Source organism: Phyllobates terribilis, unplaced genomic scaffold, assembly GCF_046119375.1.
Source record: "Phyllobates terribilis strain yellow unplaced genomic scaffold, ASM4611937v1 Scaffold_3__8_contigs__length_932513732, whole genome shotgun sequence".
NCBI classification, from domain to species: Eukaryota; Metazoa; Chordata; class Amphibia; order Anura; family Dendrobatidae; genus Phyllobates; species Phyllobates terribilis.
The window spans coordinates 137,639,094-137,711,182 of record NW_027362763.1 but is presented as its reverse complement, the minus strand read 5'-3'; the positions used below and the strand labels follow the sequence as shown (position 1 = coordinate 137,711,182).

Genomic DNA, 72,089 nt, shown 5'->3' with positions numbered 1-72,089 from the left:
GGAGCATTATATGGTGCCCATAATACTGTATGGAGGACTATACTGTCCGGTCTGCACTGTGCGCTGTGAGGATTCGCCGGTTTCTGAGCTATTGTAGAATTTACAATAGATATCACTCATGTAATGTAAGAAGTGAAATCTTTGGCCCTGTACTATATATATATATTTCTCTGCGGTATCTGTGCATCATGAATCATGGTATGTGTTAAAGGGGCCCACTGAAACTCTGTCGCCCAGGGCCCACAAAAACCTGGAGCCGGCCCTGGGGGTAAGTATAACAAGTTTTATTTTTTTTAAATACAATTAATTAACTAGGAGTGGGGGGAATCAGAGATGCACGGGGGAGTGTGTGTGGGGGGGGGGTTGGACATTCTCCTTCAGGACTTTTTGATAGACAGCAGAATTCATGGTTCCATTTACCACAGCAAGTCTTCCAGGTCCTGAAGCAGCAAAACAGCCCCAGACCATCACACTACCACCACCATATTTTACTGTTTGTATGATATTCCTTTTCTGAAATGCTGTGTCACTTTTATGCCAGATGTAATGAGACATACACATTCCAAAAAGTTCAACTTTTGTCTAGTCAGTCCACAGTTTTTGGGAGCATTGTCCCAAAAGTCTTGGCGATCATCAAGATGTTTTCTGGCAAAACTGAGACGAGTCTTCATGTTCTTTTTGCTCAGCGGTGGTTTTCGTCTTGGAACTCTGCCATGCATGCCATTTTTGCCCAGTCTCTTTCTTATGGTGGAGTCATGAACACTGACCTTAACTGAGGCAAGTGAGGCCTGCAGTTCTTTGGATGTTATTGTGGGGTCTTTTATGACCTCTTGGATGAGTCGTCGCAGCGCTTTTGGGGTAATTTTGGTCGGCCAGCCACTCCTGGGAAGGTTCACCACTATTCCATGTTTTCGCCATTTGTGGATAATGGCTCTCACTGTGGATCACTAGAGTCCCAAAGCTTTAGAAATGGCTTTATAACCTTTTCCAGACTGATAGATCTCAATTACTTTGTTTCCCATTTGTTCCTGAATTTCTTTGGATCGCAGCATGATGTCTAGCTTTTGATGATCTTTTGATCTACTTCACCTTGTCAGGCAGGTCCTATTTAGTTGATTTTTTTGATTGAGAACAGATGTGACAGTAATCAGGCCTGTGTGCGGTGAGGGAAATTGAACTCAGCTTCTCAAAGATGTGATAAACCATAGTTAATTTATGTTTTAAGGGGGGGCAATCACTTTTTCACACAGGGCCCTGTAGATTTGGATTTATTTTTCCCTTAATAATATAGACCTTCTTTTAAAAACTGCATTTTGTGTTTACTTGTGTTATCTTTGTCTAATTTGTTTTGTGGTCTGAAACATTTAAGAGTGTCAAACATGCAAAAGAATAAGAAATCAGGAAGGGAGCAAAACGTTTTCACATCACTGTATATAGTAGACGAGGTTCCCTACAGTGGGTCCTACATCTATCTGAAGAGGGCCTTGAGACGTGTTGTTTGGAAATTTCTGCCACCTCTTCACTGACCGCAATGCACAATAGAACCCCAGTTTTAAGATAGATGCAGGTCCTATTGATGGGACCCTAATTTACTATACATTAATGGCATATACAGTGGATATGCCATAAATGTATTTCATGGGAACACCCCTTCATTGGAACAAAGTCATCTGAACACACCAATTTCGGTAGGACTGGCCAACTATCTCATATGAATTAGGGCCTTCAGAAACACAAATACCTGGTGATAAGCCATCACCAGAGGTGTCTGACAGCTGCCCACTCAACTTTCCCCTCTCAAGGCTCATGTACACTCAACTGAACCGAACACGCATGAGCATGATGGGGTTGGGAAGACTAGCTTTCAGCCTACAGCTATTGAAGGTGTATGGGTACCTTAGAATGGAAAATATCATCCGGTTCATCTTATTCTAGGTGTATTGACCTAGCTCATTAGAAAATAAAATTATTTTTGGAAGAGCTAAAGGGAAAGGGAGGGGAGAGGGGAAATTAAATGGGGTTGTCCGGTTAAAATAAGTTATGACCTATCCAAAAATTAGATGATAACTTGTTGATCGATGGAGGCCTGAGCACTGGAACCTGAAACGATTGACAGAACATGGAATTTTTATCCCTGATGGTGACTTTTTATCCCCGTTACAAAACGTTGGATGCCCGGCCGCTGATCCATTCATTCTCTATGGGGCTCCTGTGGATAGGTGGTAGCTTGTTTGATCCGGACCACCTCTTTAAGCATTACACCCATTTTGAAATCATTGTAATGCGTGAACATGCTGTTGTCTACAGGGAGATACTTTTTGTAACCACTGCAATGTTTTTCTCCTACGTCAGGCAATCCCTTTAACCTATGGACTTTATCACCTTTTTCCTTGCACTCGGTTTTATAACTATATGTCCACGACTCATATTTTGCTCACGATCAGCCTCGTAATATTGGCTTCAGCAGCAACTTTGGAATTTACTTAACTTGTGGAATAAATGAATAAAACAATCATAATGACTGCATGAATAAAAAATGAAAAATTAAAGATGAAATAAAAAGTGCATATATAACCTACCGGGAAATGTGCTCTATTGTTAGCTGAGACTAGCAGATGTATTGCCATTAACTGTCAATGAATAGCACAACTGCAGGCTTTCTATGATAAGCCTAATGGAGCCCTGTAATCCCAGGAGAGCCCCCGGTACATTAACGTTACATACTGTAGAAGAGATAAAGGAGGCTAGATATAGCGCTGATACATGCTACAACAATGACAGCGCTCTGCATTTATGGGCCGTTCAGTAATGCAGGCCTCTAAGAATCAGCTTTCCATAGGACGGAGGGTAATGTTCCCTCATCTGGTGATCTCAGGAACAAATGTGGTACCTACAAAGCGACAAAGTATACAAGATGGATAAAAGTGACCAGGAAAATCTTGGGACCTTGATACTTTCCATCCAAAAAGCCAGATAGCATTTCCTGAGTCGGCATCTGAATTAAGACCGTGTGTAAGGGGGCTTTCACATTGCATTTAGGCACCCATTCAGTGGCCCCGTCGGAGTTTACGTCTGAACCCCCCGCAAAACGGGATTTGGACATATACGCCAATAGGGCCAGCGAACGTGCGCTCTGACGACACCATTTTCAGGAGTGTACGTCTACTGGAGACGGACATCCAGACGCAGTCTACTATATCTTGGTTTTCACCTCCAGTAGGTGTACACTCCCGAAAATGATGCACGTCAGAGCGCACATTCGCTCTGCCGTCATCATTATAGTCTATGGCCCAGTTGGCGCATACTTCCGAATCCCGTTTTGCGGGGTGTTTCGAACGTGAGCCCTGACAGAGCTACTGAATGGGTGTCTAAACGCAGTGTGAAAGCACCCTATGGGGCGATGGCGGACTGCTTTTCTTGATAGCTATGTCATCCCCCTTCTAGGCTAATGTATAGACAAGAAATGGTGACTGGCCATGCTAGCGAAAAATGGTGACTGGCCATGTTACCAAAAAAAGTCAGCTCCCCTTCACTTGTGCCAACACAGCAGGGTTGCCAACTTGTCAACTTGACTTTATTTTTTTATGGACATCTTATCAAAAAAATCTTGGACTGAATATCTTTTATGTACACATTGGAAAACCTATAAGAAATCATGTCTTCAGCTCATAATTCTGATATGAAGACATCAGCTGCATTCACTGTTAACTGGAAAATGATGACAATTACAGTCAAAATAATCTGAGTAAGTTTTTTCATCTATAAAAAAAATCACCTTAATTCTGTTTTTGGATAGTGCAAAAAAGTACCCTATTTTTACGGACTGTCCTGGAAATTCTGGATGGTTGGCGACCTTGTAGCACAGTGTCCAGCACAGTAGCAGAAGCCAGGCCTAAATACTGGATGTTATAGCCATAATCATTAGTTTTGGTTGGCAATTATCCAACATCTAGGGTCGTCTTATAAGGGCTATCCAAAAATGATATCCCACTATTAAAATACCGCCCGTTAGTATTAATCTGATAAACAGGCGTACTGTAGATGTAGCAGAGGTACAAGTTTGACCTGGGATCTGAAGACACCTACTTTCCAAATGGTAAAAGGGTGCCTGCTCCAGATTTTGCATTGAAGTCTGCCTCTGTTGTCTTAATTGTTGTAACCCCATGAACATAAATCCATAAACATTTGTGGTTGTACCTTGTTCTCCAAAGTTGAAGCCACTTTTTGCAGTTGCTTACACAGAGGCGTAACTATAGTCAAGGGGGCCCCAGTGCAAAATTTGGACCTGGGCCCCCACCTGTATGTTGGTCAAATATATGGGCCCTTTTCGCATTCTATAATATCCCCCATCCTGTAATAATGTTCCCCATTCTGGCCCCTTCCTGTTGTTGATGTTGTCCATCCTGGGCCCCTTCCTAGTATAATGCCCCTTCCACCCTGGGCCACTTCCTGGTATAATGTCCTCCCTCCTGGGCCCCTTCCTGGTATAATGTCCCCCATCTTGGTCCCCTTCCTGTAATAATGCCCCCATCCTGGCCCCTTCCTGTAATAATGTTTCCCATCCTGTGGCCATTCCTGTAATAATATCCCATGTCCTGACCCCTACCCTGTAATAATGTTCTCCATCCTGGGTCCCTTCCTGTAATAATCTTTCCCATTCTGTGGCCATTCCTGTAATAATGTCCCCTGTCCTGACACCTACCCTGTAATAATGTCCTCCATTCTTGGCCCCTTCTTGTAATAATGGTAATAATGTCCCCCATCCTGGCCCCTTCCCGTATTAATGTTCCCTATCATGGGGCCATTCTTATAATAATGTCCCCCATCCTGGGCCCCTTCCTGTAATGTTGTCCATCCTGGGTTCCTTCCTAGTATAATGTCCCTCCTATCCTGAGCCCCTTCCTAGTATAATGTCCCCCCTCCTGGGCCCCTTCCTGGTATAATGTTCCCCATCCTGGGCCCCTTTATGGTATAATGTCCCTCATTCTGGGCCACTTCTTGGTATAATGTCCCCCATCTTGGGTCACTTCCTGTAATAATGCCCCCATCCTGGCCCCTTCCTGTAATAATGTTTCCCATCCTGAATTTCCCTCATTCTGGGCCCCTTCTTGGTATAATGTCCCCCATCCTCGACCTTTTGTATAATAATGTCCCCCATTCAGTTGTTGTTTTCCAACACATTTAAAAAAAAAATAAACAACAACAATGATGTGCGGTGTCCTATACCATAGCTGGGGTAGGTTAGAAGGTCACTCCAGCATGCCAGACACGGTCAGGGCATAATGTCACTGCTGTGATGGGCACACCAACGTCAGCTGCTGATTGACCGGTGACGCGTATTGCAGTGGACGGAGCCTTCTGGTCACAATACATTTCAACTGAATATGTGTCAATGGGCGCCTTTCTTGTAGGGGCCCAGTCTCATGCTCCCCATTGAAATTAATTAAAATCCAATGAAAATCCAAATTAATTAAAATCCGCGGACCACTCACAGGCATCACGTAACCCGCCACTGATGTCACGTCAAGTGAGGCATGACATCAGTGACGCGGTCCCCGCAGTGGCTAATGGGCTGTGGGGGGGGGTTACCTCCTACGTCACACCCAGCGCCCTTTCCCAATGAGTGAGGAGATGGAGAGCGCGTGGTGGATGCCGGGTGTGACGGCGGGGTAATCCCACCCACAACCCAGCATCCATCGGTGGAACGCAGAAGAGAGAGACCCCCGACTGCATCAGGAATCATGACGTGACATAAGCGGATGTCAGAGCCGGCTGCAGCCGGGGGTCACGTGATGCCGGTGAGCGGCCAAGGATAGCACCTCTCACAGGCAGTAACTGCACCGTCAGGTAATTACAAAACCACTTAGGGGCCCCGGGAGAATACATTGGGGGGGGGGGGGGGGTGGAGGGTGTGGTAATAAAATGTAGTGAACAACCCCTTTAAATCTGCAGCATGTCAATTCTTTCAGCATTTTTGCTGCAGATTTCACCCATACTAATGAGTGGGGAAAAATCTGCATAAAAAACGGTAGTAAAAAAAAGCTGCGTTTTTTTCTGCCGAGAGATGCAGAGAAATTTCTACCCCAAATACTTAATGTGTGCACAAATCAGAGGACCTGTCTTCAGGTCAAAAGAGGACAGTTCTGGCTCTAATTTTTTTCTCCCTGTTCTCCTGAGTAATCAGTTTTCAGGGTTTATTTGTTGTTGTTTTTTTAAATCCACCAAATTGTATTGTATTTAGTGCTAATTTTATGGTCTTTACATGAGGTTGTTGCTCACAGTTTTCTCTGTTTTCCCATGAAACATCACAAGTTAATAGTTCCAGGCTTGGACTGGCCCACAGGAGAGCAGGTAAATTCTCCGGTAGGCCCCTGTAAAGGATTGCTAATGACTAGTGCTATTACACTTGATTCACAATTTGCAGAAATAGGTATAATTTAATAATTCATTAAACAAGCTGGCCAGGTTAATATTACATAGAAGGAAAAGTAAATTTGTGTACTAGGGTCAAGTTATTTTTGCATGTAGCTGAACAGTGGGCCCCAATAATCAATGTTACTGGTGGGCCTTTGCCAACCCAGTCCCACACTGAATAGTTGCGTAATATAAATAATTTGTATTCTCTGTCTTTAGTCTGATCTGCATTATTACCCTGTAAACACCGCCTCCTTGTAAAGAATATCAAAATGATCACAAATCAAAAAGGTCCGTATCTCCGCAACCAGATGGCAGCACTAAAAAGAAAAAAAATTGGAATCCCCGGGTTTGTAGAGGAAATAAAATAAGAGCAAAAACTTGTGACCTTTGACCTGGTGAAGGCTCCTCTTTAATCAGATTATAACAGTATTGTGTTACTTGAGATAGATGGCGGTTTTATTGATTGATTCAGAAGCGATACTGTTAACAGACAAGGAAACATAATAATAAATTGCTACCACTTGACCTCTCCGGTCTACATAACCGCACTGACTATACCACGGATCAATGCTGTTAGCGGTAATGCGTACAGTGGGATTACGGTTATAATGTATGTGAATTGTAGCGCCACATTACCACCTCTGTGGTTTATCCTCTAAGTAAATGGTCCCTGAATGATGATCAGTGGGAGATACTGTAAAAGAAGAACACTTAATCTCTAAGAGTGAATGATCCAAATGTTCTGGGCCCACGATTGCCAGGACGGAGGTGCATCAGTTAGTGACGTGATTGGTGAAGTGAGCGCTCATTATCATTGGAGAGATGATGATTCAGCTGCAGGATCTGGTAACTGATGTGATCTGATAGAAATCGGGCCACACATTAGAATAATTCCTTCTGAATCCTCCAGTTATCTTTAAGGAGGGATTGAAGAGCATTTGGATTTTAAACATGCCTGATCTGTTTGTTGTCAGGTGAGATAAGCCACCGCCAGAGGTGTCTGACAATGGTAAAGGCTATGTTCACATGTGCAGTAATCAGAGTCAGACTGGGTTGGTAAAGGCCCACTAGTAACATTGATTCTTTGGGTCCACTGTGCAGCTACATGCAAAAATAACCTGACCCTAGTACACAAATTGACTCTGTCATATTAACTTGGTTAGCTTGTTTAATAAATTATTAGAGTATACCTTTTTTTTGCAAGTTGTGAATCAATGTAATAGCACTACTCATTAGCACTCCTTCACAGGGGCGGCCTACCGGAGAATTCTCCTGTCCTCCTGTGGGCCAGTCCGAACCTGCCAGTGATCATTAGTTAGAAAGGCAGCAGTCCGTTAACTAAAAAGTTTTCGATTGGGTTGAAGTCTGGGGACTGTGGGGGCCAATCCAGCACCTCTACTTCATTGTCATTGAACCATTTCTTTGCCAATCTCGGCATATGCTTTAGGTCATTGTCCTGCTGGAACACTATTTCGTCCTTTTCATACCCATAGTACTTGAGTGTATGAAGTAACTCGTCTAATAGGATACTCATATATAGCTCAGCATTGAGACCACCATTGTTCCTGATCAAGTATCTAACGCCTTTGGATGTGAAACAGCCCCACATCATCAGGCTTCCTTCACCGAACTTGACAGTTCCTTCAATTTCTCGATCTGTTAGCCCTTTTGTCCCTTGTTTTTGATCCAGACCTATTTGCAGCCATCAGAGCCTAGTCTATTGACTTTCATTTCATTGCTCAAAATCACCCATTTTCAATCTTCCACTGTCCACTTTTTATTCTTTTTTGCAAACTTGAGTCGATGCTTCTAATGACGATATTGAAGTCAAGGCTTCTTCACCTTTTTTCGAGCCACCATTAAAGACTTGTGTAACATGCGTGACACATCGTGCTTGCATAGATGTCTATCTTCTCACTATTACGAGGCATACAAGCCACCTCCACTGCTGTGTTTGTCGCGCCAGAACGGATAGACCTCGTGATGAGCCGACTTGTTGACTCGTATTCTATGCCTGGACGTCCACCTCTTGGCTTTTGAATGGATGGACTTCATTTCGTATTCTTCCGTCTGTCATGGCGATCACATGATGCAGTTTGGCAATTTTCTTGGCCGAGAGACTGTTATCGATGAGCTGGATGATGCTGTTTCTCTTTTCTTAGGAAATCTTCTTCATGGCTGCTCCTCAATTCAAACCAGTGACCTTTCGCTTAGGAATCAACCTAATAACACACTGAGCTATTAGGGAATGTGAGAACAGGTTGTAATTTGTAGTATACAGGAAGGAAAAGATTTTTCCACCACCAGGAGCAAAACAGTAACAATGCAGTGACATGACAAGAATGTGCATAACTAATCATATGGAAAATAGTTGCAAGTCAAATTTATGTATGAGATAGCCAAGATGATTGTCTATAAAATGATGGTAGTCTCACGTTCGAAGCAGTAGTGGATGGTGAGATATGGAGCCTGAAAATCCTAAATTCAAAACATTGTTACCCTTTTGCTCGTGAGTGTACACTGTAAAATGTGTGGGCATTGAATGGAGCCCCCAGGACCGTCTTAGGGTCTATTGCATACTTGCAGAGCTGTCCAATCCTTATGCTAAGTTCCCACAATGAGAATTTGGTGCGTTTTTGGTGTTGCAGATTTTGGGCAGCATTTACGCACTTATTAGCTAAATTAGGTTATTTGTGTTTTTAGTGCATTTTTTCCATGCGTTTTTGACACTGCGGATTTTGTCTCCTTTTTATATGTCATGTGTTGAATGAAGCTGTTTTGCTTCTGATACTTCCTAGTTTTTGGCTTTGACAAAATCTTATTGATTCAATTATGTGCGGATCACATGCGTTTTTTAACTGGAGATTTTCTGCATCTAATGTAATTCTATGGGGAAAATCTGCACATTTTAAAAGAAATGCACCTCAGGTCAGTTTACGCTGCGTAAAAATAAGCACAATGGGCAGGAGGTTTCTGTAAATCCCATCCACTTTGCTGGAACTGTTTTTTTTTTTTTTGTGCATCAAAAATATACAGCGTCAAAAACTCATTGTGGAAACTTAACCTAAAAGCTCCTGTACACTTTCAGTAGTTATGAACCAAATGTTTGGCAAAAAGAGTTTCCTCACAATCTCTTGTAGGCATGCAAACCGCACTAAACTGAGCATGCATGTGTTCTCGTTGACGAGAGCGTAATAATCAGTCTACAATCACTTCTGGCAGTGGTTTATATCCCTTGAGAACAAAAGATGGGGCATTTTAAACTTCAACATGCCCAATCCCCCATAACCATTCTTCTGGGGGCCCCTGTACACATAAGATAACGGCCAATCCCACAGATTGGAAGACGACCTCTTAAGTGTAAGGACACCTAAAGGCTATGACTGCATAGTCATAGGGGAGTTGTTTGGGGACTGTGACACCCTAATTAGTTGGCACCAATTAATAAGAAAATTATTAATAAATATATATGTAATTATGATAAAAATGCTGGGATCTTGTCACAGGTGTGTCAGGCAGACAGTCGCCCTGCAGTTGGTTGCAGAAGATCTCTTCCTTTGGCATTACAGACACCTTCCTGAATCTGTCTCACTCTAGGACCCAGCGGCTTCCTCCCTGATGTTATTTGACACCAAGGCTTGGGTGTTAAAAAACTTTCTGCTTGCAGCAGGGTGGTGCCAGTGACATTCACATGTTTCCTTGTGAAGGCTTGGAGCTTTTGCAGTCTGCTTACTTCCTCCCTGGTGCTAGGAGAACGTTTGGTGTAATCTCTCTGAAGTCAGCTCAAGCTAAGTTAGTTTTCCCCATGTGTGTCTCCCTTGTTGTCTTTAGTTGCTAGTGGAGACCGACTAGTGCTCACCCCCACTTCCCTATCCAGGGCCTAGCGCTAGGGAAATAGAGGGCTTAGGTTCCTGTGCGGCGATTGGTGAGGAACCAATATTGGGACGGTAGGGAAGTCAGAGTGATATCAGATCAGCCTAGGATGTCTCCACTCCCCCTCACCCTAGCGTCTGGGCTCCCTTCCCCTCTTCCCTTTGTGTTGACCTTAGTCTTTCCCACACCTTGCGTGACAGATCTGCTACCAGAGAATCTCTGTATAATGGCTTTAGGCTGGAGCTGTGACCTATAGTCAGAGTAAGTTGGCATATACCGGTATTCTGAACTTCTAGAATCAGGTTATATCACTCCCGTGGCTAAAGGGAGTGGTACCAAATTGGTATTAAAGCAGTTTTCTATACACTGGATCACCTGTCACTTCTGCCATTGTCAATGTTCAATAGACAATTTGGATCTTGGGTTGGTTTTATTACAAATCAACCAGAAAGAAAATAATTTGGTTGAACACACAGTATACTGTACAGGCACAGAGTTTTAGCAATCTGTTGAAACTTACAAACTGCAGTAAGAGGGTCCTGAAACTTTTTTTAGTGGTGTGCTCCACATGTACAACTACTACTAAGGTGGCTGTGGTCACACATCAGCAGGTCTCATTCATCAAATTTACTAATAAGAAAACTAAGTGTCTCTGTTGATTGAGCACTAAGTAGGGGTATTTAAAGGGGTTGCCCAGTCCATATCGTGTGACTGCAGACTTATGAATCCCCGCCCCCCCAACGCACGCCAGTTTCTGAGCCGGGATCGGAGGGTACGTATGTGTTACACATACTCCCGGCCAGAGACTGTCCAGTGGGCGTGGCCGACTAGAGGTTTGTCCTGATGAAGAAGTTGTAAAACTTTGACAAATAAACCGAGTACATTTGGATTCTACATCTCTTCATTCTTCTTCAATGGCAGCGCAGATTAACCCATCTGTTTCCAGTTTTTATTTTGTGAATCAACCTGTATTAATGTCACCCATCCTGGGCCCCTTCCTGGTATAATGTCCTCCATTCTGGGCCCCTTCCGGTAATAATGTCCCCCATCCTGTGCAGATGTCAATAAGGAGTTGATGGGTTCCATGCATACCCCTCGCACCTCGTCCTTGTCAGGTGAGAGGAGAATGGCTAAATGTATAAAAGGAAAATGAGTGCAAGACATAATTCTAATTTATGACATATTGTAACACAGGAACCTCATAGTGGAATAATATGAGCACCATATTTTCGAGCACACCTTCACCATCCTAGACACACCAAACATGACTATAATATATCCATAATAGTTGATAGTACATTTCTGTGATCTTCCAAGGCCGAAAATTCTGACTCCTTAACCAGAAGCGATTATGTGCCCCAATTACAGATATATCCATGGATTGTGTTGACATCAGATTATTATAGATATGGTATGGAAATACTACATTTCCAATTTGATGTCCCTGGTATGGACTGGAGACGTCCAGTCTACATAGGGGCAATTATCCTTCCTGCAGATATTAGCACATTTTTACTAAAGAGGAATTACACAGAGAACATTTGGTTTCCCTGACTCCTCGCTAATTTAATTATCTACTCACAAAAGAGATTCTGTCAGATGTCCAGGGATATTAGATTTATATTTATCCAATCCATATCAAAATCCATAACGTACACTGTAAAACGTGTGGGCCTTGAATGGAGTCCCCTAGGCTACGATTAGGGTCTATTACACGCTTGCAAAGGATCGAGTCCAGTGTTTTTCAGACAAAGAGGTCAGCCACAGTGTCATGTTGTCTTCAAGTGCAATAGAAGTTAAAAGCAGTCCATCAGCCCAAACCGACAATATAAACTAAGCATCCCTGTGTAGGGAATATAGCCCCTATTCTAAAAAAAATGGCACCTTTTGGCAAGATAATCGCTGCCTCCGTTCTGCAGAAACTGAATTTTAATCAAATATGCCAATTACAGTGCTTGGTGCACCCTAGGCATGGCCCATTAGAGTGCTCGGTGCACCCTAGGCATGACCCATTAGAGTGCTCGGTGCACCCTAGGCATGACCCATTAGAGTGCTCGGTGCACCCTAGGCATGGCCCATTAGAGTGCTTGGTGCACCCTAGGCATGGCCCATTAGAGTGCTCGGTGCACCCTAGGCATGGCCCATTAGAGTGCTCGGTGCACCCTAGGTGTGGCCAATGTAAGTGCTCAGTGCATCGTTCCACCCACTTTTGCATGTCCTGCCTACCTCACTTGTGATTGGCTGTGCTGGTTTCCCTGAGTTTCCTCTGCAGACAATGCTCACTCTAGGCAAGTCAACGCTGACAATCACCAGTAAGGTCGGCAGGGCATGCGAAATCCATAGGCAGAACTGTGCATCGAGCACCCTAATTAGCATATCTAATACGTTTCTGCAGAACGGTGGCAGCGATTAAATCACTAAAAGGTGCAATTTTATAGGGGCATCATCCCCTACAAGGATACGTGCTTAGTTTACACTGTTGACTCCCTTTGAGATAAGAAGCTCTGCGGTCGGATCACCACATATCAAACACCCACCAGCTTTACCACACAGCAACTGAGCATTCCTCCTCACCCCGCAGAACAGGAAATCTCCATACGCTCTTTGTCTCTTTCTGTCAATTCTAATTTTACCTTTAGCACTGAAAATTGTACATACTATGCTCCCTAAATAGGGAGGGACTAGGAAAGTAAGTAGAAGGTTCCTAAAGTGCTATCATTTTATTGACTAAGGTTAAATATTTAAACATTTAGGAAAACTACCTTTGACAATAGTTGCATTGCAGTGCTGGGGTCCTGGGTTCAAATCCCGCCAAGTACAACATCTGCAAGGAGTTTGTATGTTCTCCCCGTGTTTGCGTGGGTTTCCTCCGGGTTCTCCGGTTTCCTCCCACACTCCAAAGACATAATAATAGGGAATGTAGATTGTGAGCCCCAATGGGGACAGTGATGATAATGTATGAAAAGCGCTAATGAAAATTAATTGGTGAGTAAAATAAATAATAATAGCTGATTAGGTAGGTGTACTTACTTTACTTGATCCATATAAAAAATGGCTGTATAATCCGGTTTGAAAATTTTAACTTAATCTCCACCCACCTAGCCTGATTGATATCTCAGTTTCCTCACTCCCTACTTCTGCTTAATCTCTTCCCACCTGGCCTGACTGACAGCTCCTCAGTGTCCCTCTTCCCTGCTGGAATCTTACACCACTCAGTACAAGCTGCAGCTGTCAGATAGGCTGGGTGGGCAGAGATTAAAAATACTTGTACTCTTTAGCTGGATTCATAAAGCGCTCATCTGAATATGAGGATTATGCAGCCAATCTTGACATGGGTTGTCAAAGTAAGTACACCTGTCTAATCACTTCCGAGAGATCTATTTCATTATGTATGCAATTTGAATTGTGAAATCTGGGGACAGATCCACTTTAAAAGGGTTTTCCAATGAAGGCAATCCACATTTACTAAAAGGGTTCCCTAATGGGATTACTGTCCGCCCAAAGGCTTACATTTTTTTTTACCTATTTAGTCATCCAAATGAAGACATAAGTCTAACACACTACACTTTAATAATATGATAATCCACAGGAAGCAATGGGAATGATGAAACAGCCAAGTGTGAGCTGTATATTGGGGATGGCTTTAGGATAACAGTTTAATTTTTTAAAGAATTCTGTGGAAGCAGGGTTGAAAAGCAATGTCTGACTTTCATTTGTTCATTTTCATAGATTTTTAATTTATTATTACTTTTGTCAGATTCATGTTATTTCTGTGACCATTGTGGGTTTTGCTTTCATTAAAAGAGGGGTACCAACAATTTTGACCACGTGTATAGTAGTCCACCTTGAGGAACCTAGGTTGGTGCTCCTCTACTGAACCTCCAGCCACTGCATCCTTCACTTAAACTGTGTTTGCCGGCATCAGCACCATCTCAGGCTACAGCTTCCCTAAAAATTCCACTGTAATCCTCTGGAGGCAAGTGGTAGCTTCAAAGACAGTGAGATAGGTTGCCATCACTAATGTTGGAACCATCGTTTTGTTAAAGGGAGTCTGTCAGCACAGAATGACTGTTCAAAGCACGTACAGGCGCTCTGTGTACTCCATCTTCCTTCCACCTCTTCTTTGATTGACAGCTCTGGATTTATAGAGCCAGAGAAGGACGGAGATAGATGGAAATCAAGTAGGTATGAAGGTGCACTTAAATGTGCGGCCACACCAAGGGTGCACCAAGCGCCTGTACTTGGGTTTGAACAGTCATTCTGTGCGGATAGAGTCTGTCAGCACAAAACGACTGTTCAAACCAAGTAAAGGCGCTCGGTGCACCCTTGGGGCGGCCAAACAGTTCAGTGCTTCTTCCCACCTACTTCTTTTCTCTCTATCTCCACCATTCCGTCACCTCTTCTTTGATTGACAGCTCTGGATTTATAGAGCCAGAGAAGGATGGATATAGATGGAAATCAAGTAGGTGGGAAGGTGCACTGAACAGTTTGGCCGCTCCAAGGGTGCACTGAGCACTTGTACTTGGGTTTGAACAGTTATTCTGTGCTGATAGAGTCTGTCAGTACAAAATGACTGTTCAAACCAAGCACAGACCCACAGTGCACCCTTGGCGTGGTTGAACGGTTCAGTGCACCTTCCCATGTACCTGTTTCCATCTATCTCCACCCTCCTCTGGCTCCTGTAACGCCAGAGCTGTCAATCAAGCAAAAGGAGGATAGAGATGCATGCAATGTAGTTAGGTGTAAAGGTGCACGGAGCTGCTGTGCTTGGTTTGAACAGTCATTTTGTGCTGACAGATATCCATAAAATGAAGTAGCTTAAATTAACAAACTTTCTGCAAATGTTTTACTTTACGAGCAAAATATGACGTTGGGCACAGATCCTTTACTCTTTGTTACAAACCACGAAGGGCATGCTCTTCGATAAATAATGGGGCAGGAGTCTATTATAGATAAATATATATATAGCTTGTGTTTCATCTTCCAGAACAGGGGAGGATAGCGGGGCAGAGTATATATAAATATGCCTCCATTATCTCTCCCAAGTGTCAGCAATATAGAATTTGGGGAGGAGGTGGGGGGATCCTGTAATAGTCTCCTCTGCCTGCTAGAATTGCAGAGAATGTAAAGTCGCATTGCAGTCAGGGCAGACATAAGTATCACGTAATTCCTATTATAAGGATCAGAGCCGAGTAACTAGCGCAGTATTAAAGCAACATTACACGAGTTTCTCCATTTACTACACAACTGAATGATCCTTTATGAGCTACAGCCCTCGTGTTAAAGCAGTTCTCAGCTTTACAACAATAATTTTTGGCAGAAATGTCCCCAAATATTAACTGCTCTTAGTCCCTTTAAAAAATAAATCATATCAGCAGTTTTGATTTTAGTGTTTTAGAGGTTGAGAAAATGCTCGGACTGGCCGGCGGCTCTGTCAACCCAAGCACGACAGCCTGTATTTCTATGCGGCTGTCACGCTCAGGTCGGGAGAGCCGCCGGCCAGTCCGAGCATTGCGTTGTGATCCTCTTCTGAGTTATACGGCTGTCTGACTGTTCCCTAAGGAGCGGTGGTCGGAGCCAGAAGGCAGGGATGAGAGCGCTGCGTCACTGCTGAATCCTGTCACTGAGCTCAGCAGCTGTGCAGAGGCAGACAGTAATGTCACCACTGCTGCCAAAACACAGAGACCCAAGCAGAGGTGGGGAGCTGGCGCTGGACCCCGAGAGGGTCAGTACCTTTATTTTAGAGTGTTTGGGGTTTACTTTCCTAAAATTGGAAAAGCCCTTTAAGTAATGGCATCTCTTAGCGATTTTCCATCCCTTTAAAGTTAATCTGTCAGCAGGACTCCACACCCAAACTAGTTATATGCACATGTAACTCTTTCAAAGACAAGTCCAGCAATACCATTACATGGCCAGTCCATTTCTCCATTACTGAGAAATCAGTGTTTCAATTGATATGCAAATGAGGCTGAAGAGCTATGGTAGATCTGAAGCCTTTGTCACTCCAGCTCTATTCCCCACCCAGCGCCGCTACATCCTGCTTAATTGACCGCTCCTTTGCCTAAAGTCACACAGCATAGAGGCTGTTAGTCAAGCAGGAGGAGGAGGTGGTGCTGGGTGCGGAATAGAGCCGGAGTGACAGAGGCTTGAGATCTACAAATAGTCCTTCACCCTCATTTTAATATCACGTCAAACGTTGATTTCTCAATAATTGAGGTACGGCCTGGTCATGTAAAAGCATTGCTGGACTTGTCTTTGAAAGAGCTACATACATGCATTAATAAGTTGGGGTGTGAAATCCTGCTGACAGATTCACTTTAAAGGGACTCAGCACAGAATGACTGTTCAAACTAAGTCCCGCCACTCAGTGCTTCACTTCGGGGCCAATGATTTAAATACACCTTCCCACCTGCTTGTTTTCCCCTATCTCCACCCCCCTCTTCTTTGATTGGCAGTTCTGGCTTCATAGAGCCAGAGAAGGAAGGAGATAGATGGAAACCAAGTAGGAGGGAAGGTGAATATAAATGACTGGCTACTTCATGTTGCACCAAGCACCTGTTCTTACTTTGAACAGTCATTCTGTGCTGACAGAGTCCCTTTAAAAGGACTCTGATAGCACAGAATGAGTGTTCAAAGTACAGGCACTTATTGCACCCTTGGTGTGGTCGAAAAGTTCCGTGCACCCTGCCACCTACTTATATTACAACTATCTCCGCCCTTTCTGGCCAGAGCTGTCAATCAAAGAAGAGGGGGATGGAAATAGCGGGAAAACAAGTAGGTGGGAAGGTGCACTGAGCTCTTTGACCATGCCAAGCATGCACCGAGCGCCTGTGCTTAGTTTGAACATTCATTCTGTGTGGACAGAGTTCCATTAAGGATTGTTGGGAGTTTCATCTCTGGGACCTCCAATGATCGTGAAAATGAAGGCGCCGCAAGCGATGTGTCCTTTCTCAGTTTTTCACTATACTGTGATACTACGGCTGTGCAGGGAACTGTGGCCAACCCAATTTACTTGAGTAGAGCCATGCTACCTGCAGTAGGTGACCATGAATGCCCCTGTGCAGGGGAAAGAGTGTGAAGGAGACATGGTAGGCCAGTCAATGATTGAATAGGAAGGCCCACTGGACTCGTATGCATACAACCCCAGAGATATCAATGAAGAAAATGCAAGGTTAACTGAAACTGTTCCCACAAAAAAGTATAATCAATTTGATCAGTTCTCCCTACTCTATAACATTTGGCTTGAAGATCAGACACCATTTTCAATATGACAAGCTCCCTTTAAAGCAGTGGCAGGAAACATCCAACTTTTGGCAGATTCTTAGTGGGCCACAGTGGCGGGAAACATCAGGCCTTCGGGCAGATTCTCAGTGGGCGGTTTCTGTAGAGAGCTTGCACATGCACGCATTCACTACTAGCTAGCATCAGGACATTTTTTGTGGGCAGAGATAGCGCACTGCTCTCCCACCTATGTGATGTATATACAGCCATCCCAGTGTCCACTATGCACTATCTGGACACAGCAGTCTCAGTGTCTTCTATGAAATGTTGGATACAGCGGTCTCTGTGTCTCCGATGCAATGTCTGGATAAAACAGTCTCGGTGTCTCATACTGTATGTGATTTATACACAGCAGTCTCGGTGTCTCCTTTGTGAGGTATACTCAGCATTCTTGGTGCTTCCTATGTGACGTATACACAGCAGGCTTGATGTCTCCTATGTGATGTATGCACAGCAGTCTCAATGTTTCCTATGTGATGTATACACAGTAGTCTTGATGTCTATATGATGTATAGATCAGACTCCACCACCCCCCCCCTGCTGGAGTTCTATAAGTGGATTTGAGCATGGATGAATTTCCCACTTTGAAAAGATTTTAAATATGCATCTGCTCTAAATAACTACAAGTAGCAACATCATCAATACCACTTATCATCACAGCTGCACCAAAGAAAAGCAGCCCCATGCATCACATTAGGGGCGAATTAATTAAATGTTGACCAAATATAGCAGGATCATTTTTAAAGTTGATAATTTTGTATAGCCCCCGAAGAATGGTATGAATATATCCAAATATCCCTTTGCAGAAAAAAAAAAGTTCCCCGCCCCTGCTTTAAAGGAAGCTTGTGCTAGCATTTCTTCTGCGGTGTTGCTATCAGTGTGTCAAGAGTGGGAGAAGAGGGTTGCATTGACAATCCAACACAATGGGCAGCACTTTGAACACATTTTATAAGTTGTCATAAACTTGTAAAAAACTCATGAAAGAATAAAATTACGTTAAAACCAAGCACAGCATTGTTTTTCTTATGAAATTCTCAATAAGTTTGATGTGTCACATAACCCTCTTCCCATTGAAAAAAAAGTTGGATCCAAAATGGCCAACTTCAAAATGGCTGCCATGGTCACCACTCATCTGGAAAAGTTTTCCCCCTCCCATATACTAATGTACCATAAACAGGAAGTTGATATCACCAACCATTCCCATTTAATTTAGGTGTATCCATATAAATGGCCCACCCTGTATACGTGTGTCATGATTAGTCACCCAACCGGGTGACTTCCATTTACCTCCTTTACCAACCAGCATCTGTTACCCATTAAATGTATTATTGGTCAATATAGATTTTAGGGTTTTTTTTTGTTTAAAAACAAACAACTGTACTAAGACTGTCTAAAATAAAGCAGATCTGTGTCAATCAATACAAATTACAAAACAGGGGACCCATTGTACTTCAGCTACAGAACAAAAGGTATGATGGTTTCTTGCCTTGAAGGCACCTGGCAAGTAGAAGCAGAAGAGATGTGAAGTTATTCTTCTCATAGACAAGTGCCATTGTATTAAAAAAAGGATCCTTAAAGAGGAACCTCACTTAATAATCAGTTAATTGATTTACCCCTTAGAAAAGCCTATAAAGTTTGTAAGGATTTATAATTTTATGCCAAAAAAGTTAATCCACGGGAGGGGGTGTACAGAATATGTACTGGTCTCCACTAGGCACAATACAAGCCCCCATACTTGATGACATGGTATATGGCCTGGACATTAAAGTAAATCTATCATCAGATTCCTGCTACTCAGAGTATAATGTAGGGGTAGAGACCTCGATTCCAGAGATGTGTCACTTACTGGGCTGCTTGCTGCAGTTTTGATTAAAAACAGTTTTATCTGCTGCAGATATAGCAGCTCTCTAAATGCTGAGCTCTGTATAACTCCGCCCACACCAATGATTGGCAGCTTTCTCTATATAACCCCGCCCACAGCACTAATTGGCTGCTCTCTGTGCACACTGTGTTCTAAAATCTTATCTGCTTTTCGCTCGTTTGGCGACCAGTAATATTTTTATTAGTCCCTCATAGTCACAAGGCAATTTGATGAAGCAATACACCCACTCTCAATAGTGCTGTATCGCTAGGCAAAAAATGGCAGTCATGTGTTTAGGAAAGCTGGGTGACAACCCCTGTGTGCGCCGTTATGGTAACCATTACTGGTTGTCAAATCACTAACCCAAAGATCATGTAGAAATTATATGGGGAGGGGGAATAGGGCGACAACTGTTTCTTTAAGATGGTGTAAATCTTTGAAGCGAAGGGTTCTCCTTGGTGTAGAATAGAGGAATCATCCAGACAACGCTCCATAGGAAAAAAAACTAGATCCATCCAAAAGCATCTGTCCATAATGTCACCAATTAAAGTTGAGAAAATGGATTTGCAGGACCAAGGTCCATCGGCCCAATCAGTAGCCTGGGGCATCTGGACCAGCGCCCTTCAAACCTTCTACCTGTTGGCCTCCCCGGCAACTCTTCTGATTAGTAGGCACAATGCAACATGTCACACTATCTCATGTCAGGTGTAACATACCTGGTGGCATTCTTGCATACTGCTTGCATAGTGCTCCATCCCTCCATCCTATGCAAGATCGCAAACTTGATCACCAGTCCAGTCTGCTAGCCTGGCTTTCCTCCATGCTGTCTGCTTGCCTCTGTTCTGGCTGCTTAAGGGCGGCGCCTGATCACTTCCTGCTTCTTGTAGCTGTTGGGGGCACACCCCTTGTGCGTCCCCAGCCTATTGCTGTCAGTCTCTGGATATTTAAACCAGCTTCACCTGGAAGCTGGTGCCTGAGCATTGTGTTCAGTCAGTGTGCTCTTTCACTCTGAATGTGCCAGGTCCTATTCTGTGTTTTCTTGCCTGCCTGTCTGCCTTCCTGGAGGCTGTATTTCCAGGCCTGTCTGAACACGCTCCTAGCCTGTTCGTCCCACCCTCTGGGGGCCGCATACCCAGACTCGCTCCTGTATCTCGCTGCAGTAACAGTTCCTGTCTGAACTGTCTCCTAACCAGCTTCCTGTTTTTCTCCATGTCCGAACCTTCCCTTTCTCTTGCATTGTCTGAACCAGCACTTGGCTTTACCTTGGCTCGTTCCTGTATTTGCTGCAGTAACAGTTCCTGTCTGAACTGTCTCCTAACCTGCTTCCTGTTTTTCTCTATGTCTGTACCTTCCCTTTCTCCTGCATTGTCTGAACCAGCACTTGGCTTTACCTTGGCTCGTTCCTGTATTTGTTGCAGTAACAGTTCCTGTCTGAACTGTCTCCTAACCTGCTTCCTGTTTTTCTCTATGTCCGTACCTTCCCTTTTTCTGCAGAGTCTGAACCTGCACCTAACTCCTACTCGTTGTCGCTGTACTTCCGTTTGTGAGTTTAGAGTCCACTCGCTACTTCATTGCAAGTATCTTGTGTGTATCTGGTTCTGCCTTTCCCTTCCAGTCTGTTCCGTGTGAACAGAGCCCTGTCCCCTCTGCTCTGCCTTGTTCGCTGCTCCGGCGGTTTCTGCCCGCTCTGCCTTGTTCACCGCTCCGGCGGTTTCTGCCCGCTCTGCCTTGTTCACCGCTCCGGCGGTCTTGCCCCGCTCTGCTCTTGCTCACCGCTCCGGCGGTTCTTGCCTGCTCTGCTTTGCTCACCGCTCCTGCGGTTTCCGCTCTGCTCTGCCTTGCTCACCGCTCCTGCGGTTTCTGCTCTGCCTTGCTCACCGCTCCTGCGGTTTCCACTCTGCCTTGCTCACCGCTCCTGTGGTTTCTGCTCTGCTCTGCCTTTGCTCACCGCTCCGGCGGTCTCGCCCCGCTCTGCTCTTGCTCACCGCTCCGGCGGTCTCGCCCCGCTCTGCTCTTGCTCACCGCTCCAGGCGGCCTCGTCCTACTCTACTCTTGCTCACCGCTCCAGGCGGTCTCGCCCCGCTCTGCTCTTGCTCACTGCTCCGGCGGCCTCGCTCTGCTCTGTTTGTCTACCGTATCCGCGGTTCTGTTCCTGAGTCCCAATCTGTATTGGACCTTATCCTGTCTGTGCTCCAACCTGCTTGTGCCTCCCTGTCTGCACTCTAGCTGTGCTTGCCTGTACCCCCAGCCTGCATACCCGCCTGCCTGCATACCAGTCGTGCCTGCCTGTGCCCCCAGTCGGTGTGCCAGCCGAGCCTGCCTGTTCCTGTATTCCCCGGTGTGGGTCAACAGCCGTGTCCGGGGTCTGACCTGGAGTAGCACCTGGTCCCTCTGCTTGGTTCCTCCCTGGTGCACTGGTGTCGTATGCCGTCGTGCGACCTTGGTTGGATCGGGCAGATACTTAGTTACGCCGCTCCAGGCACTCTCCGGTTCATGGTCCAGTGGGATCACGAAACACGCACACGCCAGTCGGTCCGGGCGTGTGCATAACATCAGGGATACAGAAAAATGAGGAGAAAGGTTGCAGACCTCTGGGCCAGTGAACCATGGTTCTGTAAATGTTTTTCCTCAATTCTGTCCCATATAGGTAGCTACCCCGACTAGGACATATATAGCTATAGACCTGTCTAAGAGACATACAGGTGCATCTCAATAAATTAGAATAAAAAAAAAGTTAATTTATTTCAGTTCTTCAATACAAAAAGTGAAACTCATATATTATATAGTCATTACAAACAGAGTGATCTATTTCAAGTGTTTATTTCTGTTCAAGTTGATGATTATGGCTTACAGCCAATGAAAACACAAAAGTCATTATCTCTGTCAATTAAAATAATTAACAAAAAAGACCTGCAAAGGCTTCGTAAGCGTTTAAAAAGATCCCTTAGTCTGTTTCAGTAGGCTCCACAATCATGGGGAAGACTGCTGACTTGACAGATGTCCAGAAGGCAGTCATTGACACACTCAACAAGGTCCCAGAGTCTGGAGGAAGAGTGGAGAGGCCACAATCCAAGCTGCTTGAGGTCTAGTGTGAAGTTTCCACAATCAGTGATGGTTTGGGGAGCCATGTCATCTGCTGGTGTAGGTCCACTGTGTTTTATCAAGACCAAAGTCAGCGCAGCCGTCTACCAGGAAATTTAAGAGCTCTTCATGCTTCCTTCTGCCGACAAGCTTTATGGAGATGGAAATTTCATTCTCCAGCTGAACTTGGCACCTGTCCACACTGCCAAAAGTACCAATACCTGGTTTACACACAACAGTATCACTGTGCTTGATAGGCCAACAAACTCGCCTGACCTTAACCCCATAGAGAATCTATTATAGAGAATCTATGGGGTATTGTCAAGACGAAGATGAGACCCCAGACCCAACAATGCAGACGAGCTGAAGGCTGCTATCAAAGCAACCTGGGCTTCCATAACACCTCAGCAGTGCCACAAGCTGATCGCCTCCATGCCACATTGCCGCATTGATGCACTAATTGATGCAAAAGGAGCCCCGACCAAGTACTGAGTGCATTTACTGAACATACATTTCAGTAGGACAACATTTCAGATTTTAAAAAGATTTTTCAAGCTGTTGTTATAAAGTATTCTAAAAATCTGTTTGTAATGACTCTGTATAATATACTGTATGAGTTTCACTTTTTGTATTGAAGAACTGAAATAAATTAACTTTTTGATGATATTCTAATTTAGTGAGATGCACCTGTTTATACACAGTACATCTAGGTTAATATTTGCCCAGAAACACCACTTTTGTTCATATGTATGAACAGCAATACCACAAATAACACACAGACAAGAGTGGCGCTGCTGAGAAAGCAAACAAGTATTTCTACTCCCGTAGAACCTCTGAATCTAAGAGAAACCCTTCACCCTCTCTATTTCTATAGGGATAATATGCAGATTGCTGCGGGACCACCAGCATCTTCTAGATTGAGTTGGAGGCTTGCACGCTCATCCTCTGCTCCCGTCATGGTCTATGGGGCTGTCGGAAATAGCGGAGCCCTGTACTGCTTTTTCCAGCAGTCCCATCGACAATGAAGAGAAGAATGATGATCCAGTCGATCAACACTCAAAATAAGGAAAATTTTCTTTTAGGGCAGGTTGGTTCCTTCCTTATAGTTTCGCATCTCTTGGTTGAATATGATGAACATAGCAAGGCTGGAAAAAAAAAAAAAAAAAGGACGCAAGTAATTTAAAGACAGCCGAGGTCATACATGCACGTCACTTTATTCAGGCTGTGCTCTGCAGAGCCCTGTTCTCAGGATTGCTGGGGATCCCGAGCAGTCGGACTCTGAGCAGTTCATTACTTCTTATCCTATGGATAATTTCAAATAAGGGAATACCTCTTTATAATTTTTAAATATATTTATCCCCCCCCCCTTCAACTAGACAGTAAGATTCGCAACAAAAACTGCTGCCATGTAGAAATACTTGGATCCTGGGAAAAATGCAGAATAAGAAGTTTATGGATTCCAAATATTGTCATGTTCCAAATATGAATGATAAAGAAGACAGTGATTAAATGTGTGACAGGAGGAGGGCAGCCAAGTGAGACAGTCAGCCAATATATGGATTATCTCCTCTGCCGAAAGTACAGACATTTCATGAAAAATTACACATCCAGCAGAAACCTACAAAACATATATATACAGTGCCTACAAGTAGTATTCAACCCCCTGCAGATTTAGCTGGTTTGATAAGATGCAAATAAGTTAGAGCCTTCAAACTGCAAACGAGAGTAGGTTTTATGAACAGAAGCATAAATCTTACAAACCAAAAAGTTATGTTGCTCAGTTGAATTTTATTAAATTTTAAACATAAAAGTGTGGGTCAATTATTATTCAACCCCTATGTTTAATATTTTGTGGAATAACCCTTGTTTGCAATTACAGCTAATAATCGTCTTTTATAAGACCTGATCAGGCCGGCACAGGTCTGTGGAGTTATCTTGGCCCACTCCTCCATGCAGATCTTCTCCAAGTTATCTAGGTTCTTTGGGTGTCTCATGTGGACTTTATTCTTGAGCTCCTTCCACAAGTTTTCAATTGGGTTAAGGTCAGGAGACTGACTAGGCCACTCCAACACCTTGACTTTTTCCCTCTTGAACCAGGCCTTGGTTTTCTTGGCTGTGTGCTTTGGGTCGTTGTCTTCGTGGAAGATGAAATTACGACCCATCTTAAGATCCTTGATGGAGGAGCGGAGGTTCTTGGCCAAAATCTCCAGGTAGGCAGTGCTATCCATCTTCCCATGGATGCGGACCAGATGGCCAGGCCCCTTGGCAGAGAAACAGCCCCACAGAATGATGCTGCCACCACCATGCTTGACTGTAGGGATGGTATTCTTGGGGTCGTATGCAGTGCCATCCAGTCTCCAAACGTCACGTGTGTGGTTGGCACCAAAGATCTCGATCTTGGTCTCATCAGACCATAGAACCTTGAACTAGTCTGTCTCAGAGTCCTCCAAGTGATCATGAGCAAACTGTAGACGAGCCTTGACATGACGCTTTGAAAGTAAAGGTACCTTACGGGCTCTTCTGGAACGGAGACCATTGCGGTGGAGTACGTTACTTATGGTATTGACTGAAACCAATGTCCCCACTGCCATGAGATCTTCCCGGAGCTCCTTCCTTGTTGTCCTTGGGTTAGCCTTGACTCTTCAGACAAGCCTGGCCTCGGCACGGGAGGACACTTTCAAAGGCTGTCCTGGCCGTGGAAGGCTAACAGTAGTTCCATAAGCCTTCCACTTACGGATGATGCTCCCAACAGTGGAGACAGGTAGGCCCAACTCCTTGGAAAAGGGTTTTGTACCCCTTGCCAGCCTTGTGACCCTCCACGATCTTGTCTCTGATGGCCTTGGAATGCTCCTTTGTCTTTCCCATGTTGACCATGTCTGAGTGCTGTTCACAAGTTTGGGGAGGGTCTTAAATAGTCAGAAAAGGCAGGCAAAAGAGATCTTTAATCCACACATGTGAAGCTCATTATTCTTGGTGCCTGAACTACTTCTTAATACTTTTGGGGGACCAAACAGAATTCTTGTGGTTTGAGGGGTTGAATAATAAATGACACTCTGAATTAACTTTTAACGTTTTTTAAAAAAAAAAAAAAATAAAATTTGCTGCAGTGCATTTCCCACTTCCAGGGTGATCTACAGTACAAATGTCACAATGCCAAGTTAATTACGCATGTGTCAACCAGCTAAATCTGCAGGGGGTTGAATACTACTTGTAGGCACTGTATATACAAAATGAGACTTGTTAGATATCGCTCTGTGCTAATGTAAAAAGTCTTCTTTCAGGCAGTGAATGGTCTGTAACCTGTGGTGCTGCAGGTACAAGAAAGCTGCAACGACCAGCATGTACTAATAGCCCGAGTGCTATCATTCTGCAAGAGCAGAGGTACAACAAGCAGCAGACAGTGTGCAGATGAGGCAATATAAAAAGTGCACTTTTAACTCCTTTACAACCCAAGGTGGTTTGCACGTTAATGACCAGGCCAATTTTTACAATTCTGACCACTGTCACTTTATGAGGTAATTACTCTGGAACGCTTCAACGGATCCCCCTGATTCTGAGATAGTTTTTTCGTGACATATTGTACTTCACGATTGTGGTAAAATTTCTTCGATATCACTTGCGTTTATTTGTGAAAAAAACGGAAATTTGGCGAAAATGTTGAAAATGTTGCAATTTTCAAAATTTGAATTTTTATGCCCTTAAATCAGAGAGATATGTCACACAAAATAGTTAATAAATAACATTTCCCACATGTCTACTTTACATCAGCACAATTTTGGAACCAATTTTTTTTTTATTAGGGCGCTATAAGGGTTAAAAGTTGACCAGCGATTTCTCATTTTTCCAACAAAATTTACAAAACCATTTTAGGGACCACATCACATTTAAAGTCACTTTGAGGGGTCTTTATGACAGAAAATACCCAAAAGTGACACCATTCTAAAAACTGCACCCCTCAAGGAGCTCAAAACCACATTCAAGAACTTTATTAACCCTTCAGGTGCTTCACAGGAATTTTTGGAATGTGGAAGAAAAAAATGAACATTTAACTTTTTTCACAAAATGGTTACTTTAGACCCAATTTTTTTTATTTTCGCAGGGGTAACAGGAAAAAATGGACCCCAAAATTTGTTGTGCAATTTCTCCTGAGTAAGCAGATACCCCATATGTGGGGGAAAACCACTGTTTGGGCACATGGCAGGGTTCGGAAGGGAAGGAGCGCCATCTGACTTTTTGAATGTAAAATTTGCTTGAATAATTAGGGGACGCCATGTTGCATTTGGGGAGCCCCTGATATGCCTAAACAGTGGAAACCCCCCACAAGTGACACCATTTTGGAAACTAGACCCCTAAGGGAACTTATCTAGATGTGTGGTGAGCACCTTGAACCCCCAGGTGCTTCACAGAAGTTTATAACATTGAGCCGCAAAAATAAAATTTTCACATTTTTCCCACAAAAATGTTTTTCAGCCCCCACTTTTGCATTTTCTTAAGGGTAACAGGAGAAATTGCACCATGAGGTTTGTTGTTCAATTTCTCCTGAGTAAGCAGATACCCCATATGTGGGGGAAAACCACTGTTTGGGCGCATGGCAGGGTTCGGAAGGGAAGGAGCGCCATTTGACTTTTTGAATGTAAAATTTGCTTGAATAATTAGCGGACGCCATGTTGCATTTGGGGAACCCCTGATGTGCCTAAACAGTGGAAACCCCCCACAAGTGACACAATTTTGGAAACTAGACCCCTCAGGGAACTTATCTAGATGTGTGGTGAGCACCTTGAACCCCCAAGTCCTTTACAGAAGTTTATAACATGGAGCCGTGAAAATAAAAAAAATCTAACTTTTTCCACAAAAATGATGTTTTAGCCCCAATTTTTTTTATTTTCACAAGGGTAAGAGGAGAAAATGGACCCGAAAAACTTTTGTGCAATTTCTCCTGAGTACGCCAATACCCCATATGTGGGGAAAATACAGTGTTTGGGCGCACGGCAGAGTTCAGAAGGGAAAGAGCACTGTGTGACTTTTTGGACACAAAATCGGCTGGAATCGAGAGCGGACGCCATGTCGCGTTTGGAGAGCCCCTGATGTGCCTATATAGTTGAAACCCCCCCACAAGTGACCCCATTTTGGAAACTACACCCCTCAAGGATTTTATCAAGGGGTATAGTGAACATTTTGAACCCAGAGGTACGACACAGAATTTGATGACATTAGGTCATCATATTCAATAAGTTGTCATTAGTCTTGAGCGCAAGTGCTCGCTACTTGAGTTTGCATCGGGTACTCAGGTATGCACCATGTATCACGGGTGCTCAAGTGAAATGCTCGAGTCCCCGCCCGCATGTTTCACGGTTATTAGACACCCCCAAAAAAACATGCGGGGATTGCGCGTGCATGGCAGGCAATCCACCTGAGGTATTTTTGGCCGCGAAGCATATGGGGCGGAGACTCGAGCATGTCCCTTGAGCACCCGCGATACTCAATGCATACCCGAGCACCCGCTGCAAACTCAAGTAGTGAGCACTTGCGTTCAACACTAGTTGCCATATCGTCATCTTTTTTTTTTTTTTTTTAATTTTGAAAAAAAAATAACCTTAACCCCAACCCTAACCCTACCCCTAGCCCAACCCTGACCCCAACCTCGGTCCTAGCGTTTATTTTTTACGCTGTTCCTAGTGCGGTATAAGTGATTAGACAACCTTATTCTTCGGGTCGGTGCGACTACAGAGATACCAGAATGATATCGGGTTTTTATGATTGACAGCTGTCACACACTAAAAGACACATATTTTGTAAAATCTAGTTTTTGCAGCGCCATATTTTGAGAGCTATAATTTTTCCATATTTTGGCCGACAGAGTCATGTGACGGCTTGTTTTTTGCGGGATGAGTTGACGTTGTTATTGGTGCCATTTTCAGGCATGTGACATTTTTTGATCGCTTTCTATTCCAGCTTTTGGGAGGCAGAATAAACAAAAACCAACAATTCAGGAATTGTTTATTTTTAAATTTTGTTATTCTACTCCGTGTGTGATAAGGAAGCTTTATTCTTCGGGTCAGTACGTTTACAGCGGTACCACATTTATATAGTTTTTCTAGGTTTTGGCGCTTTTACACAATAAAAGCTATTTTACAGAAAAAAATATTTTTTTGCATCGCTCTATTCTGAGAGCTATAACTTTTTGATTTTTCAGATGATGGAGCTGTATGGCGGGTTGTTTTTTTGCGGGACAAGATGACGCTTTCAGCGGTACTATTTTTATTTATATTCGTCTTTTTGATCGCGTGTTATTCCATTTTTTGTTTGGCGGTATGATGATAAAGCATTGTTTTTTGCTTCGTTTTTTTTAAATTTTTTTTACAGTGTTCACTGAAGGGGTTAACTAGTGGGACAATTTTATGGGTCAGGTCATTCCGGACGCGGCAATACCAAATATGTGTACTTTTATTGTTGTTTTTTCATAATATTTATTGATGGGTACATTATATTTTTATCTTTGGTGGATTATTTTTTTTTAAAAAAAACAATTTTTCACTTTATGAGAGTTTTTTTACTTTTGTACTTTGTCCTACTATTGGACTTTCACTTTTTTTATTCTGATCGCCTGCATAGCATAGGGATGGAGCACCATCCCTGTGCCATGCAGGCAGTCAGCGCTGCACAGTGAGATTGTTTGGTCATGCACTGCGCATGACCAAAAAATCTTCCTGCTGTCTGGTGACCCGGATGTTGTCATGACGACATCGGGTCGTCATGGCAACACCCAGGAAGCCGCGGCAGACAGCGCTGGAGGCCGGAAGAGGAGGTGAGTATTGCGATCACCTGCCCTTAGCCACCGCAATGCTGCGATTGACTTAGATCGCAGCATTGCGGGGGTTAATGTGCCGGGAGCGGTGCGGGACCGCTCCCTGCACATTATCACAGCTGACACCCGGTACTATCAGCTAACACCCGGCGGCGATCGCGCCCGCACAGCCTGTGTGCACGCACGATCGCGATGACGTACTAATACGGGTCAGGCTCTTAAGTCCCAGGGCACAGACACGTATTAGTAGGTCATGGGCTTTAAAGGGGTTAACTTCCTGGCTGATGTCTTGAAATGTTGCTTCAGTATTCCCACATAATCTTCTTTTCTCATGATGCCATCTATTTTGTGAAGTGCACCAGTCCCTTCTGCAGCAAAACAACCACACAACATGATGCTGCCACCCCCATGTTTCACAGTTGGGATGGTGTTCTTAGACTTTCTAAGCTTCTCTCTTTTTCCTCCAAACGTAACGATGGTCATTATGCCCAAAAAGTTACATTTTAGCTTCATCAGACCACAGGACATGTCTCTAAAAATTAAGGTCTTTGTTCCTGTGTGCATTTGCAAACATTAATCTTTTTTTTTATGCTTCTTTTGAAATAATGGCTTCTTCCTGCAGAGTGGCTTTTCAGCCCATGTTGATACAGTACTCGTTTCACTGTGATTATTGACACAATCTCACCAGTTTTCGCCATCATCTTCACAAGGTCTGTTGCTTTTGTCCTTGGGTTGATATTCACATGTTGGACCAAAGCATGTTCATCTCTGGGACACAGAACCTGTCTCCTTCCTGAGCGGTATGATGGCTGGACATTCCCATCTTGTTTGTACTTGCGTATGATTGTACAAATGAATGAGCCAGACTTGTGCAAGTCCATAATTCTCTTCCTGATATCTTGGCTTATTTCTTTAGACTTTCCCATGATGCTACACAAAGAAGCAGTGTTTTTCAGATGTGCATTAAAATACATCCACAGGTGTATCTTTAACTCAGATGTTGCCAAAAAAAACTCATCAGAAGCTTCCAAATACATGACATCGTCATATGAGCAGTCCAGAATGGTTTAAAGGCATAGTAATCTTAGTGTATGTAAACTTTTGACTTTCCAGTAAATACTAAAAATGCTTTAAAACATTCCCTCTCTCTCATTATTCTGGCATTTGGCAAATATAAAAAATTATGGTAATCCTAATTGACCTGAAACGGGAAAGGTTTATTCTGATTTCATGCCAGATATTGAGGAAAAACATGCAGATGTGTCTTTTTATATAGTATATGTAAACTTCTGGTTTCAACTGTAATTACTGTAACGCCTGTGGATTGTGGACCCAATGCGTTACGGCCGGGCTTATCCTGGAGGGGCTTAACTAAGCAGCTACCTGGTATTCACTGGAGTCTCTGATCTGGAGGTCAGGCTTGTGTTGCAGGTGGCTGCCAGGTACCACTGCAGGGCTGTGTACGGAACAGTAGCTGCTGACCCCAAGCGTCAGAGACGCTGGTTCAGATTGAGTGTCCTAGGCAGACTGGTATGGGTTCAAACTATGAGACTGCTGGTCAGTAGACAGGACGGCCACTAGTATGGGTTCAGACTGTGCGGCTTCTGGATAGAACACATGACGTCTACTGATACTGGTACAGACAGTGTGGTTTCTGGATAGTCAACAGGGCAGCCACTGGAACTGGTACAGACTGTGCGGCTTCAGGATAGCAGACAGGACGACCACTAGTACGGATTCAGACTGTGCAGCTGCTGTTTAGCAGACAGGTCAGGAATGCAAGTGGGATAGAGGTGAGACAAAGCAGGGTCAGGATCAGACAAAGCAGAAAAGTGGACCTAACAGCTGGCAGGCAAGTATGAACTAACTTTGCACAAATATTGCTCAGATGCCCCAACAGGTGGTGGGGCCTTAAGTAGTGTCTCTCAGCTATTGGCTGGAGCCACTTAAAGAGACAACGCACACTCTCCAAGAGACAGGGAGCGCATGGCCTAAGTGTGCTGCCAGATCTGCCAGACGTGCACAGAACCTGGGGAGCAGAGGCAAGAAACACTGATTGGCTGCCGGGGCGTGAGTAAGTTGGCATACTTGCCAGGAGGGAGCGGAGGCATACAAGGACACAGACTTTATAGAACCACCCACTTTTCTTCAAACGCAAGGAATTTCTCCAGCTAAAGAGGGGCATGAATATTCTCCTTGGGTCTCTATGATCTCTCCTCTGTACCGAGCCCCTTCCAATCCACTAAAAATTTTTTTCCTCTTCGTGGCAGAGATGCTCTCTACCTCGAAGACATCCTCAGAGCTGACAGGTGCAAGAGTGGTATCCGGATCCTCAAAGAAAGAACTTAAGACAACTGGTTTGAGAAGAGATACATGGAAGGAGTTAGGCACGTGAAGTGAAGGTGGGAGCTTCAATTTGTAGGATGCCATGATGATCTGTTTAAGGACCTCAAATGGACTGATGAAGAGGGGACCCAACTTATAAGCAGGTATCTTCAGGTGGATGTACCTAGAAGAGGGCAATACCTTAGCTCTTGGCTGAAAGGTAGATGGAGCCAGGTATCTCTTGTCGGCATGTTTCTTCAGAGGACTTCTCCAGGGTGGCTTTGGTATTCCTCCAGCACTCGGAAAATTCCTCAGTGAGAGCATCGGCTGCGGGCACACCAGAAGCGGCCGACACCGGAAGAGGAATCCCTGGCTGGTGACCAAAAACAATGGAAAACAGATTTCACAGAGGATTCACTTACGTGGTTGTTATAAGAGAACTCCGCCCAAGCTTGACTCAGTCATCGTGGTGCACGATGCGGCATTTCACCAATGGCAACATGGCTTGGATCGCACCCGGAGACAGAGGGTAGATATGGCTTCGAGGAGGTGAAGATCTCGGGAGCAGGTCAATGGCACAGTCGTACAGCCTGCGGGGAGACAGCGTATCTGCTTATTTCTTGTCAAAGACAGCGGCGTACGAGCAATAAGCGGGTGGCAAGCTAGATGGGGTCACTGGTGGTCGAGCAGGACGTATAGTGACAAAACCTTTCTTAGTAGGACTGTCCCCAACGAAGGACATCGCCTGATTTTCAGTGTAGTACAGGTTTGTGGAGACGAAGCCAAGGAAGGCCCAGTAGAAGGGAGTGTGACAGGTTGGAAAGAACGTAATCTTCTCAGAATGCAGAATTCCCACTTGAAGATCCACCTGCTCTGTAACAAAGTGCACGACTTAAGACAATGCTTCACCATTGACAGATAACACCAGCAAGAGACTCTGAAGGCGGATGACAGGAATCCAGAACCGTTCCACCATGGCCTGTTGCATAAAGTTTCCAGCTGCTCCGGAACCAAGGTAGGCCATCTCGGGGAACTGTCTGTCTCCACTTGTAACAGACAGTCAATTGTGGATAGGAATAATTTGGAAGTTTTCTGACTTCTCAGGACAGGGGCGATTAAGGTGTTCCGGACTACCGCAGTAGTAGCATAAACCTTTGTCTCAGCAAAGTTGCTGTTATTGCTCGGCCAACCTAATGCAGTCCACCAGCATGGGGTCAGGAAAACTAGCAAAGACAGACAGCAGGAGAATGAGCAGCCTCTGGAAGGAAGGTGCTAGTGTGGGTGGTTTTCTTTCATGCGCCACTTCCCTGACATGTTCCTGGAACCTTAGGTCAATGCGGATAACAAAGGAAATTAAGTCATCAAGGGTTGTAGGGATGTCACTGCTGGACAATCCCTCCCAGAAGGCAGCTATCAGAGCCTCATTGTTCCAGATGAGCTTGGATGACTAGGTGCGAAACAGGATACCAAACTGACCTACTAACCGGCTGCCTTGACGTAGTTTAGTAAAAGGATGTGGCTGAGGTGACAAGGCCCGGCTCATCAATGACCTTGCAGAATACTCCTAGGAAGGCTTGAAGGTCTGAGATCACTGGATCCCTTCTCCCACAGGGGGTTGAACCAAGAAAGAGCCTCTGCAACATGAGAAAAGCCACCTTGGAAGGGTCGGAGGGGAAGTGGTAAGCCAACAGTTCATAGTGCAGCATGCACTGGTTGATGAAACCTCGGCATTGCTTGGGATCCCCATCAAACTGTGGTGAGACAAACGCAGAACAGGTCCAGGCGCAGAAATGGCAGCCGCCGTGGCGGTCGACACTTCAAGATACTGGGGCAAGGGAAGGAGCTTGCGCCAAAGCATTAAGTCGGGTGTTAACTGACCGAAGATAGTACACGTTGCCAGGTTAGCTCATGATATAACTAGGAGAATGGAGTGGTATTGGGACCAACGGGGTCCATGGCCTGAGTAGAGCAGGGTCAGGATCAGACAAAGTAGACAAGGGGACCTAACAGCAGACAAGTATGAACTAACGTTACTCAAACGTTGCTCAGGCACCTCCCAACAGGTGGAGGTGCCTTAAGTAGAAAGCATCTCTCAGCTATTGGCTGGGGACACTTTAAAGACCGGGAACGCACGCGCCCTAAGTGCACTGCCACACGTGAGCAGAATCTAGGGACTGGAGGCAAGAAACACGGATGGGGGGGCCGGGGCACTGAGTAAGTCAACATCCTTGCCGTGGAGGGAGCAGAGGCATGCAAGGACACCGGCGCTATACATACAGACACACACCAGGTGAAATAAGTATTGAACATGTCACCAGTTTTCTAAGTAAATACATTTCAAAAGGTGCTATTGACATGAAATTCTCACCAGATGTCTGTAACACATTCAATCCACAAAGGCAAAAGAAATCAAACCATACATGTCCATAAGTTGTATGTAAGGCCATGACCCCACTATCAGTATTTGGTCAGTATTCAGTCAGTATTTTTCTCAGGAGTGGGAACCAAAACTAAGTGAGGAACAAACACTGACTGAATACTGACCAAATACTGATAGTGGGGCCGTGGCCAATAATGAGAAATGACACAGGGAAAAGTGGGGCCGTGGCCAATAATGAGAAATGACACAGGGAAAAGTATTTGAAGAAAGAGGTGCAACAAGCCATGAAAAGTCATGACAACAGCTGAAATCTATCAGTAATTAAAAAGTGATCCTGCCACTTAGTGAAAAAGAATGTCAACAGGTTCAACTGATGGCCTATAAATAGGTGTCTCATTACCAAGGTGCCACACAAGAAACATCTCATGATGGGTAAAACCAGTGAGCAGTCTCAAGACTTTTGCAACCTAATTGTTGCAAAACATACTAATGGCATTAGTTACAGAAAAATTTGTGAACTACTGAAGGCTCCAGTGAGAACATCATTACACCATAAACCAGCCACGACCAGGTGCTCCCTGCAAGATTTCAGACAGAGGCGTAAAAAGAATCATTTGAAGAGTTGAAGGGCTAAAGAAAGACCAGGAATCAACCAGTTTCAAAGAAAACTAAGTGATGCACTCAACCTCCATGGCTCCAGTCCACTGCTGAACAAAAAGCATGTTCAAGCGCGTTTAAAGTTAGCTCAACAACATTTAGATAAGCCTGTGAAATACTGGGAAAATATAGTCTGGTCAAATTAGACCAAAATTGAACTCTGGATACCATAATGCACACCATGTTTGGAGGGCAAAAGGCACTGCATATCACCCCAAAAACACCATACCAACTGTGAAGTTTGGATGTGGGAACATCATGGTGAGGGCCAGTTTTCGGCATATGGCACTGGCAAACTTCATACGACTGAAGGAAGGATGAATGGACAAATGTACAAAGACAGTCTTGGAAAAAAAAAATCTGCTATCTACAAGGAAGATGAAACGAGGGTGGACATTCCAGCAAGACAATGATCCCAAACACACAGCCAAGGAAACTCATTTGGTTTCAGAGAAAGATAAAGCAGCTGAATCCAATAGAAAAAAGTATTGAAGGAATTAAAGCTGAGTTCATAGAAGGAGCCCATGGAACCTTCAGGATTTGAAGAGTGTTTGTGGAAGAAGGGGCCAAAATTCACATCTGACCAATGCATGCAACTAGTTTCTCCATAGAGGAGGCATCTTGAAGTTGCTATCACCAACAAAGGCTTTTGTACAAAATATTCATTTAACTTTAGTAAGCGTGTTCAACACTTTTCCTGTGTCATTTCTCTTTATTACACAACTTAATTTATGGACATCTATGGTTTGATTTCTTTGCCTGTATGGATTGGATGTGTTGTTACCGACTTCTGGTGAGAATTTCATGTCAATAGCACTTTTAGAAAACATTTACTTAAGTACTGAACATGTCACCAATTTACTATTTCTCCAGCTGTATGTGTATATATATTAGTGTGTCTTAATTTGCAATTGACTATGAGTAAGTGGTAGGTGAAAAGCTGCTATTATGTTCCCCATAGACAGACCTCAGAGAGATTCCTGTTCTTCGTTCCTTAGCACAGAGCCAGGCAGTGGCAGCATGGAGGACATTATACAGCAGCCATGAGCTGTGCACTCCTCTGGGGTAATGCAAGAGACTTATTAATAAGCTCCACACAATGTCTGCGTCCACTTTTATTTTTTCTTCACACTCATAATTGTACATAGAGTATAATGGGGAGGTGGTAACGCGACTCCTCACTGTTTTTTTTTTTTAAAGAAAAGGCTTGAACTTTGAGCCGTTTTCAGTGTGGAAGGTAAGTTCAGGAGCAAGACGTGTCTCATAAGTGGAGAAAGAAGAAACAACTTTAAAGGATGGACTCATATAATCAATATGTCAAAAATCTACTCTAAAATTGTGACAACCGTTTCAGGATCTTTTCATGTTCTCAAATAACTTTGCAGTAAGTTATTAGCAACTCCTGTATTGCTGTGAAACGTCAAAAGTCTTTGCTGGTAAAACACTTTGCGACAATACAATTTGTAAAAAATAGTCTAATACTTTAATATGTAGCAGTTTTACAGAGAAGTGTATAGAAAATAACATCTGTATAAATATATTTATTTACACACCACTCAAAAAAAACACCCCAAACCCACAAATGATTCACCACGGCTGTGAGGGACAATTAACCCAAAGGACATAATGGGGAATGGGCCATTTTCCAATATAATTTCTGTGCCAGACGTCCCCGGAAGAGTCCATTTTTCAAGTGGCCGTGGAGACACAAGACTGGTCATACGACCCTCTTGCAGCAGGTATGACTTGTGTCTGCACCAAGCAATTCATGACTAGGATCTCTTATCAGCAACTATGTCTGTGGTGGTGAAAAAAGCCCTCTACAAAGAATTTATTTTTTCAGGTCCAAGAGCCAAGAACACAGACATTTACAAGGAGGATGTCCCTGCGCCAGTACAGTGCTGTGGAGACACGCCGTTCCGGTCGCATACCGCCTGTCTGGACTCTCCGCAAGATCTTCTTTGATGAGACAAAATATAAAAAAAAAAAAGTCATTTCCCAGAGCTTTCTACATCCATGAAACCAAGATGGGTTGGTGAGATTAGCGACTTGTGAATCCAGGATTCTCTTCCAAAAAGAGTCTGTGCAACGCCTTGGTAAACAGTCGCATTAGTCTGACCCCATCATATATCAGTCTGGAAAATAAAGAGAGACACTAAAGTCAGTCATAGTATTAAACTAAAACCAGAAGAGACGTTACTAGATGCCCAGTCATGTTATTTCTCCAGATTTATGAGCCATCAGCCTGGGATTAGTTATCTGAGGCTTTCCCACATTCAATATTCCTGCTATCTGCCGCAAGCAGATGTTCCCCGAGCCGCCCTCCATGTGTCTTCTACAACACATTGCCGCAGGATGTCCATGGCTGACGAGTTACAGAGCAAATGAGATAAATCTACAACTCTGCATGGCCAGCGGCTCAGGAGGACGGAGCCCAGTATGGCGTCTGATTTATAGACGACAAAATATGAGGAATACGAGGGGTGTGTGCAGATAGCGCCATCAATCCAGCATCTGATAATCCCAAATCCCTAAAAATCTAGTAATATTCAGTGGCAGACTGCCCAGAAGACATGTTCCTGTCTGAATTTAAGATTGAAATAAAGTAGGAAATTATAGTCAGATTCCAAAAGTAAAGATTGAGGTTACACTAACATTGACAGCATGTCCCCTGCACCAAAGTGTCCCGGCTGTTTCCCCGCTTGAGCAGTGACCGGCTGCAGTTCCCCTGCACAGCGAGGTGGCAGGAGATTATGTGCAGTCGTCAGTTTTATGATTGGTGGTCATGCAGAGACCAGACCCCCCAGTTTTTTTTGTTTTGTTTTCAAGTATGCCACATGTCAATTTTTATTTTCACCCATAGAAAGAGAAAGTACTATATATTCAGCAAACAGGTTTTACAGGGTTTTTTTTTTTTTTGGTGATTGAAACTATTAAAATATGTACTGTAGCTGCATGTGAATTTGGTCAAAGGGTAACTGGTTTCAACGTTTGTATAAAAATCAATAGTGCAGTCGAATATGAGATTTGTAATATTTTATCAGGACAATCTGTTTCCTTTACCCACTCATGAGCCATTTCTTACCCTCAAACCTGAAATTAAAAAAAAAGTGTCATTAAAACAGACCGCTAGCACAGTGAGGCGCCAGGTTACACCTCCTGCTCCACTTAATGGAGAGTGGAGAAGCACTCGGTGAGAAACCAGGACACAGAACTATCCTGCTGCAGCTTTGAAAGGCTGGAAGAATCTGTCCCCTAGGACAAATCTTTGACAATAGGATTCAATTTAACACCTGGATTTATGACCCACTACATGGACACAGTTTACACCTGCAGACCAGACTCTAGATAACTAAGTGAACATTCCCACCGCCTCCCCAGTTCTCCATTTGTAACAAAATGCCTAATTTGATTTCCTTGTCTTATCTTTAGGAGGCATCACCCTTTCCACCTCATGGGCAAATGTTGTGTTGCAATCTCTTAAAATATTGAGCTTTTATCTTATTAATTGATCTGTAATCCTGTCTGAAGAAGGAGCCTCTGTGCTCTGAAAGCTTGCAAATATACACTGCTCAAAAAATAAAGGGAACACTTAACAGAATATAACTCCAAGTAAATCAAATTTCTGTGAAATCAAACTGTCCACTTAGGAAGCAACACTGATTGACAATCAATTTCACATGCTGTTGTGCAAATGGAATAGACAATAGATGGAAATTATTGGCAACTATCAAGACACCCTCAATAAAGGAGTGGTTCTGCAGGTCGGGACCACAGACCACATCTCAGTACCATTGCTTTCTGGCTGATGTTTTGGTCACTTTTGAATGTTGGTTGTGCTTTCACACTCGTGGTAGCATGAGACGGACTCTACAACCCACAGAAGTTGCTCAGGTAATGCAGCTCATCCAGGGTGGCACATCAATGCGAGCTGTGGCAAGGTGGTTTGCTGTGTCTGCCAGCGTAGTGTCCAGAGGCTGGAGGCGCTACCAGGAGACAGGCCAGTACACCAGGAGACGTGGAGGCCGTAGGAGGGCAACAACCCAGCAGCAGGACCGCTACCTCCGTCTTTGTGCAAGGAGGAACTGGAGGAGCACTGCCAGAGCCCTGCAAAATGACCTCCAGCAGGCCACAAATGTGCATGTGTCTGCACAAACGGTTAGAAACCGACTCCATGAGGGTGGTATGAGGGCCCGACGTCCACAGATGGGGGTTGTGCTCACAGCCCAACACCGTGCAGGACGCTTGGCATTTGCCACAGAACACCAGGATTGGCAAAGTCGCCAATGGCGCCCTGTACTCTTCACAGATGAAAGCAGGTTCACACTGAGCACATGTGACAGACGTGACAGTCTGGAGACGCCGTGAACAGCGATCTGCTGCCTGCAACATCCCTCAGCATGACTGGTTTGGCAGTGGGTCAGTAATGGTGTGGAGTGGCATTTCTTTGGAGGGCCGCACAGCCCTCCATGTGCTCGCCAGAGGTAGCCTGACTGCCATCAGGTACCGAGATGAGATCCTCAGACCCCTTATGAGACCATATGCTGGTGCGGTTGGCCCTGGGTTCCTCCTAATGCAGGACAATGCCAGACCTCATGTGGCTGGAGTGTGTCATCAGTTCCTGCAAGATGAAGGCATTGAAGCTATGGACTGGCCCGCCCGTTCCCCAGACCTGAATCCGATTGAGCACATCTGGGACATCATGTCTCGCTCCATCCATTGCACCGCAGACTGTCCAGGAGTTGGCGGATGCTTTAGTCCAGGTCTGGGAGGAGATCCCACAGGAGACCATCCGCAACCTCATCAGGAGCATGGCCAGGCGTTGTAGGGAGGTCATACAGGCACGTGGAGGCCACACACAATACTGAGCCTCATTTAAACTTGTTTTAAGGACATTACATCAAAGTTGGATCAGCCTGTAGTGTGTTTTTCCACTTTAATTTTGGGGGTGACTCCAAATCCAGGCCTCCATTGGTTAATAAATTTGATTTCCATTGATGATTTTTGTGTGATTTTGTTGTCAGCACATTCAACTTTGTACAGAACAAAGTATTCAATGAGAATATTTCATTCATATCTAGGATGTGTTATTTGAATGTTCCCTTTATTATTTTGAGTAGTGTATATCTTGTTCTGGTTAGCCAATAAAAAGGTATAACTCCAAGAATACTATTGTCATAGAAAGTATTTACATCCCCCAAGGACAGGAAACCTACAGGCAGACCCTCTATACACTTCGGTGGGTTACAGAGCATGAGAGTTACTCCGTTTAGAGATATAGATATACATATATCCCCCTTCGTTTTTAGGACACCTTGAGTCTAACGTGTAACACACCACCTCCGAAAGAAGGAAGAGCAAGAGGGGGAAAAACAATGAAGGGTGTTGTTAGGTCTGCCAAGCCTAACTACTGGTTAGTAATTAGCTTTCCCTTTCCTACGACAGTACCATGGAGAGATTACAGAGGAATCACTTAGAGAGAGACCACCACCTGCAGGACTTTCCTTCCAAAAGAAAGATCAGTAGAGCCCAAGTCCAACCTATAGTGCCTAAAAAAGTAGCTTCCCTACAAATCTGCTCGAGAGAGGAATTAACGCTCTTTGCCAAGATGTGGATACAGCCCTGGTGGAGTGTGCTTTCAAGTTTCCCGGAGGGTCCAGACCCCTGACGTGTATGCCAGTGAAATTCCAGTTTTGACCTATATGTCCAGACACCCTTTTGTTTTGAGCCCACCTAGCCTCAGTCGAGACCATGAAAGAACAAAAAAACAAAAACACACCCACACAAAAAAAAAAAAAAAAAGGGGGTAGACTTTTTAAAATCCCTCGTTGATCCAGAGTTCAAAGAATATGATGTATAAGAGCCAGGGTCGGGGCATTACTGGATTTGGCTTTCAGTATATTTGACTCTACGAGTTCCAAAACATTATCCCATCCTGCCAGCTATTTAAGTGTCACAGTCCCTGCATCAATAGTCTTCACCAATGCCCATCCCCTGAAATGTTCCAGCTGAGAGGCCAGAAAATACCCCCATGTATTAGGAAGGGCTAAGCCACAAGATACTTGGACAACCAATTTTTACAAGCTTTATTCTAGGGACACCCTTTTTACAGACCGGGTCCTGGAAGATTATGCATTTTTCTTAAGCCAATGCTTTGGGATCCAAACGGAAGAGTTTTGTAGGGCATAGAGTACAGAGGGCAAGAGGCATATTTTAATGAGCTTTGTTCTGCCGAGGGCAGAGAGGGGTAGTTTCCCCCATGCTCCCAACTTGATTTCTTGACTTAACTACCACAGGATTCAGATTTAAAAGGGATGAAGTCATTAACCTCACTAGTAACAAATGCCTAGGTATTTGAACTTTATCATCACCGGGATTGCGAAAGATTCATTTGGTCAAAGCTGTACATTTTTATCCGGGGGGGGGGGGGGGGGGGGAACAACTTCGACCAATTAATGTTTAGACCAGAAAAGACCCCAAAATTATAAAATAGTAACCATTACAGCAGTTGACTTAGATGGCATGAAGACAGGTTGATCCAGGTGCATTACCGACGTTATCACAGAGCTCAATCTATTTGCCAGAATCTTGACATCAGACGTTAGTAGTGAAATGGGCCAGTACGAGTCTGGTAATTCCTTAGCGTTCCCTTCCTTGGGTAGGACAACTATTATAGCCCCACATAGTGATCTTGGCAAAGATCCAATGGAAAATGCATAATTACAAATTTCCCAATAGTGTTGTAAAAGCTCATACTCAAATATTTTTTATAAATCTCTACTGGGGGCCGTCAGACCCAGTGGCTTTATCATTTGGCATTTCTCCTACTGCTCGTTGAATCTCCTTCAGGGAAGACAGGAATTATATATATAATATGTATTACCTTCACTCAAAGTTGGAAGATTAATCCTAGTCAGGTAGTCGAATAGAAATTGGTATAATAACTATGTAACATCTAATTTTGCAGACGTCTGGGTGTTAATCCTCCTGTCTCAAACTTTTAACCAATGTACAAAAGCATTCCCTCTGAGCTTGGGCCATTTTGTTTCTCCTTCCACAAAACTGTAGTTTGAAAAAACATTCTTGGTTATCAGCTAGCTCTATTTGAAATAATCTCCATTGTTTTTGGGCCTCTCTAAAGCATTCTAGTAGCCGGGTTATTATTCTGGGTAAACAATGTTTCCATTTCTCAAACCTTATTTTCCAATTCAACACCTTTTTTCCACGAATTGTCTTTTAGCAGTTTAAATCTGTCTGATCAGTACCCCCTTAAAAAAGGTCTTCACACCGTCCCAAACCACTTTTTTTGGGGGCTGAACCAGAATTGCTATCAATTTAATCAATCAGGTTTTCTCCCAATTGTAGTGCAATTAATATTTTTTAAGCCAGAGTGAATTAAGTTTCCAACCTATTAAATACCTGGATCTTAACGGGGCCACCTGCACCTCTAACCAGAGGGAAGAGTGATCCGAGAGAGGTAGATATTCAACTTTAGAAATTAATGGAGTCATTTGAGAATTACATAAGACTAGATCAACCCTCGATATTGATCGGTTGATGAGGCACAAAAAGAAAAGACCAAATTTGGGAACTTCTCCCTCCAAAATGTCAAGCAGTCACACCTCTCTGATGAGGTGACCAAAGGGCCCAAAAGTATTGCCTCCCCCCGGAAACATTACATTACCAGGGTTACAATTACTAAATTCCCCCAGGATCATTAAGGGTATATCTGGCCATACCACCTCGCTCAAGAATCTTTGACATGGAGGAGGTATAGAGACTGCAACAATGATACATTCAAAACGCAGGATTTTACATCTAATCTCAACAAATCTACTTTCGGGGTCTTTTTATATGGGTCGAGGATCGCGAATCTTTTGGAATTGTTGCTCAACCGACCAACAGTCGAAGAAATTATTATTATTTATTATTATAGCGCCATTTATTCTATGGCACTTTACATGTGAAAAAGGGGTATACATACAAGAACTATTACAATAGTCTTGAACACAATGTGACGGCGACTGGTACAGGAGGAGCTCACAGTCTACAAGATAAAAATCAAATCATAGTACCCATCTTTAACCCCTTCGCAACCCTGGGATTTTCCGTTTTTGCATTTTCATTTTTTGCTCCCCTTGTTCCCAGAGCCGTAGCGTTCTTATTTTTTGGTCAATATGGCCGTGTGAGGGCTTATTTTTTGCGGGACAAGTTGTACTTTACTAGTTTTACCATATCGGGTACGGGAAAACAGGAAAAAAATTCCAAGTGCGGTGAAATTGCAAAAAAAGTGCAATACCACAGATGTTTTTTTATTCTTTTTTACCACGTTCACTGAATGGTCCCTTTAAAAACAGGGTGGCACATGTTAAGGAGCTGAAACTCCTAAACCCTTCATCCAATTTTAATGTGGATACCCTCAAATGAAAGCTGAAAGTCTGAACTTCAACTGCATCTGAATTGTTTTGTTTAAAATTCATTGTGGTAATGTCTAGAACCAAAATTAGAAAAATGTTGCCTCTGTCCAAATATATATGGACCCAACTGTAAGTTCTATAAGTTTTGGAAACAATGGGTGGATGTGCCGAGTCTTCCTTCACCGGGTGTATTGCAAGATAGTGGTTCAGATCAACTCTTACTCCTCAGTGTAAATCAAATTATAGATCTCTTTCCTTTTAGTACTGTTCAATGGGTCGATTGCTCACCCTTGCCTCCCATATTTCCCCTGGTGAAGTGGACGGTGCTCTGAGGAGGCAATTTAAATTATATAATGTATCGAAAACTGATTTTGGAGGTATTACCTTTTATTATCAAGATATGCTGGTGTTTGTAATGGGCAAATGTACTTTTTGTAAACTTTGATTTCGATGTTGTATTTATGTTACATCTGTTAATGTTTTATTAATGTAAAATGAAAACACTAAATAAAAATGAACCTGATTAAAAAAAAAAAAAAAAAAAAAAAAAAACGCCCAAGAGGATGATCCTTGTGAGTTTAAAGTATCCAAATTTTTAAGCAGAAGTATTCCAACCCCCTTACTCCCCCCCCCCATCTGAAAACCTATAAAACCACTCCCATTCATGTTGTGAATCTGCCCTTACTTTTAAGAGGGAGGCTCAAGAAAATGTGAACCATTAGGTGCACACACCTGCGAAGATAGAAACACAAACAATATACCACTCTGTTAGTGTCTTGGCGGAGGGCCCGCTGCACTAATGCAGAAGCTAAAAGTAAGTAGCACAGAGGTTTGGACCAAAAATACCAGCCACAATAGTACTAAAGTCACATAGTAACTTTAAATGAGACCTCAGTCCTGCAGAGAGACCTCCTGGAGATAACAGGTAGTGAAAAAAACCCAAACCTTTCAGCATCCGCGTGCTTTAGGGCTCTCTCAGGCCCTTCTGGCTCCTCCCGGCATTGATGCTCATGACTGTCCAACCACTTGAGTGAGGCTTTTGAGGAGTCAAATGTGGTAGTGTCAAGGACAACCACCCGGAGCTTGGCTGGGTAAAGTATAGAGTATTGCATGCCCAGCGCCCTCATCCTCTATGTCCAAAATCTGGGACCTTTTTTGCTGGACCTCCACTGATAAGTCTGGGAAAAAGGACATTGTGGGTCACGTACGCTTAATGTCCTCCCTTGCTTTGCTTAAAAATTCCTAGAAGTGCAGGATTTTGATCAAAATAGGTTTAGGTGGAGTCTGCCCACTAGGCCCAGTCTTGTAGGGACCCTGTGAGCTCTCTCCACAGCAAACAAAAGGAGTGAGGGCATCTTTGCCAAAAGGTATCCAGTAACCATTTTTTAAAGAACTCATCCGGGTCATTCACGCTGAACCTTTTCAGGAGCTCCCACCAGTCTAATATTATTGCGTCTGATGATTTTCCAGGTCGTCGGCTTGGTTATCAGAGCTGCGACTGCCTGTGTGACTCAGTATATGTCTGCAGACTGGAGGGAGGGTGTCTAACAACGCACTAACTCTGCTCTCCACTGCGGTGGTGCATGTCGCCTCTTTATGCACGTCATGACGTATTCTGGAAATAGATTCTTGTATAAGGCCAACCTGTCCCATCAGTGTATTCAGAGTATAGTTGCATGTATTAACTGTACTGAGGACATCTTGCAGGGAAAGTTGGGTTCCCCTGGGAAATCTTTTCAAGAATATAAATTTTTCCTTTAGGAGATGCAGTAGATTCATTATGCCCATGAGGGTTTACCTCTAAGCTCAGGGGACTCGGTCTCCTCCTAGATGGTGCCATAAATCGGGATCAAGGTGTTCCAGTCATCCTGTGTAGCAGACATTGACCTCTTGAGCGGGGTACTAGAGGATGGAGACCTGTAGGCAAAATGCTCCAGCCACATCTCTCTCCCTCCGATCGCCGACAGTACGAGCGCCATCTTGGATTTCAGTCGATGCTGCGCCTTTGCCTCTCTCCCGCTTCTTGGAGCGCATCATAACACCGCTACAGCCCAAATATCAGCTCCCTGTTGTCCAGGGACGTTAAGGAAGCAGAGTCTATCACTGCTCTGTTCCTCGGCCTCTTAATGACCCGGTCATGGCACGTCTCACCGCATGCACTTCTCTTCCACACTCCTGCATCATCAAAGGGGAGTGCAGCATTACGGGATACCTTAAAGACTGCAACGTCTATTTTAGGTACCTTATCCCAGATCTCAGACCTCCAGCTCAAAAGGGATATAATATCCTTTTAATTTCTCTTGGGATGAAAGCTTTATCTGGCTTTTTCCATTCTTTCTTGATGAGAGGCTAGGTTTTTGAGAACAGGAAAACATTTATGGTTTCCGAACTTCTAACCTCCAAACATCATGTCCTCCATAGATTTAGGTTCTTCGGTCTTTTCTACCCTCCTTGTTGCTCTACCTGCCTTCACCAGTTGATCTGTAGCTTCAGTTTCTTGCAGGTCCTGGTCCCACAGAACCACTTTAAATGATGTTTTAAATTTCAACCGTGATCAGAGACTTCATACTTTCCATAAAGGGAAGTGGATTCTTCAGCAAAACTGCTTTCAATACAGGCTTGGCATAACTTTTACTGTATGCACATGACAATTTACTTTTGCATAATGCACAAGTTTTGTTTTGGTCTGCACCTTCCTACGTCTGTCCTATAATACATACAGGTAAAAATACAGGCATTAAGATAATCTGCGCAGGGGAACCCCAGGACTCACCCCACTTAGCGTGAGAACTACCAAGGCCGGCGTTGCTGCTTCTTCTGTAGGCTCTCCTGGCTGGTTACTGTCATCCACCTTGGAATATTCCTCCACCTAGGAGGATTCTGCCATGAGGAGTTGAATTTATACACCTCCTGGCAAAATCACTTTCAGGTGAAGTCATCTCGCCACTTCCAGTTCCTGCATTTCAAAGAGTCCTGCGGGGGAGCACCGCGCCATGCTGTGCTTTCCTCTCCGGATCACTGACATCAAGGATATTCCTTTCCCAGGAGACACATTGCCATACCAGGCAGTGTTCCTCCCTCCAGAGATACTGCACAAGTTTTTTGCCTCCCAAGGATACACCGCACCATACCAAGTCACATTCCCCTTACCGGAAGAGATGTCCGCAGCCGCTACACCAAGTATGGCTGTGCTCTGCGCTTCTCCTGCTGAGACCGCCAGCCCCAGGTAAGACGTTTCCCCTTCCTCGGCAGACGTTGGGGGAACTATAGGTCTCCCTCAAGGACAAGAAACCACTGACTTGTATGGTGAGGCTCAGACTTTTAAAGCTGTAGGTATCCTGTACTTAGGGGCGGATTTCTCTCTCTCTATGGTGCTGTCATGGGGAAGCGAAAAGTGTTATTCCTCCTGTACACACAATGAATGATCAATCTTGAAGAATCCTGAAATGCCATAACACAATGTATATCTACAATAGCGGCAGTCTCTGAATTTGCTGACCCCTCTCCATTTTCCCCTTTTAGGTCAGGAGAGGGTTCCCTGCTCATGACTTATTTGGCCAAAGCAGAGTGCCGCATCACTTTAGATACGATTGTTGTACAATTCTGGAAGAAGACATCTGCATATAGAACTTGGTAATACTAGGAATCGAGTCCCTGCGTCGTACCCTCATAGAAGCTGGCTCCGGCTCCATCTGCACAGTCTTTGTTAACGTCTCAAAAGACTTCTCATCAGTCCTTTCCTGCTCCATACCGCACAGGAACACATCGACCGGTCCTTTTGTACTCTTAATATGGATTTCGACGCACTCCTAAAAAACATTTACAAAGTTTTCAATTTAGATATTGCTGGCATACACATTATATGGCCAAAAGTACGCAAGTGCCCCGGTCTAACTGGATTTGCTCACTTTTTTAGTCATGCCCATTGCTACCAGGTGCATTAAAATCAGCAATCGGTGATGCAATCATTAGCAGAGAGTGGGGTGTAAGTGAAGACAAGTGATGTCCCGTATGGCACCATCATATGATGCTTCTTTTGCAGTTGACTCCATGAGTCCTACTCGCATCCAAGTGCCCCCCAATTCCCGAACTGTGAACATTCACATAAGAATGCCACCAGACGTGGCCAGGAGTAGTGATGAGTGAGCGGGCTCGGGTGCTTACAGAGTAGCTTTGGCGTGCTCGTATATTATGTTTGAGTCCCTGCGTTTGCATGATTTACAGCTGTAAGACAGTCTCAATGCTTGTTTGTTAGGGAATCCTCACATATGTTCAGGCTGTCTTACAGCCGTAAATCATGCAAACGCAGGGACTCGAACATAATATAAGAGCACACCAAAGCTAGTCGGTAAGCACCCGAGCGTGCTCTGTGAAAGGGTTAAACGAGCAAGCTCGCTTATCACTAGCCAGGAGTCATTAGATCTTACACACTCAATAGATACAAGCCATTTCAAAGGGGTTTTCAATCATTTAATGTAAGAAGGGACAGCTTGAAACCAGGATGGGGAAGGTTTCCAAAATGTTCAATAGTGATGAGCACAAGTGCTCGTTACTCGAGTTTGCCTAGTGTGCTCGGGTATGCACAGAGTGTAGCGGGCGCTCGGGTATGCACAGAGTGTAGCGGGCGCTCGGGTATGCACAGAGTGTAGCGGGCGCTCGGGTATGCACAGAGTGTAGCGGGCGCTCGGGTATGCACAGAGTGTAGCGGGCGCTCGGGCGACATGTTAAGAGTCTCCGCAGCAGCATGTTTAACAGCCGTGAGGCAGCTACAAAACATGCGGACATTGCAATGTACAGGCGGCATTACTTCTGTTTCAGATCTGCCCAAGAGCAGTTCAAGCCTTGGATGAGGTGTGGGGGCTGGAATGATTTAGGCGCCAAGTATAATCTTTTATGGCAGAAATTAAATGTACATGTTGGGTGTACTCACTTCATTTGGCGTCGGCACCTCCAGCTTGGTTTCTTCTGGCGCTTTCACTGCGATAATTACCTGCTCGTGGTAATCGTCAATGTTGTGGAGGTCTTGATATGTGACATATGCAAATGTTTTTCAGGTTAAGGATGGTCTTTTCAATAAATGTATATGCATCTAAAAAGCACTTAATGAGGTTTCTTGGTTTTGGAAAACCACAGTGCCCCTGCTGCAAAAGCAAGACAAGAATCAAAATTCTACACATTTCTCACCCTCCAGTGGTCTAGTGCCGAGTTTCCGCCAGCACCTCCAGCACTGACACCATGTTGACAGTGAACGGCAGCACGTGCCCTCTACAAAGGCAGAGCCACTGAACTCAGACAGCCACCGGAGCAGCAGCGGAGACTCACCCTCCCCAGGAAAAACTGCTCCTGGGGTTTGTTGAAACTGGATAACCTTTTATCATCGCATGCGTGATTTACTAATGTAAGGATTAAAGAGCAGCGGAGCTGAATTCATAATTTGCCACACTTCATTGAGACATAATGATGAATTACCTGCAGTTCACCTGATGAAGGCTGTAAGAAGCTGAAACGCGTTGTGTAAACTAGTGTTTTAATAAATTATTTTTAAATAAATGCTCATTAAAGCAATCAAAAAGACACCGTCCTTGATTTAATTGTGGCAACAGAAGACAGCGCTGATCCTGGTCTCCATTTCTGAGTTCACAATTAGGACTAAGTAACACCCCGTGAGTGATCTCCATCCGGCAGAGACACACAGCTAACAAGCCACTATCTTAGGCGCAGATGACAAGTTTAGACCACACATTTTTAAATATGAAAATGTATCGTCTGGTTTAAATAGTCACTTTCACTAAAGGAAACACTCAACAAGGGGAGGAGCAAAATAACAGCGGGACAGCTATAGATGGAGGAGAAAGACCTGCACCACGGTCCTTAAAATATGGTGTGCTCGAGGAAAGGACTCGTGGTCCAGACTAGTCGAAGTAGGAACCTCAGCACCACAAAAAATAAATAAAATGGGACTGTAGGTCTTGCTGCAGTGTTATTTATAATGATCCGGCAAGGAGCCAAAAACAGATATGGTCCAACGTTTTGACCGTTTCTTTTTTGTGGTGCTGAGGCTTCTACTTAGAGGAGGACAGCTATAGTTTCCATGAGAGTATAGTACTCTTCCATAACAATAAAAGGATATTTCTTGTTGGCCCCGTCCTCGGTAAGTCTGAATAACTGGTGAGCACAATCCAGGATGAGCTCATCCAGTGCGTCCTCCATGACCGAGAGATCACTGATGTCATCGCGCATCCGCTGTGATGGTGACACGTCACTACCTGGATTATTCAGATCAGATCCCCTAAATAATAGCACAAAAAGACGTTACAATTAGATAAATTGCTTTTCTATCCATTTAAACCCTAAGGATCCCTAGGCAATTTCCTAGCCGGTCTTGATGAGGAGGCATGCGAGTCAGACGCCCCCGATTCAGTAAGAGGCGCACACCTCCAATAAGTGGCACAAATCTCACTGCAGTCAAGGGGTAAAGTTTATTTATTATTTTAGCAGTCGATGATGGTCCCAGCACCCGGACCCCCATTGATTAAAAAATCTGACAGGTTCCCGACATGTCAAAATCTTTTTAAAACTGATAAGTACCATTTCAGCACAGTGCACAATACCCAGCGTTATACCGTATACCTAGTTATAGGCCGATATACTTATTCACCGGATCAAATACTACTTCCCTAGTGGAGAGATGAAGTGGTGCACTCTTACTGAGGCATCTCAGTAGTAAAATTACATTTCTACATAGACAAGACCACGGTCCCAAAAGATGCATGGACCTGCACTCTCCGGCCTCCCACGCCATTACCAGTCTTGGTCCTGAATGTAGCGTTGATCGCGTTAGTATAGGATCGATCCCAGTAAAAGGCTTTTCTGCTGCTTTATACAATAGGCTGCATGGAGAATGTGATTCAGTACCAGCTGCCAAAAGCTTCAAGGGCAAAAAAATGAAGTAAATTTATCGAGTGATGAAAAGTTCGGCCATTACTCACACCCACTGGACGAGGTTCTTGGATCTCTTCTGAATGAGTCGGATCCCATCTAACACGTTCGTGATGTCGTACACTCTTCTCTTCCTCACCCCTAGCTGTCTGGCGACGTGATTCAGGTCCACCACGCCCTCTGGAGCCGATTTGATTATGTCCATGAATTTTTGTGTTAAGTAGAACAGTGAGACATCAAAGCGGGCATTCGGCAACGTCAAAGACTCTGATACGGGACAAAGAAAAACAAAAAAAATATTCAAAACAGTAACACCAAGGCATGGAAGGCTAACCACAAGAAGGGGAAAACAAAACACACATACCACAAGATTTGAGGCAACGCAACCCACACGTCCTCCTCATCTAGACTTATTCCCCCCCGGTGTACAATATTTGTCCCCACCATGCTGGCTGCCTTTACCAACATGTGACACAGAAAAAAAAGAGCAAAAGGATCCATAAGGCGTGAATTTCTTAAACTCGAATCTTTATTCCAACGCATTAACAACAAAGATAGGGATATCCATACATTAAAAAAGTATTGTCACCCTTCTGACCGAAGCCCTTAGTCATTCTATGGTCCCATAACTACAGAGTCCAGACTGCCTCTGGTATCACCACAAAGCTGCGCCCCCTGCTGGGTGCTTCATGGTATGAGATTCCATGGGGCAATAAGCTGGATGCAGCCTTACATCACCAAGCACGTTTTCATTATGTCATTCTTCTGCAATAACAGCTTTCATCTGTTATAGTGTACAGCTGGTTGTCATGGAGCTCAGCCACTAGTGGCTGTCCAGACCCCGACTGAAGAGTGTGCGCAGTACTTACATGCCAGAGAGGAGGCAAGTCCTAGCTTTCCAGTCCGCTCTCTCCAGCCCAATGATTTTTATACAGCAGTTAGCTGCTCACCTCCCACACCCTCCCTTTCAGCTCCTGAAAAGCCACTGTTCTAAATCTTGCAAAAATCACCAGCCAGCAGCTTTCACATCAACCCTCCTAATCATGGCTCTCACTGTCCAGAGCGGTGTGCTCATTCAAATGCTGTTATCTGTGTGTAAATACAGTAATAACAGTGTAAACTCTGAAGAAACCACTGATAGCTGAATATATTACAGCAGAAGCTGTGCTGAGCTTTATAGTTCTTCTATTCACCTGAACTGTCAATAGAGAAGAGCCCGCCTTCCCAGAAATCAGGACGTACGAAGACAGAAGAGCTCTGAGCTGCTCATGAGACAATTTGTGAATATCTAACTTTTGTTAACTATGGGAAGAAATGGAAAAAAAAATATATAGCGGGTTCTGCTGAGTTGTGAGGTTTTAATTTTTGCTTGATTCACATGCTGCACAAATATTGTGTTAGCTTCATTCTTTGAGTCAGTAATAATATGGAGATACAGAACTTATATAAATTTTATGACAGAATTATACTGATTGAAGAAAAATCATTTGTTTCGCCATGGTTTACAATTTTCCAGCATATAATGTAAAAAAGATGAAGACAGCACTCCTTCTTGGAAAAATAGAAATTGTGATTTTATTAGGCCATAAGCGCTTCAGCAACGTTTCGGCTCCAAGTGTGAGCGCCTCTCAAGAAAAGAAAGGCTCACACTGAGCTGAAATGTTGCTGAACCCCCCACGGGCTAATAAAATCACAATTTCTATTTTTCCAAGGAGTGCTGTCTTCATCTTTTTTTTACATTATATTGAGGAATGGTCTATACCCGGAAGACTTGGCCCCTGTCTTTTTTTATACTGCTTGCTAGTGCTGATTATATATATATATATATATATATATATATATATATATATTTCCCTTTTGCTGGTATAAGTTTTCACTGATCCATTTTGGGTTACTTAAGACTTCTCCACTACACAGGCAATGCACGCCGCTACACATGTATGCACATATGTAGTGCAGTGCATTACCTCATCAAGACAGTAATATTGACAGGTAGCCTATTAGACCTCGCCTACAATAAGATCTAATAGGCCAAGGTGCATAGCACCACTGTTAGGCCAAGGTTATCATAGCAACTCATCAGCACCTGCAATTGCGCCGTGGGGGTGACGGTGGCCTGTCAGATTGAACCCTGTAACTCTAGGAGAGGAACAGTGTACCACTGTCACTATTGGCAGAGGCATACAAGGGGGTCAAGGAACTGTCAGCACAAGATGACTTTTCAAACTAAGTCCCGCTGCGGCCAATCATTTATATACATCTTCACCCCCTCTTCTTTGATTGACAATCCTGACTTCATAGAGCCAGAGAAGGGAGGAGATAGATGGGAAGGTGTATATAAATGTCTGGCCCCGGCATGATACACCGAGCGCCTGTGCTTGGTCTGAAGTCATCCTGTGCAGACAGTACCTTTAAACTTCTGGGATCGGCAAGAATACAAGTCAGAGAAGTTACAGCCAGAGCCTGGCTCCTGCGGCTGATTACTCTGGTACAGATGTTGCACCTGCACCATGCGATCAGCGTGATGTACACATCAGTCATGGAGAATTCATACATTAAGCAGTGTTAAGGGGTTAAGACGTCAGATGCAACAGTCGCTCCTCAGTAGGGCACCTGGTGGATATTGCATATTCCTGTACCAGGATAAATCTACAGTGGGGGGCACTTACTTTGTGAAGACATCTTGATCTCATCACTATGAATGTCTGCCATGGTCTAGAGGAGATATGGGAAAGAAACAAGACGTCTTTATTAAAACCAAAATGTCAGACTGAATTCTGTTACACAACATAAAAATCTATCATTTATAAAAGGTGCCAACAAATTCCCCATCAGAACCGCGGAGAAGACGGAGGCCGCGATGTGCTGCGGTGTCATTACTGCGCGCCGCCCTGGGGATTTATGGCACATTACACATTAAATACCAGCGCTGCACATTATTCCACTACATCAGCCCGAGACTGCACATAATCCACAACTTCACAAGACTGAGATCAAAGAAGATGCACCCCATTACATATCGCAGCATGCGTCCTACCGAGCTGAAGGGTCCATGAAGGGGAAGGGGTTGGGGCTTCTTTCAGAATTAAGGGGAACATCAAAGGTATATTTTTTCTTTTAGCACCTCTGACTGTCATTACAGCACCTGTTAGCTTTCTGGAGGCCATTTCTGTACCAAAAAAACAAAACCACAACATATCCCCCACGGCAGCGCAGTCTGGGTTCCCCGCTGGTCACGTTTCCACTGATGAGGAAAAACAAATTCCTCCCATCAGTCAGTGAAAAATGGACGGCACACAGATGGCATCAGAGTTCTGTCCGATTTTTGCACAGACCCTTAGACACTTGGATCGATATCGGACATGTCTCCATGATTTGCATGGACCCCAAAACACAGACAAGTGAATAGCCCCATATAGTATCATATGTATAAGTGATATCCACGAAAAACACTGGTAGCACTCATACGAGAAAAACGTACGTCGGAATGAGAATTAACTGTTTTAGTAGCAACCCCTATGGCTGGCAGCAGGATGATGGTGTTCCTGCTTCACTGACATTTATACATAGGCTCTCTGAGCACTCCACCCATCAGCCTATGGCGGTTTTAATCACAGCGGGATCCCATCTACCCATATAAATGTAGGCTTCAGCCCAGGAGAGGAGTCACATTAGATTAGGTCCCCAGCAAAGAAGATCGCCTTGTCGTTGGCTATGGGGTATACATGAATTGGCCAAATTATGCGCCAAGTATCTGCGTTTTTTCATATTATTTAGAGCAGTAGTGCAATTTATATTTCATGTTTGCATGCTATAGCGCTACAGTGTACAGGAGATAGAGATAGAGAGAGATGGCTACTCTTAGTAAGCACCTGTTCACTTCACACCAGTTCTGTTTGGAAGTGATGGTATGTCTTTTGATACTGATATTTCTGTCTCAGCCATGAAAGGAAAGGCTGAGGTGGGAATTACCAAGTCATCTGTCCCAGCACTGACTGGAGACCCCGTACTCTGCACTGTAGGGAACAACCATGAGGGTATGTGCCCACGTTGCAGAAATGAAGCAGAAAATTTCTGCTTCATTTCCGCATGTCCTCTCCCGGAAAAATGCTTGAGGAATTTGGCAAGCGTTTTTCACGTGTTTATGATGCGTTTGGGACATGCGGAATTGCCTTACGTTTTTTATTGCATTGACAAGGCAATTCCGCATGCGTAAATGCAAAATTAATGGACATGCTGCAGATTTTTGAGCGCAGCATGGGCATTGAAATTGCGGATTCTCATTGGGGACCATGGGGGACGGATTAACAAGCGTTTCACAAGCGTTTACGCTGCGGAAATTCCGCAGCATATATGCTTGTAATCCGCAACGTGGGCACACAGCCTAAAATCCACCACAGCCGACTGGGCAGTAAGAGAAATGGATAGGTTTACAGAAGTAGAGAACACTAAATGGTTACCATAGCAGCCATGATTAAAGGGATTTTTGGGTTTCGGAAAACTAGTCACCTAGTTGCCGTTTGGTGTGTGTAGATTTTTCTGGTTGTGTGCTCTTTATTAGCCCTCCTCAGATTCAGTGCCGAGTCTCCACCACCACGCCCGGTGTCTCCTATTGTCTGCAGTGCTGGCGTCACATGTACAATGCTGCAGCCAATCATTGACCTCAGCAGCAAGAGCTCCTGAGCTCACTGATTGACTGCAGTGGCATCCACACACACGACCAAACTTACTATAATGTATGGCAGAAAGATTTGACGCAGGCACAGCAAAAGATGGGCCTCTTAATTAGGCGCACCTTACGCCAGCGTGCTTTTTATCAAGACCGGTGTAAAGCACGCCACTTTTAACCCTGTACTGACCACCAATATATCTCAGGTCAGTAAAAAGACGTAAGAGAATATCAACCCCCCGACGGGTGGAAACACGGCAGCTGTACACTATAGCCAACACCCTGCTGCATCAGTCACCATCGGTGTTGGCACTGAACACGGCCACTTAACCCCTTAGATGCTGCTGTCAGTAGTGCCTACGGCATTGAGATGGTTGATAGATTGTGGGGGGGATTCTCTCGTTAACCCCATCGGCACCCCGAAATCACTACCGTGTGGTCCTCGTGGTTGCCACGGACAAACAACGGTCTTCGCGTCTGCTGGCTATGGGGCCTGTTCCGAAGTTGGTGACATTTAGGAGGGTAAAAAATAAATTTTTTCATTCCCATCAGGCCACTTTGCATTAAACCTTGAACAGCACTGGAAGGGTTAAACAAGGGCTGTGGAGTTGGTAAGCCAAACCTCAGACTCCTCAATTTCCATGACACCGACTCCAACTCAACGACTCCCTCATACATGGCTCATGTTTAAGTGATGAATTTACTGTAGCACAGATTCATCTCAGCTAAAAGTCTAGACCCTTAGATCAGGAATAGGACATTTCATAACTTTCCCAAATTCCTAAGAAAAAAATATTCCCCACAAACCGCATTGAACTACTGTACCCAATTTATTATATATTTTAGGAGTCAGAGTTGGTCCATTTTATACTGACTGACTCCACAGCCCTGGGTTAAACTACACGACAGCAGTTATGAATATTTGGAGGGACACGGTTTTTAAAATGGTCTCACTTTTTGGGAGTCATAAGTCTGAAAACGTCTCTAAAAATAATAAGTTTTGTAAGTTTCCTTAAGGAGCTGATATAGACAAGAATATGCATCATTTTCAAGGAACTTTGGCTTGTCCCGTAACATAGGTGTAAGGTGTCTAATCACCGGGGTCCCTACCTATTGTGAACATAGGGGTTGTGTCCCCTGGCTCTACCGAGCAGCAGAGCATGTCACCGCTGCCTCGTCCAATGACTATGGGACTGAGAAAGCCGCGCCCTGTACACAGGGGGACAGGATGGGTGGTGGGCATCACATTTCGAGGGATTCAGATTGAGCAAAATGTCCTGAAAATGTGATTTGCTCTGAATAAATTTGGTGCAAATCAAGTCTGGAAGGAAAGGGTTAAGAAGAAAAGAAAACATCACCCTGGTCTCTCCTCAGTGACAGTAACAGTACCTATTATGCCCTATGTGACCGCGTGCGGCCTGGGGGGGGCATGCAGAATATTTGGGTTTGTAACCCCTTCCTGACCCTCAGACCTCCCTCTAAGAGTTCAGATGTAAGAATTCATATTTCTGGGGGTAAATTACAATACACTTGATTATTTTTAGAATAGATTCGCTCATTTCTAGTCAGGAATAATGAAACCTGCCACGTCCAGCGCATAAACGGTGAACTGCGCATGTAGGACCACGCAGGAAGGGAGACGCGGAGGGCCCCTGATGAGATGCCCGGCGGGGGCCCCAGCGATCACACACTTATCTGGTCGCACATCGGGGCATTAATGCAACAAGACAAAACGTGCACAAAGTATTTGTAATAAAAATTAAAAAAAAAAAAAAGGAGCGGCCGGGCTTATTTCATCACAGCCTTATTGACAAATTGGTGCATTATTTTTTTAAAGGAAATAAAAATTTGCAGTTGTCAATAGCAACCAGGTTTTGCTTTACGACTCTGCAACCAAAGTGGTTACTATGGGCAACGACTCGACTTGTCACGTGGCTTCAGAGGGAGGGGCAAAACTTATCGGCAGCTCAAGACGAAAGTAATCGAAGCTCGAGAAATTCAACTAAACGAGCGGGAGAAGAAGAACTACAGCGCAAAACTCCAGAGTAGCAGCTTCGCTTATCGCCGGCCACAGTGTTACCTCGGTCTCGATGCCGTCTCCTGGCAGTATCTCCATGCTATCCGTTGAGAGAGCTGGTGACGCCATGGTGTCCGTACACAGCGGCCCTGTCACCGGTTGGGAACCCGCGGGAAATCTACACAGCACCGTAGTCTCCGAGCAGTCACGAGGAGACGTCACTACGCGGGAACCAATCAACCGCTGCGATAGCTCATGCAAGAAGCCTCGGCTCCTGATTGGTTAGTAGAGTGGCCGGGTGCGTTCTGATTGGTGGATACGGGCGGGGCGCTCTCCGCGCTCAAGAGGCCAGTGGTACAGACAGAAATGTCTCCTTGCGGCCATGTTGTTGTGGTCCTGGCATTTCTCATAATTCCTCATTATCACGTCATACATCCAGGTTGGCTTGTGTCTCAGTTGAGGATGGGCACTGCACCTCTTGCTTGCACCTCCTGCTACACCTCCTGGCTACTGACATTTACAAAACTTTTTTGGGGGTTATAAATAAAGTTGCACTAACTTTTTTTAAAAATTTTTTTTGGCGTAAAAGTGACTAATGTATCAGATTTCCACTGTCAGAGCAAACATTTGTGGCCAGGGCAGGCGTGGTCTCCCAAGTTTTCCACAGATTTATTAACCCTTTAAGAAGAGTGCCAATTTTTGTTTCATTGTTCCCTTTCTCCCCTCGAAGAGCCATAACTATTTTTTATTTTCCTGCCCCTATCGCCATCCGAGGGCTTTTATTTGCAGGATGAGATGGCATCCATTCATTTTACCTCCTATTGTACTGAAAATTGGGAATAAGTTTCCACATTCGGTTAAATAATGAAAAAAACCTACAATTCCTTTGTTTTTATTATTCTTGGTTTTTACGGCGTTTGATGTGCAGTAAAATGTACCTGATTCTTCAGCTCGGTACGATCACAGCGATACCAAACATGGATAGATTCAATTGTTTCATTATAGTAGAGGCTTAAAAAATTCAGAAGTTGGTAAAAAAAATAATCATAATAATGATTTGTAGATAATGAAACAATGAATAATGGTTTGTGTCACCGTTTTCCAAGGCCCGTAACAGATTTTATTCTGTAGTCAATGGATCTCTGACTGGGAGGATTCTTTTTTTTCCAGGTGGAGCAGAAGTGTTTATTGGTGCCATTAGGGGGGACTGACCGCTGATCGCTTTCTATGGCTTTTTTTAATGTTAGTGGTGCAGTGACTGAAAGAATGGCAATTCTGGTGTTTTTAATTTTTCATTTCTTTACAGCGTTTTGCTTGTGGATGAAATCATTTTAGACTTTGATATATTGGACTGTTATGGATGTGCCGATATATATATATATTTTAATTTCCTTAGTTTTGAATTTCTTTTCCTCCCCTAGAGTGACTTGAACCGGCCATTGTTTAACCCCTTTACCCCCGAGGGTGGTTTGCACGTTAATGACCAGGCCAATTTTTACAATTCTGACCACTGTCACTTTATGAAATAATTACTCTGGAACGCTTCAACGGATCCCCCTGATTCTGAGATAGTTTTTTCGTGACATATTGTACTTCATGATGGTGGTAAAATTTCTTCAATATCACTTGCGTTTATTTGTGAAAAAATTGGAAATTTGGCGAAAATTTTTAAAATTTCGCAATTTTCAAAATTTTAATTTTCATGCCCTTAAATCAGAGAGATATGTTACACAAAATAGTTAATAAATAACATTTCCCACATGTCTACTTTACATCAGCACAATTTTGGAACCAAAATTTTTTTTTACTGGGGAGCTATAAGGGTTAAAAGTTGACCAGCGATTTCTCATTTTTACAACAAAATTTACAAAACCATTTTTTTAGGGACCACATCACATTTGAAGTCACTTTGAGGGGCCTTTATGACAGAAAATACCCAAAAGTGACATCATTCTAAAAACTGCACCCTTCAAGGTGCTCAAAACCACATTCAAGAAGTTTATTAACCCTTCAGGTTCTTCACAGGAATTTTTGAAATGTGGAAGAAAAAAATTAACATTTAACTTTTTTCACAAAAATGTTACTTTAGACCCAAATTTTTTTTATTTTCGCAGGGGTAACAGGAAAAAATGGACCCCAAAATTTGTTGTGCAATTTCCCCTGAGCACGCTGATACCCCATATGTGAGGAAAAAACACTGTTTGGGCAAACAGCAAGGCTCGGAAGGGAAGGAGCGCCATTTGACTTTTTGAATGTAAAATTTGCTTGAATAATTAGCGGATGCCATGTTGCGTTTGGGGAGCCCCTGATGTGCCTAAACAGTGGAAACCCCCCACAAGTGACCCCATTTTGGAAACTAGACCCCTTAGGGAACTTATCTAGATGTGTGGTGAGCACCCTGAATTCTCAGGTGCTTCACAGAAGTTTATAACATTGAACCGTAAAAATAAAATTTTCACATTTTTTCAACAAAAATGTTTTTCAGCCCCCAATTTTGCATTTTCATAAGGGTAACAGGAGAAATTGCACCATGCAGTTTGTTGTGCAATTTCTCCTGAGTAGGCAGATACCCCATATGTGGGGGAAAACCACTGTTTGGGCACACGGTAGGTTTCGGAAGGGAAGGAGCGCCATTTGACTTTTTGAATGTAAAATTTGCTTGAATAATTAGCGGACGCAGTGTTGCGTTTGGAGAGCCCCTGATGTGCCTAAACAGTGGAAAACCCCCACAAATGACCCCATTTTGGAAACTAGACCCCTTAGGGAACTTATCTAGATGTGTGGTGAGCACCCTGAACCCCCAAGTGTTTTACAGAAGTTTATAACATGGAGCCGTAAAAATAAAATTTTCACATTTTTCCCACAAAAATGTTTTTCAGCCCCCAATTTTGCATTTTCATAAGGGTAACAGGAGAAATTGCACCATGCAGTTTGTTGTGCAATTTCTCCTGAGTAGGCAGATACCCCATATGTGGGGGAAAACTACTGCTTGGGCATACGGCAGGGTTCGGAAGGGAAGGAGCACCATTTGACTTTTTGAATGTAAAATTTGCTTGAATAATTAGCGGATGTACCCCTGATGTGCCTAAACAGTAGAAACCCCCCACAAGTGACACCATTTGGAAACTAGACCCCTCAGGGAACTTATCTAGATGTGTGGTGAGCACCCTGAACCCCCAAGTGTTTTACAGAAGTTTATAACATAGAGCCGTGAAAATAAAAAAATCAAACTTTTTCCACAAAAATTATCTTTTAGCCCCAATTTTTTATTTTCACAAGGGTAAGAGGAGAAAATGGACCCCAAAAACTGTTGTGCAATTTCTCCTGAGTACGCCAATACCCCATATGTGGGGAAAATACAGTGTTTGGGCGCACGGCAGAGTTCACAAGGGAAGGAGCACTGTGTGACTTTTTGAACGCAGAATTGGCTGGAATCGAGAGCGGATGCCATGTCGCCTTTGGAGAGCCCCTGATGTGCCTAAATAGTTGAAACCCCCCACAAGTGACCCCATTTTGGAAACTACACCCCTCAAGGATTTTATCAAGGGGTATAGTGAACATTTTGAACCCAGAGGTACGACACAGAATTTGATAACATTAGGTCATCATATTGAATAAGTTGTCATTAGTCTTGAGTGCAAGTGCTCGCTATTTGAGTTTGCATCGGGTACTCAGGTATGCACCATGTACTACGTGTGCTCGAGTCCCTGCCCCGCATGTTTCACGGTTATTAGACACCCAAAAAAAACCATGCGGGGATCGCTCGTGCATGGCAGGCAATCCCTGCAAGGTTTTTTTGGCTGTATAACAGCAGCAAAACATTTGGGGCGGAGACTCGAGCATGTCACTCGAGCACCCACTATACTCGGTGCATACCCGAGCACCCGATGCAAACTCAAGTAGCGAGCACTTGCACTCAACATTAGTCGCCATATCGTTGTCATTTTTTTTTCTTTACTTCTGAAAAAATCCCAACCCTAACCGTAGCCCAACCCTTATCCAACTCTAACCCTAGCCTAACCCTAGCCTAACCCTAGCACAACCCTAACCCTAGCCCAACCCTAACCGTAGCCCAACCCCAACCCTGACGCTAGCACAACCCTAACCCAAACCCTAGCACAACCCTAACCCTAGCACAACCCTAACCCTAGCACAACCCTAACCCTAGCACAACCCTAACCCTAGCACAACCCTAGCCCAACCCCAACCCTAACCCTAACACATCCCTAACCCAAACCCTAGCACAACCCAAACCCTAGCACAACCCTAACCCTAGCACAACCCTAACCCTAGCACAACCCTAACACAACCCTAACCCTAGCACAACCCTAACCCTAGCACAACCCTAACCCTAACGTTTATTTTTTACGCCTTCCTCGTGCGGTATAAGTGATTAGACGTTTTTATTCTTCAGGTCGGTGTGATTACAGCGATACCAGATTCATATCGGATTTTTATGATTGACAGCTGTCACACACTAAAAGACGCATTTTTTTGCAGACTAGTTTTTGCAACGCCATATTTTGAGAGCTATAATTTTTCCATATTTTGGCAGACAGAGTCATGTGATGGTTTGTTTTTTGCGGGACAAGTTGACGTTTTTATTGGTACCATTTTCGGGCACGTGACATTTTTTAATCGCTTTCTATTCTGATTTTTAGAAGGCAGAATAAAGAAAAACCAACAATTCAGAAATTGGTTTTTTGAGGTTTTTTTTATGCCGTTCTGCGTGTGGCAAAATTGATAAGGTAGCTTTATTCTTTGGGTCAGTACGTTTATAGCGGTACTACATTTATATATTTTTTTTATATTTTGGCGCTTTTACACAATAAAAACTATGTTATAGAAAAAAGAATTATTTTTGCATCGCTTTATTCTGAGAGCTATAACTTTTTGATTTTCGGATGATGGAGCTGTATGGCGGCTTGTTTTTTGAGGGATAAGATGACGTTTTCAGTGGTACCATTTTTATTTACATTCGTCTTTTTTATCGCGTTTTATTCCATTTTTTGTTTGGCGATATGATGATAAAACATAGTTTTATGTTTTTTTTTTGTTTTTTTTTTTATCGTGTTCACTAAAGGGGTTAACTAACAGGACCGTTTTATAGGTCAGGTCGTTCCGGATGCGGCGATATCAAATATGTGTACTTTTATTGGTTTATTTTTTTTTTTCATAAGATTATTTATTTATGGGTACAATATATATATATATATTTTTTTTTATTATTTTTTTTTCATTTTTTTTTTTATATTTTTAAATTTTTTTTTTCACTTTCTGACATTTTTATTAGTTGTTCACATTGTACCACTATGGGACTTTCACTTTTTGCAGCCTGATGGGCTGCATGGCATAGAGAGCAGCAGCTCCCTATGCCATGCAGCCTGTCAGCGCTGCACAGGGAGAAGTTGCTTTGGTCATGCACTGCGCATGACCAAAGCAACTTCCTGCCTCCTGGTGACCCGGATGTTGTCATTATGACGTCGGGTTACCATGGCAACATCCGGGACCGGATTCAGACGCCGCTGGACGCCGGCAGAGAAGGTAAGTATAGCGCTTACTTCCTCTTGCCACCGGAATGCTGCGATCGATTTCGATCGCAGAATTTCGGGGGTTAATGTGCCGGGAGCCGTGCGGGACCACTCCCTGCACATAGCACCGGGTGTCAGCTGTAACAATCAGCTGACACCCGGCGGCGATCTCGCCCGCACCGCTTGTGTGCGGGCGAAATCGCCAGGGTGTATTAACACGTATCAGGCCCATAAGGCCCAGGGCAAGGATACGTACTAATACGCCCTGGGTCGGAAAGGGGTTAAAAGAGTTTGTGCCACAAACAAAAGTACATTTTAATTAATAGATCTTGGAATAAAAATAACTTCCACAATTGGATGTGATTAAATAAAATGTTCCTGTGCTGAGATAATCTTATAAATGTGCCCCTGCTGTGTACTGTGTAATGGCTGTGTCTGACCGTACAGGGACATGGTCTGATCATACCACAGCTCCTGATATCAATAGCAAAAGACTGACCATCACTTCTAAAACAGGTGTGTACAGGTGCAAGAGTAGCCATCTCCATACATAAATAACAAATAAAGTTGCAGTCTGTTACGCTATGGTATGCAAACATGAAATATATGAAATTTGAATAGCATTACTGCTCTAGAAAATAGAAATAAATAAGAAATCTTAGGTCATAAATTGGCCAATTCATGTGTACCCGACAGCCACGGTAAGGTGACTCTCGTTGCTGGGAACCTATCTAGTGTGAATCCTCTCTTAGACTGAAGTCTACATGTATATGGGAAGGTAAGATCCTGCTATAATTAAAACCGCTTCAGGCTTAGGGTTTTGGAGACATCGGGAGCGGAATACTACTCTCAACATTGTCCCTTGCTAGCTCTGATCGCAGCGCCAGCAGGGGACAATGATAAGTGATTTCTTGAGCACCTGAGAACAGCCTTAACTCTACCGCTAATTCCCAGATGCCGGGACGTGTCACACTGATGCGGCACATGGTTGCCACACGTATGCCACACAGGTACACACGGATATCTCAGGTACTGTTTTTTCAAGGGTTATTAAGTGCATGGGGGCTGTGTACACAGATGCTACGAGGGTCTATATATGCTACTATATACAGTATATAGTGTACACATTGTTAGATAGTATGGTGCTGTGTATATAGTGTGGAATCCACACTATATACACTGCCATATCTATACATTATATAGTATATACACTGCTCCACTCTATATTCCTGAACACAGTGCATATGTATATATAATGTGTGTGGGTGTATATACAGTACAGACCAAAAGTTTGGACACACCTTCTCATTTAAAGATTTTTCTGTATTTTCATGACTATGAAAATTGTACATTCACACTGAAGGCATCAAAACTATGAATTAACACATGTGGAATTATATACTTAACAAAAAAGTGTGAAACCACTGAAAATATGTCTTATATTCTAGGTTCTTCAAAGTAGCCACCTTTTGCTTTGATGACTGCTTTGCACACTCTTGGCATTCAAAAAGTCTAATGGCGCTCCTTCCCTTCCGAACCCTGCAGTGCGCCCAAACAGTGGTTTTCCCTCACATAGGGGTATCAGCGTGCTCATGAGAAATTGCACTACAAATTGTGTATTCCATTTTTTCCTGTTACCCTTGTGAAAATAAAAAAATTGGGTCTAAAGTAACATTCTCAGAATCAGGGGAATCCGTTGAAGCGTTCCAGAGTAATTACTTCATAAAGTGACAGTGGTCAGAATTGAAAAAATTGGCCCGGTCACGAAGGCAAAAACAGGATCTGGCGCGAAGTGGTTAAGGGAATGAGTCATATACATTTTTTAAAATGACCAATAATATCACATGCAAGGAACAAATACCGTCACACCATGACCAGACCACATATTACCACCACAGAGTGACCGAATAATACCACATACAAGGGGCAAATACCATCACACCATGACCAGACCACATATTACCACCACATAGTGACTGAATACTACAATACTGATCATTTATAAAAAAAACACAATAATTACCATAAAAACACAATAATTACCATCAGTGACATTATACACAGGAGCTCTGTACATAGTATACAGTGTATAGTGTCAGTGTACAGATAATACACTGACTCACCGGTGACGTCGCTAGTTGAAGTCCTTCATCTTTGCTTTTCTTGTTCATCCATCACAGACCGCCATCACTTCTTCCAGCCAGGTGTCACTGGTGTGTCAGGTGTAATAGACAGTCGCTCTGGATCTGGCTGTAGAAGGTCACTGCGCTTGGCAATGCAGACACCTTCTTAATCCTTCTTCCTTTAAGACACAGCAGCGACCTCCCTCCTGCTGCTGTTTGACACACCCTTGCATGGAAGTTAAAAACTCTCAGTTTGCTCCAGACAATTGCCGGTGATACTTCTATGTTCTTTTTTGCATGCTTGGTGCACTAGCTGTTGGCTGGCTTCTCCTCTGGTGCCCCTGGAGGACAGTTGGCGTTACTCCTCTGATGTCTGCTCAAGCTAAGTTAATCCCCTTTGTTTGTCTACCTTGTCTTTAGTTTGTAGTGGGGCCTGACCAGTGCTCACCCCTCCCCCTCCCTATCTAGGGCCAAGCTCTAGGGATATACAGGGTTTACGGTCCTGCTCAGCGATTGGTGTGGATCCAATATAGGGATGGTTGGGTAGGCAGGGTGTTTACATCTGCCTAGGGGTCTCCACTCCCCCTTTCCCTAGTGTTTGGGCTTCCTCCCCCTCTTACCTTCGTGTTGCACTTAGTCTTTCCCACACCTTGCGTGACATTATCACTTGCCGTACAATAATAGGGAAAAAAAAACAACTGACACTTGGTTTTATTTGTGTGTTTTTTCCCCTCTGGTGTGGTTTTTCTTTCCTTTTCCCTTGGTTCATGGATCCCATTGCAATGCTGGCAGAGCAGCTGCGCAGGCTGCCTCTGGAGGTGACTGACCCCACTATGAGGTTCAGCAGCAGTAACAGAGGCTGCAAGCTCTAATGTTGGGGTCTTGCCTCTGGAGGTGACTGACCCCACTATGAGGTTCAGCAGCAGTAACAGAGGTTGCAGGTCTCTAATGTTGGGGTCTGTGCGGGTAGGCCAGTCCAGCTTCAACCCAAGGTTGCCCTCCCGGACAGGTTTTCAGGAGGTAGGGACACGTGTTTTGTGTTCAAGGAACCTTGCAAACTGTATTTTAAACTTCATCCTTACTCCTCTGGAGATGTGGAGCAGAGAGTGGGAATTGTGATCTCACTACTGCAAGGAGATCCTCAATCCTGGGCTTTCTCTTTGCCACCGGGTTCGGTTTGTCTCCTGTGTTTGAAGGGGTTTTTCGGGGCTCTAGCCCTCATCTATGATGACCCTGACCGAATCTCCTTGGCTGAGTCCTGGCTGCGTCGCCTTCAGCAGGGGAATCGCCCCTTTGTGTCTGAAGGAGAGAGAGTTCCTGAACCCCTGAAAAAATAGAGGAACTCTATTTCAAGGAGGTTTGTGGATAATGAGGATGAATGGTGGGTGGTACCTGCAGTGCCAACGGAAGCTACACTACCACCCCAGACTGAAACCGCGAGAGAAGCAGGCCCAAGTTCTCCTGAAGAACTAAGTTAATAGGGGCCCTGTAGAACTGAGCATGCCAACGCTGATGTCCCACCCACGATTTATGTGTAATATGATTTCTTTCATCTGGCAATACATTGTGCGAGAGACACAAGATTGTGCCCGGATACTAGCTACGCTAGGGCCACCCCCAAAGAGCATCCAAGGGCTGAAGTGATCCTTCTCTCCCAAGAACTGGCAAGTTTAAAGAAAAGATGAATGTAAGGGGATGAAGGAATGAAGAGACACACATAATAGTTGTAGCATTGGCGTCTCTGCCCCCTTCTAGGCAGAGATGCCGTCCCTCTCACCTTCCTGTTCCGGGCGCGGCGTCCTCCAGCGCTCCTTCCCTCGCTGCTGCCGGCGCGCGCCCCTTCCCGGGCACTGTGCTTAGGGCGCGCGCGTGCGCGCTCCCCCTCTCTTAAAGGGACCGCGCGCGCCGTTCTAAGGAGTCCCCGGCCAATAGCCGGAGGACCTCCCATATATAAGGCACCTCCTCCAAAATGGAGGTGCCCGAGCAAAGTTGTTGCAAAGCATACTCACCTCTGCTTCAGCCCTCAGGTCCCGTTGCCAGCCTGACTACCAGTCCAGTCTGCCTGCTTGTCTGCTCTTCAGCCCGACAGTCGGTCTCAAGCATCCACCAGTCTGTCTATGGGCAAGTCCACCTACGGACCAGGAAGCACCTGCCAGTTACCTGCCTGCTACCTGCCGTACTTGCTAGCCCGCTAACCTGGGAGCGCTCACCTGCTACCCGCCTGCTAGCCTACCTGGAGGCTCTGCTGTCACTTGCCGTGACCACCTGCCTGCCAGCCAAGAGACTCTTACCTGCTCTGCCGTCACTTTCCGTGACCACCTGCCTGCCTGCCAAGAGACTCTTACCCGTTCTGCCGTCACTTCCCGTGACCACCTGCCTGCCAGCCAAGAGACTCTTACCTGCTCTGCCGTCACTTGCCGTGACCACCCGCCTGCTCACCCAGAGACTGCTACCCTCCTGTTGTGTCCACCCGCTACACCGGTCAGTCCCCGCTATCTGACCCGTGGGAGCCACCAGCTCAATTACAAGGTCGTCCCCAGACTAACACCTGCCCCTCGGGGTCCCTCCTTGTTCCAAGGCACAGAGGTTCCACCACCCGGCCCCGTTACAATAGTCCTTAAGTCGAGTATCCGCAAGTAAACATTACCATCTGCTGATCAATTGATGCTTCACCTTTGTGTGTGATTGTACCTTTGGTCCTTGGGTAGCGCAGACTCTGAACTACTGTATTCCTCATTTATTGCATCTGATTTAAAAAAACGTACATTTTTAACTACCACTTATGGATTTTCCACAAAATGCGGTTGAAATTACGTACAAGTGAGATGAACAAGAAAAATGTAGCCAAAAATGTACACAATATTATATACAGTTGAAACTAGACGTTTACATACACTATATAAAAAGATACATATGCATGTTTTTCTCAATATCTGACATAAAATCATAATAAAACTTTCCCTTTTTAGGTCAATTAGGATTACCATCATTTTTAATATTTGTAAAATGCCAGAATAATGAGAGAGAGAGAATGTTTTAAGGCATTTTTATTACTTACTGCAAAGTCAAAAGTTTACATACACTAAGATTACTATGACTTTAAACAATTCTGGACTGCCCATATGATGATGTCATGTGTTTGGAAGCTTCTAATAGTTTTTTTGGCAACATCTCAGTCTAAAGAAATCAGCCAAGATATCAGGAAGAAAATTGTGGACTTGCACAAGTCTGGCTCATCCTTGGGTGCAATTTCAAGATACCTGAAGGTGCCTTATTCATCTGTACAAACAATTATACACAAGTACAAACAAGATGGGAATGTCCAGCCATCATACCGCTCAGGAAGGAGACAGGTTCTGTGTCCCAGAGATGAACGTGCTTTGTTCTGACATGTGCATATCAACCCAAGAATAAAAGCAAAAGATGATCTTGTGAAGATGATGGCGGAAGCTGGTAAGATTGTGTCAAAATCCACAGTGAAACGAGTCCTGTATCAACATGGGCTGAAAGGCCACTCTGCCAGGAAGAAGCCATTACTCCAAAAGAAACATAAAAAAGACAGATTAATGTATACAAATGCACACAGGAACACAGACCTTAATTTTTTGAGACACTTCCTGTGGTCTGATGAAACTAAAATGTAACTTTTTGGGCATAATGATCATCGTTACATTTAGAGGAAAAAGGGAGTAGCTTGGAAGCCTAAGAACAGCATCCCAACTATGAAACACGGGGGTGGCAGCATCATGTTGTGGGGTTGTTTTGCTGCAGGAGGGACTGGTGACTTCAAAAAATAGATGGCTTCTTGAGAAAAGAAGATTACTGAAGCAACATCTCAAGACATCAGCCAGGAAGTTAAAGCTTGGGCGGAAATGGGTCTTCCAAATGGACAATGACAAGAAACATAATGCCAAAATGGTAACAAAGTGGCTTAAGGATAACAAAGTCAATGTTTTGGAGTGGACATCACAAAGCCCTGATCTCAAGCCTATTGAAACTGTATGGGCAAAGCTGAAAAGGCAGGTGCGAACAAGGCGACCTACAAACCTGTATCAGTTACACCAGTTTTGTCAGGAGGAATGGGCCCAAATTCCGACCAACTATTGTGAGAAGCTTGTGGAAGGATATCCCAAACGTTTGACACAAGTCATTCAGTTTAACGGCAATGGTACCAAATACTAATGAAATGTAAGTCAAAAGGAAGAACCAGGTGATGGCGCTGTCTTAGCCACCAAGTGGGATCAAGGTGCAGGAACTTCAGGTTGCTCGTAAGTAAAATAATTTTTTTTATTATTCACACTAATATAAAACAATAAAACCTATATACACAACGTGTTTCGGCTGTTTGCAGCCTTCTTCAGGTGTATGGAAAAAATGAATTTGACCCTTCTTTTATAGCCCTTTGCCAGAGTGAGAGAGGGAGGGGTTACAAAAAGAGGAAGAGGAGGAGTGCTTCATACTGCATTGTTCTCAGTTTTTTTCACATATACATACAGTACAGACCAAAAGTTTGGACACACCTCATTTTTAGATTTTTCTGTAGTTTCAAGACTGAAAATTGTACATTCACACTGAAGGCATCAAAACTATGAATTAACACATGTGGAATTATATACTTAACAAAAAAGTATGAAACAACTGAAAATATGTCTTATATTCTAGGTTCTTCAAAGTAGCCACCTTTTGCTTTGATGACTGCTTTGCACACTCTTGGCATTCTCTTGATGAGCTTCAAGAGGTAGTCACCGGAAATGGTCTTCCAACAATCTTGAAGGCGTTCCCAGAGATGCTTAGCACTTGTTGGCCCTTTTGCCTTCACTCTGCGGTCCAGCTCACCCCAAACCATCTCGATTGGGTTCAGGTCTGGTGACTGTGGAGGCCAGGTCATCTGGCGTAGCACCCCATCACTCTCCTTTTTGGTCAAACAGCCGTTACACAGCCTGGAGGTGTGTTTGGGGTCATTGTCCTGTTGAAAAATAAATGATGGTCCAACTAAACGCAAACCGGATGGAATAGCATGCCGCTGCAAGATGCTGTGGTAGCCATGTTGGTTAAGTATGCCTTCAATTTTGAATAAATCCCCAACAGTGTCACCAGCAAAGCACCCCCAAACCATCACACCTCCTCCATGCTTCACGGTGGGAACCAGGCATGTAGAGTCCATCCGTTCACCTTTTCTGTGCCGCACAAAGACACGGTGGTTGGAACCAAAGATCTCAAATTTGGACTCATCAGACCAAAGCACAGATTTCCACTGGTCTAATGTCCATTCCTTGTGTTCTTTAGCCCAAACAAGTCTCTTCTGCTTGTTGCCTGTCCTTAGCAGTGGTTTCCTAGCAGCTGTTTTACCATGAAGGCCTGCTGCACAAAGTCTTTTCTTAACAGTTGTTGAAGAGATGTGTCTGCTGCTAGAACTCTGTGTGGCATTGACCTGGTCTCTAATCTGAGCTGCTGTTAACCTGCGATTTCTGAGGCTGGTGACTCGGATAAACTGATCCTCAGAAGCAGAAGTGACTCTTGGTCTTCCTTTCCTGGGGCGGTCCTCATGTGAGCCAGTTTCTTTGTAGCGCTTGATGGTTTTTGCAACTGCACTTGGGGACACTTTCAAAGTTTGCCCAATTTTTCGCACTGACTGACCTTCATTTTTTAAAGTAATGATGGCCACTTGTTTTTCTTTACTTAGCTGCTTTTTTCTTGCCATAATACAAATTCTAACAGTCTATTCAGTAGGACTATCAGCTGTGTATCTGTGGCACCCCAGGGGTCTGGTTGCCACAGTGGTAGAAATACCATGTCTGAGAACGAGCATGGGTTTTCCTGGTCAGGAGCAATATTGCATGCCACACCTCCTGCCCCAGTCCAGGGAGGGGAGGAACCTGTCCTTTATAAACTGGATCTGGGGCGGGGTTAGTTAGTTAGTTCCAGAGAAGGGACAGAGCAGCAGCAAGGAGCTCTGTAGGAGCCAGGAGCTGAAGACCAGGGACTGGAGCAGAGCTCGTCCAGGCAGAAGACGCAGAGAACCGGACACCGGAGTCCGAGGCTGTGGGGATTATGCATCCAGCAGCAGAAACCACCTGGCAGGGGATTTCAGGTCCTCTGGCCATAGAAAGCCTGGAGGCTCAGTCACACGCAAGGGACCGGCACCGCCATCGAGGAGCGGAAGGCACCAAAGGCCCCAAGTCACCAGCCATACGGGTGAGCACCACACGGTACACTCAGGGACGTGGGCTACTACACGACTACAGCAAGGTAGCCAGGAAGAGTGCAGTCAGACGGGAAGGTCTATATCTCCACCTGGCCAGGGGGACTCTTGTTCGCTCACAGACTGACCAGGCCTCTAATGTTAGCCAGTACTCCCGGCAGGGCCTTCTTCATTACCAACAGTAAAGACCCTGAACTGCACTGCACGGATTCTGAGTCATTTCTGCTGCGCCCACGCACCGCAACCCTCACCATCTATACACGCTGCCCTGAGGCTATACTCCTCCCGTGGGGAGTTATACTACTCTCTGCTGCGCACACAACATCAGCCTCAGCGGCCTGCCCTGCAGCGGCGGTTCTCAGTGACCGCAATCCACGGGTGGCGTAGTCGGACATTTAATCATAAAAACCACATAAACAGATCCGCCACTGGTTTGACCACCCTGAGCCACGGGACCGGGTCGCCGCCATGGAGACTACAACCCCCAGCATTATACAGAGACCCGTCTCCGGGTATTCCCCCTCACACACGGCCCAGGGGGCGCGTCAACTTTGGCGTAGTCGGCAGGATTTCGTGCCCGCAACCACCGGTTACTGCGTGCCTGAAGAAAGACTGTGATGTTTCCCGCCATCCGCAGCCGTCTTCCCGCCATCCGCCGCCATTGGGCGCTATTTCTGCGACGCCGCGCGGGAAGAAGAGGGGCGTGGACGCCAAAAGCGCGCGAGAGCTGAAGCCCCGCCTTACGCACTGACGTTGCGCAAGGTTCTGGAAGGAGCCCAGCGGACGCCGACGTCACCAGTGCGAGATGCAAGGTCCTCGACTCCGACGATCGCCTGCGGAGCCGCGGCCTACGGAGAAGAAACAACGGAAGGTAGGCCACGGTTAACTAGGGGGGAGGAAGACACCAGGAATGGAGGGAGCTCCCACCGCCAGTGCTGCTGCTGCCGCAGTGATGCCGTTCACGATGCCGTATATCCCCGGAGCGGCATGGTTACCCCAGTACTCAGGGGAGTCGAATACCCTGAGCGACTTTAAAGAAACACTGTATAGCTTATTCGAAGTATACCTCCTGTCCGAGGAACAAAATGTGAGCATCCTGACAGGCCAGTTAATCGGGGCAGCCCAAACAGAAGTGAAGTCCTGGTCAGCCAGGGAAAAGGGTACTGTAAAGGAAATACTGGCCCGTCTAAAGGACACTTTTGATACCCGCACCTCAGCAGAGATTAAACTAAAATTTTATGGATGTAAACAGCGGGCGCAAGACAGTATTCGGGACTATGCTTTGAATTTGCAGGAGGCCCTGAGAGCCATTAAGCAAGCAGACCCTGACAGCATGCGGAATGAGGATAAGCTGTTGACTGAACAGTTCATTGAGGGTCTACAGTCCAGCGCCCACCGAACCCAGTTGCGTGTAATTGCCTTGCAGAACCCTGATTTGGACTTTGCGCAGTTCAAAGACAGGGCCATCCGGGTGCTCCGAGAACCGGCACCAGGTGGCGCTCTAACTCACA

At 44.4% G+C, this 72,089-nt stretch overlaps 1 protein-coding gene across 1 annotated transcript; it reads right to left on the bottom strand.

Moving 5' to 3' along the window:
* Nucleotides 1-35,782: 35,782 nt before the first annotated feature.
* E2F6 (E2F transcription factor 6) lies at nt 35,783-56,983 on the bottom strand. Its single transcript, XM_073672967.1, has 7 exons — nt 56,786-56,983; nt 52,706-52,751; nt 50,087-50,303; nt 49,228-49,386; nt 48,028-48,142; nt 46,763-46,906; nt 35,783-36,815 (listed from the first exon to the last, which is right to left on the bottom strand). The coding sequence occupies exons 1-7, from the start codon at nt 56,849-56,851 to the stop codon at nt 36,804-36,806; spliced, it is 759 nt and encodes a 252-aa protein (XP_073529068.1). The 5' UTR covers nt 56,852-56,983; the 3' UTR covers nt 35,783-36,803.
* Nucleotides 56,984-72,089: the final 15,106 nt, after the last annotated feature.

Excerpts from the sequence above, each read along its gene's own strand:
- E2F6 (XM_073672967.1), bottom strand. The coding sequence starts at position 56,851 with ATGGCGTCACCAGCTCTCTCAACGGATAGCATGGAGATACTGCCAGGA. Across the intron at positions 49,387-50,086 it reads AAGAACCTCGTCCAGTGGGT|GGGATCTGATCTGAATAATC; the intron begins GTGAGTAATGGC and ends GCTATTATTTAG. Across the intron at positions 46,907-48,027 it reads AGGTGCCGACGCCAAATGAA|GAGTGCGTCGAAATCCATAT; the intron begins GTGAGTACACCC and ends AATGTTTTTTAG.